Consider the following 67,673-nt stretch of genomic DNA (forward strand, 5'->3'; position numbering starts at 1 on the left):
CAAGGGCAACGTCCAGATTCATTTGTTTTTATGTCCAGACTTTTTCTACATTTTGGATTAATCCTTTTTTTTCCTTTTTCTTTCTTTCTTTTAACAGTTTTAGGCAGCTTCCATGTCCATCTGGATCACATAAGAAGGATTTTAAAGCAGAAATACAAGGTGATTGACACACCTGCCCTGGACACCTGTGCACCATCTGATTTCCAGATCAGGCATTACTTGACTCTACTGGGAGAAATAAGAAAGGGGCCCAGGGGTGCTCCAAGGAAAGGTTATTGCGAATTCGAGGGATTCTTATAAGCAAAAGTCTCATCATTGATGAGGTTAGAACACCAAAATGACATGACGATGATCTCTGGCCTGTATTAACATGCAGAAGAGGTGGATAGCATCCTGGACTGTAGCCAGAAACATACATTTGCTGATACCTATTTTGTGTCCAGCCGCTCTACCCCTTGGACTTGATGTCTGCATTTAACTGGCCTTCAATTTTGCTGCAGCGAAAAAGAAATCTCCTAAACGTGACTGGAAAGAGAAGACCTAGGACTGCCCAGCAGCTGGAGTGAGGAAGGAAGACACACAGCGAGGATATTAAAAAACTGACTGTAATGAATAGTTTTAAAGCCCTATCTGGTTGTGTCCCAGTGAACTCCCTTGAGGTCTCTCCCCCAGTTTCTATTCTTCAGGCTGGCTGAACTCAGTCATTCCAAAACGAGGGAGATGCTGATGGGGTGGGGTGAGAGAGATGAAAAAAACCATCTCAGCATCCCATTGCTAAGTCATTTGTTCATTTAGCAAATATTTCTTGAGTGCCTACTCTGGGCCAGAAGCTGTTCCAGGCACTGGAAATCAGTGAATGAAACAGAGCCCCTCCAACCTCTCCCTGGTAAATCTCTGCCTCTTGGTGCTTCCACTCTGCAGCATCTGTAGATGGTGATAAACATGTGGGGAGATGGGTGGAGGGAGAAAGCTGCCAGGACAAAGGTGGCCAGGAGGGGAGGTCAGAAAGCTGGGAGAGGCAGCGAGGTGAAGGTGCAGTGGTGGGAGTACCCCTGACTCAGCACGCTGACCAGCTCCTGGAGAGGGAAACTCAGCCTCAGGCCAGAGTTCTCCAGACAAGTCCTCACTGCTTGTAAAGGATTTTGTCCTAGAGCTCTGGGCTAGTCCGTTACCTGAGCCCCTCTGGGATTTCCTGGAAGATTCAGTATGCTGCAGTTAACATCATAGGGACTTGTCTCTGTCAATTCTGTAGGTATGAGGTCATGCTATTTCCTCAAAGCTCAGAACCCAGGAAGGAAAGAGCCCCCATGCCCAGCCTGCCATGACAGCCTACGGTGGGTGGGTGGGTGCTGCCCCCTGGTGGTACTAGGAGATCCTTCTCCAGACCTCCCACACTGGGCTGTGGTAATGGAAGAAAAAGGGGCTAATAGTCCTGAAGTAACGACTGGTTCTAGGTTTCCCGTCAACTCCAGGACCTCAGGTAGCTCTCCATCTGGGACTCTGCCTGCTTTCTTTTCTCGCTTTTACTTTCCTCCAAGACCTTGATAACCAACAGGCTTAAGCAAGACCATGAAGCAGTCACAGTTAGAAATTCCTAATTTCGTAAACTTCTTTCCCTTCACTGTCACCTTTTCTCTACCTTCCTCCCCTGCATGCCCTGGTTTCTTCTGGCTTTCCGGAAAGAACATCAGTCTGGGAGCCAGCTTATGCTGAAGTGTTGGTCACAGTGGGTTTCCATCACCAGGAATAAAGGTATGGCAAAAGAAAAGGAAAAGAGAGCAATGTTTGATCCCAGAGTGGCACTGATGGGAGCCTGTGAAGTACCTGTAGCCTTTCTAGTGCCCCCCTCCCACATAAGGCCCTTGCTGTCTGAGAACTGAGGGCAACCTGGCCAGTGGGAGGCTTGAGAGCCTGATATTACAGCCATTTACCCCTCCCCTTCCCCTTCCGGGCCTGGTGTGGGGCTCAGCCACTTCGGGGTAACATGAGCCATCCAATCTCCTCTCCATCTTTTTTCTGTGGACTCTGGACTCTGCTTGTTTTGAGGGGCTCCAGGTCTAAGAGCAGGCCCCATGGCTGCCAAGACAAGGTCCTAGCCATTGATATTCACACCTTCCCCTTTTGATATCCCAGCTCCTGCCAAGGACCAACCCCGTCCTTCCTCAGGTTCAGGTCAAGGAGCCAGCATCCTTTCCCAGCCTTCCCTGCTTCCCAGACTGGTTAATTGAGTTGCTTTATCAGCCATCATCATGGGGCAGAGGGTGATAGAGCCTTTTCCTTCGTGGAGGGAGAAATGGGAGGGCGAGAGGAGACTGAAACCTCCTGTTAGCTTATCACTTCATTTTATCTTACCTCCCACCCCTACCTCTAGGCAGCCAGTGGAGACTTGCAGGCTCCAAATAAAATGCTGAGAGCCTTCCTGGGAGGAATTGGGAAGGACTTGGACACAGAAGATGGCCCATAGGGCCTTGTGGAGGTCATCGAGAAGGGCTCTGTGCAAGGGCTGAGGACAGGGTTGGGCTGCTGTGAAAATCCTAGTGAAGGTGTATTCAGGGCTCTGGGGGAGCTCCACAGATGGCCTTTGATGGCCCAGCTCTTAAAGGGAAAGGATCAAAAGTCCTGGGCAGGACTCAGAGCCTCATAAATCATGGACTTGGAGTCAAAGGGCTGGAAGGGACCTGAGTGCCAGCTTACAGACATGGTCTCCTTGAGAGATTTCAGACCTAAGGAGCCATGAGTGCTGGGAAACTGAACTGGGCCTGGGGTTGGGCCCATGTGGCCTCTGCATGTGGAACAGTGTTCATGGGTATCACAGAATCGGGGCTGGCTAAGTGGATCCCCAGAGCCCTCCTGGCTCCAGGATGCTGAGGAAGAGACCCAGCTCAGGTCCAGAGAGCAAGAGCGCATGTGCACACATGGTAGCTCAGGACCCAGCTGGCAAGACTCCTTGGCACTCAATGCTCCTCCATCTAGAAAAGTATAGATTCCTCCCACTTGGGCTGAACTCCAGCAAAACTGGTTTATTCCATTAGAGTAGTGAATTAGGCCTGATGGTCCTGTTCCCCTCTGGCAATGGCTGCAGGAAAAGGAAAGCAGTTGTTCGGAGAGGCAGACCAAACTCCGGCTCCTCCTGGGGACTCATGAAGCCCGTGGATCCTTCCCTGCTTGGGCCATCCGTGAGAAGAACAAAGACACCCAGAAGCCAGCCACAGGCTCCACCTCCACTGGGTCTGCTCTGCAACCGGCACCATGGTTTGCATGGAATAGTCCTAATAATGGCTGGTTTGCTGTTGAGTGACAGATAAGGCCTTCTCCCCATTTCCCGGGTTTCTTCGCACATGCAACCATGTAAGTAAATGCAGCAGCGTGCCCGGCACTGGTGAGTGTGACATGGCAGGTTGTGCCAAGTCAGATTATAACTACAAGGCAGGGACCCCTGCCTGAGTTTTCCTTGTATATTCCCAGTGCTTGGCACAATCCTATGCACTCAGAACACTTGTTTTATGCTTGATGCATGGAATTAATGAGGTGGTGGAATGAGAGTGGGCAGGTGGGAGCCCTCCCTGTCAGCATTTTGCTGTACTAGAGGGCTCCTTGGATTTGGGAGTCAAGAAACCCAGTCTTTGGCCCCAGTTTTGCCCCTACTTGGTTGACACTCAGATCACTTCCAGCCCTTTTACTCCAAGTCCATGGTTTATGAGGCTCTGAGTTTCTCCTCTCTGGGCCTCAGTTTCCCCAGCTGTTCTATGAAGACGTTGGGCCAGATAATCACTAAGATTCATATTCTGATTCCTGCTGCTGTGAAGCAAATTACCCCAATTTAGTGGTGTAAATCCAATAAGCATTGTATTTTGCTCGTGATTTTATGGGTCAGGAAGTTAGGAAGGGATGGTAAAGAGACCTTACTTAGAGTCCCTCGTGCAGCTGCAGGCAGATGCCAGCTGGGGCTGCAGACTTCTGAAGCTCAGCTGGGCTGAATGTGCACCACGGTGCGTTTATGTGGCTGGCAGTTGATGCTGGCTGTTGGCTGGGAACTTGGCTGAAGCTGTTCACCTGCAAACACATGGCCTCTCTGGAACAGGCTAGTCGCACGGTGGTTGCACTTCTTAGATGGTGGCTGAGTTTCCCCAGAACCGGTGTCCCTAGAACGCCTGGTGGAAGGGGCATGATCTATTCTAATCTAGCCTCAGAAGTCACATGGCATCACTTCTGCCACACTCTGTTGGTCAAAGGAGGCGTTTGCTCACCCAGATTCAAGGGGAGGAGCGTGGACTCCATTCCCTTGAAGTGTTAAAGAATTTGGGATCTTCTTTTTTTAAAAAAAAAAAAAGGCCACCACATCCCTATGGTCTGTAGAATCCTTCTACTCCAGCCCAAAGCCCTGTGCCCAGAACTGGGGGATGCTGTGTGGCTGGTTGTGGCTGTTTGTTATTGGGAGCCGGGTGGTGTGCGGGATGGGTGAGACCCCCACACTCTGATACTCCCTTTCCTTACATGGTGCCTTCTTTCCCCTTCTTCCTCTTCCTTCTTTGGCTTCTTTGAGTTTTAGGCTGAAACTGTCCTTTCTGAATAGTTCTGGGAGAATGACTGCCTGCAAGGGAGATAGGGCCCCCAGAATGAAGCAGGCCCTGTGGACTTACTCAGTTGTAAGAAGGAAGGAAGCTAATATTTAATGGGCACCTATTCCAGCTTGGAAGGAATTCTATCCTACATTTGAGTGGGTTTTCCAGAAAGAGTTCATTTTCCCCTCATAACATCTCTGCAAAAAAGAGATTTTATTGTCATTCTTCTTTTAGAAAAGGGAGGTTCAGAGAGTTCAGTGATTTGCCCCAGGTTATAGGATTGGTGACAGAGTCATGATTCAAACCTACCTCATGCTGCCTGCCCCAGGCAAACACACGGCAGAAGAAATCATCTCTCGTGTCCTCCCACGTGGCCTTCTCTTCCTCCTTCTCTGCTCCCTCCATCCAGGGCCCCAAGCTCAGCCACCCACCTCCCATCAGAGCTTCCTTGTCTGTACCCCACTCAGGCACAAGTGATGGGAGATCCCTGGCCCCCTGGAATGGGCTCATTACGTAGGCCACCAATTCTTTGACCCCCTTCCCATCAGCCAGCGGGGCCTCTATGCCCTCCCATTGACTCTGGACAGATGCTGTGACACCCACGGAATATGGCAGAAGTGACACTGAGCCATTTTTCAAGTCCAGGGCTTAAGAAATTGGCAGCTTCTACCTCCCGTCTCTTGAAATGGTCTCTCTGGGCACCCTGAGCCATCACATACATGTCTGGCCACCCAGAGATAAACTGTGCTGGCGAGTCCAGTTGTAGAGGCTCCTCTGGGGACAGTTTGAGCTCAGGGTGCCAGCCGTTCTCACTGAGGTGCTGGCCATTTGAATGAATGTGAGCAAGGCCACCTTGAAGTCTCCAGACCAGCTCATCTGCCAACTGAATACCACTGAGCAACCTCAGTTGTCACCAGAAGAGCCACTCAGACAAACCCTGCCTGAATTATTTACCCCCAAAACCATGAGCTGTAATAAAATGGTTGTTTTAAGCCACTAAGTTTTGAGGTAACTGGATACACAGCAACGTGTATTATCTCATTCAATCCATGCATTATTTCCATCTTACAGACTATGAAATTTAAGCTCAGAGTGGTTAAAATAATTTGCTCTAGGTCTTTCAGGAAGCAGAGGGCCTAGCTGGCATCTGAACTTGAACTGACTCCATAATTTCCTCAAACCCAAGCCTTTTTTATACCACTTCTCAGTGGATCTCTATGTCCCCCCTGGAAGCAGATTTGGCATTCCAAAAACATTACCTTCAACCAGAGAATTGAACTAATTTTCAAGGAGTGATATTTCCCCATTTGAGAGAGAGATGGGGAGGGCCAAGATATTTCCCCATTTGAGAGAGAGATGGGGAGATCTGAAGATGGGAGGGAGGAGGGAGGGGTTCCCTTCCCCAAACTCAGGACAGAGAGCCCTGATTTACTTATGTTTGTGTATCCATAGCTGGCACAGAACCTATTCATGGTGGATACTTAATAAATGTGCGTTCAGTGAATAAATTAACAATGGAATAAGTGATTGAGTTGGTGGGGAAGGGAAACAGACCAAGATCTGGAGAGAAAGGTTTTCCTGCCCTCTGGTGGCTATTTCTGGAACAGCACTTTCTTCTCTGTGGTGGGAGAAGGAAATGGAAGGTTCCTTGGGGGACTTCGGCTGTGTCAGGGATCAAGCAGCATCATTCCAGTCTGGAGTAGGGTGCCAGGGGGCGGGGCCTCCCCCAGGAGCCAGACTTCCTGTCTCTCCCAATGTCTGTGTTCCTTGAGATGTGAAGCAAGAAGTGCTTCCCCGACCCCTAGTTCATTCTGTTTCCTAGGAAAATAAATATATGTCCCTCTTCATCCTCCTCAAACTCTTCAGCCAGACAGCTAGGCAGCCCCTAAGCTCCCACAGAAGTCCTCTCTGATCCCTCCCATCCAGGCTTTTGCTGCAAACCTGCCTTCGGGATCCATGGCCTCCACCATCCCCTCTCCCTGATGCCGGAGTAAGTCAGGAAGGCAAGAAAAGTTCAGTAAGAACAGACACTTTACTGTACACCAGGGGGGTGGGGTTAGAGAGGAACGAAGGACCCCGGGGGTGACAACGCCTCGTCCCCTCCCCTGGGCTGAGTGGTCTTGACCCAGGACTCTGAGCAGCACGGGGTGCGTGGACTCGAATTGTTCTAAACTTGCACCAGAACCTAAAATGACACCTGCTGTGTGTGTTTGGGTCTATACAAAGCAGTACTTGGGATGAGAAAGGACCTTGGATGTTCTTGCCCCATCCCCAGTCATTAGGCTCCAGTGAAGGGGCAGCAGGCCCCCAATTTCAGGGCCTGGTGGGCGCTTGGGGAGACAAGTGTGTTCCAGCCTGTGCTCTGGCAGGGAGGGGGCGGTGTGGCTGTGAGGACGGGCAGAGGAAAGCCCCCCCCATGACACCTGCAGGCCTGTTTAGGCCTGGGACCACGCAGCTCCCGAAGCCCCGCCTCACGCGAGGGCTTCTCCTGGCACTAGGAAAGCCGCAGTCCCCACAGACTCATTGCTGGAGGGCAAGAGCCAGCCTGGCTGGCATCAACCCATATGCCCACCTGTCCACCCCATCTGGGCCTCAGACTTCATGCTGCCTCAGTGGAGAAGGCTCCCTGAGCAAGAAGCTGGTGACTGGGGCTGGAAGGCAGGCAGGGGCAGGACCAAGGGACCAGGGACTCTTTTCAGGTAGGCCCCTGCCCTGTCCTGCCCTGGAGTCTGCTCTGTCCCTGGTGGGCACTGTATGGACAGCACCAAAGTCAGTGGGGCAGGGACACTGTGCAGGAATGTGGAGGCCTGCCCCTCTCTGGGCACCTCCTGCCCCTCCAGGGGATCTGGGCTGGATCTTACCTCACCAGATCCCCGCCCCCTTGACCTTGCCCACTCCCAGTTCCCCTGAGCCATGAGCAGAGGTATGAGTCAGAGGCACAGAGAGGGGCAGCTGTTCCTTCTGAACACTGACACCGATGTCTCAAGGACAAATACAGGACAGAGGCACTGGAAGATGCCCTCTTGGGGGCTCACCGTCTTAAGAAATCCAGCACTTTCCCTGGGGAATGAAGAGCTTGTGACTCCAGTGGGCACAGCAAGAGGTTGGCTGGAAAATAAATGTGGGGGCTTCCCCATCCCCCCAAGACCACTCCTTCCCTGTTTCTGGCAGGCCCAGTGGTGTGAAGGCAATGAGTCACCAGCAAGAAGCGTGTGCCTTTCCCACAGCTGGAGGCTTCCCACGGGACCCTGCCCTGAGGCCTCGCCTGATGGAGCCGAGAGGAGGAGGTGGCAGCAGGGAGGGCAGCGTGGTCTTCAGGAGTGTGAACACTGGGAACCACAAATCAGCACCCTATGCACACCCACACCCACACATGTGCGCACACACACACGCACGCATGCACACGCACACACGCCAAGCTCCAGGCCATACGTCTAACAGCAGAGACACAGCCAGGACAGCGCCCAGCCTACAACAGCTGGCTACGAGCACTACCCAGCCCACGAGGACCAAGTAGACGGCCCCAGCTCAGCTGCCCTATCACAGGCTGGCGGGCTGGGGCCTGGCCCAGCCGCAAGCTACAAAATTAAAAATATATCAAATATACAATGAAAATAGATCTGTACAGCACTGAGGATGAAAATAGTCCACCAGCCACAGTATAATATTGGGTTTGTCATTTAACAGCATTTACACCCACATGTACAGATTGAATATACAATAGAAATAGAATATATGGGAGTATATATAGTGGAGTGTCTCTCCTGGGGCTTTGCTTTTCCTGTTGCTATTTCTGCTTGGGATTAGGCACGCGGCCAGGTAGGAGGTACTGGCAGGTAAGGGGGCCTAAAGCGGGATGTTGTGCTCCAAAAGCTCGTGTCTTTGGGGAGATGTGGGTCTCCCTCTCCCCTCTCTCACTCAAGAAGGACCAGTGGGGCTGAGAGGGCTGGAAACGGGAGTACTGTGGTGGCGAGACGAGTAAGGGAGATGGCAGGTAGACCCCAAGGCAGGTCGGGGAACTAAGGGACCAAGGGGTGAAGGAGGGAACCCTGGGTGTGGTCTGTGCCTCCCAGTGCTGAGAGAAGTCAGGGACACACGAGTGGCTCAGGACCCTCTGTGAAGGTAGCCAGGCCAAGCACTGTGGCCTGCTCTTGCCCTGCCCACTGCAGCTCTCAAAGATGGAGGTTTGCTGTCCCAGCCATTCTTCCTCCCTTCCTCCCTCCCTCCCATCCATCCATCCATTCATCCATCCTTCCATCAATCGCTCTGCAGACTTTTGACCTCCAGTCAGGTTCTAATCCTCTTAGTCTGCACTCTGAAGGCAGCTCTCTTCTGAGGGAGGTGAAGGTGAGTGTGCGTGGGGATTCTGCAGGCCTGGGTCCCAGGACAGAGGCCTGGCCGTTCCCCTAGGCAACTTGCAGTGTTCACGGGCCATGGGCCAGGCAGCTTGGGCAAGGTTTCCAAGGTGTCCACACACAACATGCACATGGGGTGGCTGTGCTTGTACAAGGAGAGTGGCGGTGGCCCAGAGGGGCAGTGAAATTATCTCTTTCCCAGGGGGGTGAGCCCCAGAACTCCAGGGACCCTGGTTCCAGGGGAGAAGCTGCCGCTAGTGAGAAAGTCAGGCCCTGGGCACGAGAGGGGGTGTGCTTCACAATTGTGCTCCAAACTGTCCAAATAATGCTGGGAACCATCAGGGGTGCTCTGGAGACCTCTCCATGCACTGTGCCATTCTCTTTCAAGGACAGAGGCAGAGGCCACCGCCCTGGGCTCCAGGGTTGGGGAGGAGAGGGCAGAATAAGCCCTAATAGAGGTGGGAAGGTTTCCGGGGCCAGGGATCGCCCTCCCAGGCAGGAGACAGGAGCACACCTCACCCACCCCAGGCAGGGCCAAGGACATTGGAGGTTCCACCTAGAGCCGAGGCAGAGGAATCCCCTCATCCCCGACCCCTGCTGCCAGTGCTTGTGCTTAAACTAGAAGGCAACATCTGCCTCACCAAACAGAACTAATGGGGACCTCTGCAGACTCCCTCCCAAATCTGAGCCCCGAGTCCTAGCACACCTGTTCTGTCCCCAACCTTAAATCAGGCACCTCTGGCACAGGACACCTCCAACCCACCCTGGTGCCTCTCACCACGACCACTACCTGGCAGCACTAAGGGACCCCAAGACCTAAGACCTGCAGGTGTCAAGTTCCAGGGAGAGAAAGAGGAGGGAATGACCCCTGGAGTGGCCACTTGGAGTCTCCCCTGAGCTGAGAATCGGGACTTCTGGATGCTTCCAGCTACTCAGCTGCAATTTGGTAAGAGGACCTCAGAAGGTTAGCTGCATTGGGGGCCTAGTTTGGGGGCCAAAGCTTCTCCCAGCCCCTACTCAGATCTAGGGAGCAGAAGTCAGCTGGGACAGGGCGGCAGACGAGGCAGGATGGACCCCCTCTCCTTGGGTGGAGGACCTGGCCAGGAGAGAGAGGCCAGGCCGGGACATGTGGGCTGCTTGGGTGTTGGGGGCGAGGCGGGCGGGGCGGGGTGGTGGTCACAGCTCTGACTCAGGGGTGCTGGCCAGGAGGTAGCCGCTCCCATAGCGTCCGTTGGGGTTGCTGTTGGTCTCCATGGGTGATGTGCTGCCGGGCCCCAGGTAGGAGCGGTGAGTGGGCATGGGGGAGGGTGCCTCACTGGGCACCTTGCTGAGGATGAAGCGGGTCTCGTCATTCTCCTCCAGGTTGGAGATGTCCTTCATCATGCGGCCCTTCTTATAGGACACGGAGAGGGTGTTGGAGCCGTCGGACAGCAGGTGGAAGTGCCGCAGGACAAACACCACAGGGATGGGCAGGACGGCCACAACGATGAGGGTGATCAGGATGGCCATGGCCCAGTTAGGGAAATACAGGTAGCGCTCGGCAGCCTGGGGGCGGACAGCGGTGAGGGCTGCCGCCCCGCCCTGCTGCAGTCTCACCCTCTCAGGCCCCAGGACCGCCTCTTCCCGCCCTCTCCCATCCCACCCATCCTGGCCAGGCATCTACAGAGTTGGGGTCCTCCGGGGTTGTTCCCTGGGTTAGCTGGTCACCATGGCTAAGAGCCTGAGCCTCCCTGGGTCTCAGTTTCTATACTTGTAAAAAGTTGGAGTGGTTCCCCATCACAGACTCCATTTGGAAAGAAAACCCAGGTTAGAAAGACTGGACATGCGCATTAACCTTTCTGAGCCTCAGTTTCCCCTTCTGTGTGATTGAGATAACGTCACCTTTCTCTGTTTGGGTTGTCGTAAAGGTTTCAAATCAGGTGTGCAAAGCCCCTGGCAGGGCCTGGCACTGAGTAGTTGCCCTAACTGGGTTATCTCTATCACCTGTTGCATTAAAGGCCTGGGAAGATGTCAATGTCCCTGGGGTTTTGGGCCCCCACCTCTCACCTCCTCCTTAATCCAGGCGCTGTAGCCTGGGGGCGTGACCCCCAGCTGGATGATGCTGGCCGTGGTGAGCACAGCCATGCACAGCGGAGACACGAACTTCCACATGTAGAAATAGAAGCGGTAGGGCCGGAAGCCCAGCATCTCCGTCAACTCCTGCATGAACCTGCCAAGCACAGCAGAGGGCCCTGAAGTTGGCATCCCCACTGCACCTGCACAATGCCCCCCAGCTCCCTCCTCTGGGAAGCCTTCGCTGACCAGTCTCTCCCTCTCAGGCTGTTCCATTCTTCACATTCAACACTCCCAGTGCATCATTCTGTGGCCCAGCTGGCCTCTGAAAAGGCTCTGCTGTCCTCCTCTTCCTCTGACTACATCGCGTCACACCCCACCCAAGGAGATGATACAGCCCACGGGACACACCCGAGGCAGGTGGACGGGATCCAGGGGGCTTTGCTGGGCACCCAGCCCCACTCATACCAGCCTGGCTCTAGACTCCCCCTGCTGGAAGAGAGGTAGAAGTGCACATCTCTAGAATCCAAAGGCAGAAGGCAGCCCTGACTCGGGGATTTCTAACCACACGGTGTGTGGGTGGAATTCCGGGAGGCTGGCAGGATGCGTACACAGATGGAATTCAAAAAATCATCTTTACCTCAGTAACACTTAACTGAAATCTTTCCTTTCTTTCTATTATAAAGGCAAGGAATGACAGTACTATTAATAGTACCCGGGACTCTGTAAGCAATTGATTAAATCCCAGATACTTTCCTATCGCATTACAATGGCGATATCTACAAACATCATTTATGCATATCACCACTTTGAAATTATCATCGTTATCAGACCCACAGCTAGATACTGCAACTTAATGCAGTAAAAATAAAGTATGCATATATTACTACATCACAGATTTTAAACATTCTTTTGTAATTTTCAATATAATGAGTTTCTTATAAAATCTTAGATATTTTATCTTATGCATTTAAAAATAATATTCTGAGAAGAAGGTACGGGGCTTCACTAGACTGCAGGAGAGTGAGAGCCCTTCCAGCGCCCTGGCCCACAGGGTTGCTCCCTGTCTGCTCTCCCCATCTCCTCCTGCACACTCCTAGGAAGCAGATGGCTGTAGCAGGGCCTGTAGAGAGCCTGATTTTAACACCAGGTCTAGACATTGGGGAGAGTCAGGAGTCCAGGGCCTTGCTGAGTGTGCGTGGGAGGCCTAGTCCTGGGGCTTCCTGGGAACACAGGTTTGTCTTTAAATGAGGAAAGAGGCCAGGGGCGATAGTGTGCATAGGTTTGCCGGAGGCTCAGGCCATGAGACCCAGTCCATTCATATTGCTGAACTCCTCTTACCCCACCCAGTCCCAAACTTGGGGCTCCCATCATGGCTTGTCTCACACCCCTTTTGTAGCTCACCTTAAAAAGTGTGAGTCAGGCTGCTGAAGTTGACAGGTTCTTTGAGGGCAGGGGCCGCTTGTGTATGTACTAAATGCTTAACAAGCGTGACAGAATACAGTTGGTACCTGGGAAAGTTGCTTCGGTAATTTAAGGCAATTTAGGAGGATGCCAGAACCTGGACCCAGGAGACTTGTGTCCTCAGCCTGGCTCTGTCTCTCACCAGCCAAGTGGCTTTGGACAGTCGTGTCCTCTCTCTGACACTCAGTTTCCCTAAAGGAGCTGTAAGGGGACTTTCAGACTGACATCCTGACTCTGTGATCTCCTGTCCCACTCACGAGCAGCTCTGGGCACACAGCACTCTCCAGGGAGTCATGATGGGATGGACCCCTCTTCCTGTCCCCACCCCTCCCCCATGACCCCCTTACTTCTTGGTTCCATAGATCCAGGCCACAGCGACGTTCTCAAGGATGACAATGACGGTGAGTGGCAGGGTGGCCGAATAGTCATCAAACATGGTGACAAAGTAGTTTCCGGAGCGCTGGACGAACAACAGCCCCACGAAGAATGCAAAGACACAGCAGCCCACTACAGAGAGCCGGAAGGCCGGTGTGGGGGCAAAGGTGCAGGGTGGGCAGGGCCCAGAGGATCTTGGGGGCACCCAGGCCCCCCCATCCCACCCCTTTCCTCAGCAGGCCTGCAGCCCACCCTCCGGCAGACCCAGCCCTGAATAGGGGGAGGGGTCCAGATGCTGAGGTTCAGAGCTCCCACTCTTCTAGGCAGGGAGCATCCTGGGGCCAGGAGTGACCGGGATGGAAGCGGAGTGCAAGGCCAGCATGGAGGGAGGCCACCCCTGCCAAGACACTTCAGAGGCCCTTGGGGAGAAGGGCAAATCTCCCAGCCCAAGTTTGGCACAGATTCCCAAACAGCTTTCTCCCTCCTGGCTCTTAAGTGGTCTTCTCTGGGTGGCAGAGCCAGATTCCAGCTACATCCTGGGGGAGTGGAGCCTTCTAAGGATGGAGTCATGAATAACCCAGTCAGAACCCAGTCTTTCTAAAATTAGAGCCACAACCTGATCGCTGTCCCCCAGGGTAGTGCACAAGGTCAGTGGGGGCTGCCAGGAGGCGTTACCTGTGAACATCTCCTTGGGCACCTTGAAGGTGTCGATGATGGGCGTGGTGATGCCTGCCATGGTCCCGATCATACTGCCCAGGCCCAGGTTGATGAGCATCAGGAAGAACATGACGGACCAGAACGGGGAGGCAGGGAAGTGCGTCATGGCCTCGGTAAAGGCTATAAAGGCCAGGCCTGTGCCCTGCACGGACTGAGGGTGGGGCAGAGGTTGGGGTTCAGTGAGGGTCCATGCCCACCTGGGAGCCCCCTGCTTCTTTATCTCTGCCCTGGGAGCTTTAGGAATAGCTGTTCCCTTTCACAGGGATCTCCACCCTCACCTAAATCCTCTTGTTTTTGGTCTCAAACTATAGTGAGCATCCGACTCCACCCCTGCCACCCCACCCAGAGAGTAAAACGCTAATTCAGGAGTTGGCCTGCAGGGCTTGGGTTCTGCAAGTTGTCCAAGGACTCTGGGTGGTTCAGTTGAAGATGCTCACTTTTAGACACATGCCCAGCTCAGGACTCTCTTCCTCTAAGCAGTGTGGCCACCCCCAGCTCTGAACTCCAGCCTTTAATGTAGTCTTCTCAGCCACAGCTGTCCAATGGACTCAAATGGGAGCCTTTAAAAAACACCAATGCCTGGGTCTTTCCCCAGGAACTAGGATTTGCTTGGCCTGCAGGGTAAAGCTGGATATTAGGGTTTTATAAAGCCCCCGGCTGACTCTGATGGGCCGCCTAGGAAGACAGCACTGCTTCAATGGTTGGAACCTCTCATGGGGAACTGACCACATACTGTCAGCTGACATTACTTCTGTGCTGTCCTGTGATGTCCAGTGACTGCAAGGGACCACCTTTACCAACTGTGTGAGAATGTAGTTCTTGGCATTTGGATATTATTAAGATTGTATTATATTTTAAAAATATAAGATTGTATTATATTTTTTAAAATGCTACAATTCTTGTTGTATTCAGAGGACCAGGCCACGCCTGTGAGAATGGGACAGGGTCTCAAGGAAGGGGCAGTCCTTTGTGCTGCCAGTCACCTGGGGAAGAAACCAGGGCAGGGGTCCCCAGACAGGGCCTTTTTGCTCCTGATCACATGGGAAGAGGTCACGGGGTACAGGACACCATCCCTCAGAGTTAGGATGGTGCCAGTAGAACGAAGCTGATTCACCCCACTGTGAGCCTAGCTACCAGCTGGGTCCCAGGACCCCATGGGCGTGTCTCTCTCCTGTTACCTCTCCTAATAGAACAGTCACTTTGTGTTTCCAGCTGTGCAAACAGGGATAGAAGCAAGATGTCCAAACTGGGGCCTGAGCATTAATGAGGGAGCAGCGTCACCCCGCCCCACCCGGAGGCCAAGGGTCATTGTGGCAGTTGGAGTGGGGCAGTTGTGGAAGGGGTGGAAGCATAAAGATTTGAACCCCAGTTTCTTGACTTCCTAGCTGCAAGGCCTCGAACAGCCTCCCAGCATACAGGCTGCTCACCTGTAAAATAGGTGACGGTATTCATATTCAGCTCACAGTGCTGTCATGAGGGCCCAGAGGGGTGGACACCAAAGGGCAGATGCTAATGTAAACACTTATTTTCTGCATGCTGGGTCCAAGGCACTGTTTCAAGTGCATTACATGTGGCAGTGATGGGTGTGCAGGAAACCCATTCAAGAAACATGAAAGCCGTCCACACTCCCTCTGATTTCCAGGACAGATGTGTCTGCCTCGTCTTCTCAGCAAGACTCAACCTATCCCAGGGCAGGGGTTTTAGCCAGCACCTTCCCTCTCTCCCTCTCTGGGCACATAGTAGGTCCTCGCTTTTCAAATAAATGAGTGAATCCCTGGTGGCTTTCTGCACTCAAGCACCAGCCACCTCCCCATCCTTGGCCTGTCTCTGGGTTCCATACTCCCACGTCTGCCTTCCTGCCCGTCTCATGAAAGACAACCTTGACCGCACCTTGTCCAGCTCGTCCTCCAGAAGGCAGGGATCGAGGCCCAGGGCTGAGAAATGGTCCTCCTTCACCGTCTTGATGACCTTGTACATCTCCGCGTAGTCCTTGGTGGTCAGGTGGGAGAAGTTGACATGGGGAGGGATGAGGGCCCGGCTCAGGACATCAGTGTTGAGGTACCCCAGGATCTTCTCAGCATTCCTGCAGCACAAAGAGGAAGATAAGGTAAAAAGATTAAAAAAAAAAAAAGTAAGCTAAAAAAGCAGGGCTGGGCACCATCCTGGGGACACCTCCCAGACACCCAGGCACGGCGCCACGGGCCATCAACAGAGACATCTCTGATGCCGTCCCTGTGGTCCAGGGTGGGGACCGAGAGCACCTAGGCTCTCCATCCCCAGCCCAACCTCAGACAGGGAGGAGAAGGGATGGGAGGAGAGGTGCCACCTACTCGACCACACACTTCTCGTTCATGATGTTGGCCTTGAAACCCAGCACGGCGAACACCACGAGGGTGGCCAGCACGGAGGTGAAGAAGTTGATGAAGGACACCAGGGCAGCGTCGAAGTGGCAGTTGTTGTCCTGCTTGTTGTAGCTGGAGAAGGCGATGACACCCCCAAAGCCCAGCCCCAGGGCAAAGAAGACCTGTGTGGCCGCCTCCCGCCACACCTGGGGGTCCAGCATCTTGTCCAGCTGTGGGGGGGGGAAAGGAGGACCATGGCAGGGGGGGGAAGAGACACACAAATAATGCCTTTATTCACCTGCAATTCACCACACCCCCTTTCCTCAGCCTCACTAGTTCAGAGGCGGCAGCATGGTGTGGGGGTAAAGGCCTGTGGCCATGGGAGCTCGGGCAGTTCCCTTAACCCCCTGAGCCTCAGGTCCCCCATGTGTAAAATACAGATAACGCAATTATCAGAAATCAAAAAAATATGGCAAACTAGTGAATATAATGAAAAAGAAGCAGACTGACAGATGCAGAGAACACACTAGAGGTTACCAGTGCTCTGGGAGAGGGAAGGGTGGAGGGGCACCCAGGGGTGGGGGAGTGAGAGGTATAAACTACTAGGTGTAAACTAAGCTACGAGGAAGTATTGCACAGCACAGGGACTATGGCCAACATTTTATAATGACTCTAAATGGAGTATAAGCTTTAAAAATTGTCATCACTATATTGTACACCTGTAAATTATGAAATAATTGTACATCAACAACACTTCCATTAAAAAAAGAAGAGTAACAACTTCAGACCATTGTTGCAAAGCCTAAGTAAGATAAAATAAAAGCTACATGCTTACATAGTAAATTCTCAGTTAATTTCAACTGCTATCATTGCTTACCATGGAGCTATCATGCCAAAGAACATCTTTAAGGCCATTGGGTATGATGTGTAGTGCAAAAGTTAGGGAATGCCATTCACTTAGACTATAGTGTGAATGGTGCCTCCTGGAGTCGGGCAGTGTACAACCTGCCCAACAGTACGAGACAACTAAGACCACCAATGTGTCCCTGATACCTCCTCCACCTCAAACCATGAAAAAGGATAGCAACCTCTCCCTCCTGCTCACCCAAATGCTCTTTTCCAAAAAAGATAAAGGCCCAAAGTTCATTCATATACATTTACATGTTCTCGATCACAGAAGAACCACCCCCCACCCACCCAACTTGAAGCACAGAACCCAGACACTTCCTGAAGACAGAAAGCTCCTGCCTGACTCTCAGACTGCTCCAGATTGACAGGAGCCCAAACCTCCACAGCATCAAGATGGCACGAGGCAATTTCCAAATGCTTCTCAGGTCTGTCTTCCTTTTATTGTTTGTTCCTCAAGGCAGGGACCACAGCTTGGACCCAGCACAGGGCTTTAGAGTCAGACAGACCCAGTTCTAAGTCTGACTTCCTCTTTAAATAGTTGAAAGGCTTAGACAAGTGACAGGGCCTATTTTATAAACCTCTGTTTTCTCATCCAAGAAATGGAATAAAAATAGAGCCTCCCTCCCAGAATGATGGTGAGGTTCAAATGAACAGTCACAAGTAATGCCTGGCGCATAGGAGCATCTAATTCTGACAAAGTACCTCTGACCTCAGGACAGAGGTGGTTTTGTTTTTTTGTTTTTTGTTTTTGCTGGGGAGGGGGGTGGGGATGGAATTGTTAGCCACATTTTGAAAGAGTAAAGTGAGACCCAAAGGTGAAATTACTTGACCAAATTAATGGAGCTGGCTAGTTGGGGCAGAGGAGTTATTAAAATACAGATCGCCTGACACTGGACCATGGCTTCCTTCTAGCACCATCTCCTGACTCAGCCGGCCTGCGGCAATACTCCCCAGACCACTTTCCCCAGTGGACCCAAGGGACTGCACTCCAGACAGATGAGGAAGGCCAGGAGCCAACTAGAGACCCCGCCTTCCCCACCCGGCTCCCGCTGGCACAAGCCCCACGTGGTCCTGGCCCGGCCGCCGCTTGCTGCGTGCCTGTGGGTAGGATGCTCCTTGTGTGTACAGTGTAGTGACGGACTTGAGGATCCATTCAGCTCTAATATTTCAGCCCTAACATCTGGAACAGAGGCCCACCACCTCAGCAGCTTCCCAGGCATGTCTGAGCACCAGAAGTCACTCCCCGGCTAAGCTTGGGGGCTGGCAGAGCAGTGGGCTGGGGAGGAGGCTGAGGAGGGCGCTGGCAGTAGAGCCTTTGGGCTTTGGGGCTCCTACACAAGGGGAGGCCCAGCAGGACTGCCTGGCTGGCCAGTATGTGGGCTCCAGGGGAGATTAAGGTCCCTGACTCCACACAAAATAGCTAAAGCCATCTTGGCCCACCAGGAAAGCCCAGAGCCCAGACCTTAAGGAGCCAGGAGTCCCTTGGCATCCATGAGGAGGAGACACCCTCCCACCCCTCCCCCTCACTGGACACTCAACAGCTGTAACGCGTTGTGCCCTCCCTGTGGATACGGCATGCCACCACTCATCCATAGACTTAAGCACCTACCGTGGGCCAAGCCCAGTGCTGGGTGCTGGGGAACCATGGGGAGCAACAGTGGGCAAAGTTCCGGCGTTTGTGGAGTTGACATTCCAGTTGGAGAGACGGCCATTGCTCAAATGAGCCCACAAACAGATGCGAAGTTGCAAAATTGACAAAGTCTCGGAAAGCCAAGTACCCAAGGCTGGGAAAGCCTGTGACAAGGATTTGAGTGAGTTAGGAGGCCAGGGGAGGCTTCCCAGAGGAAGGGATCTTTGAGCTGCCTTCACTAAGGGGAAAGAAGAGCATTCTGGCAGGGGGAACAGTGTGTGCAGAGGTCCCGAGGTGGAACGGAGGACACCTCTCCTCACACAGGGAGCAACGTGTGAAGGGAAGTGCAAGGGGCCAAGCTGGCTGAAACGCCAAGAACAAGGCGGGAGTGGTCCCGACGAGGCTGGGAGAATCAGAGAAGCCAGAGCAAAGGCCCGTAAGGATCTTTATCTTGAGCTAAGGAAGCACTTAATTCGGGATACTGCTAAGGTGTGAAAGAGGAGGGGAATGATTGGGTGCGCATTTCTAAAAGAAACCAGTGGACATAGAAGACCTGCTAGGGAGTGCTTTTTGGGGTCCAGATGGGAGGTAATGGTGGCGTTGCCTAGGGTCAGGGTGGTAAGATGGAGAGATTACAGCAGGAAAAACCAAGATGACCTTACTGATGGACTAGAGATGGGGAGGGGGGCGCTGGAGGAGGAGATGCCAGGGTGGCGGCCACATCTCTAGCCTGCAGACCTGAGTGGGTGGAAATGGAAACAGCAGAAGAAGGGCAGGTCTCGATGGGCTGGAACAGGGAGGATCAAAACACCAGTTCTAGAAGTGTTGAGTTTAACGTGTCCTTTAGATAGCTACGAGGAGATGTCAAACCGGCAGTTAGACAAATGAGTCTGGAGTTTAGAGGAGAGTGCTGTGCTGGAGATATATGTGAGTAGCAGGCGTACCAGCAGTGACTGCAGCTGTGGCTGTGCACAGAGGGAGACGAGGCAAGAGCCAAGTCAAGATCTCCAAGTGTGATGCGGGGAAGAGGATTTTACAAGAGAGGGAGCGGAGCAGCCCCAGTAGAGACAGGAGGAAAAGCAAGAGGGGGCTGGGTCACGGAGGGAAGAAAGCCCTCCAGGGAAGAGGGGGACCTGTGCTACAGTGAAAGATGCTACAGCCACGAGGTCATGGGTGTGCTTAGTCGGAGCCGTTCAGAGAGCGATGGACCAGAAGACAAGTAGGAATGAGAAGAGTTGAGAGGAAGAGGGGAAGAAATGGAGGCAGCATGGATGCTCAGAGGACAGGCTAGGCTTGGAATGCAAGACAGGGGAGTATCAGGCGAAGGTTATGAGATCAATGCAGGGTTGCTTTTCTATTTGTTGTCTCATTTTTGTCTTTAATGCAATGACTTGATGAAACATAAATGCTGATGGAGGGCAGGGGACCTAGAGGTGGGAAGGGCAGCTGTCCTCTACAGGAGACCCTGAGCTGCTCCTTTGAGAGACAAGGGGAGGAGGACCAGATGGGGCAGCTGTGGGCAGGGTGGTAGGTTCTATTCTGCGTCTGTCCTCTAAGGGAGTTTCTGTCCTGGTGGCTTCTGTTTTCCCCATAAAGCAGGAGGCAAAATCATCTGCTGGAGTGAAGTGTGCTGGCGGGAAGGTCAGAAGGTTCAGGCAGTAGAAGTGGTTTAAAATGTTCACAGTGGAACATGGGAAAGCAAGTGGCCAGAGACATGGCACACTGTTGACGGGCCAGTGTGCTCAGTGTCATCTTCTTTACAAAAGTGATACAGACCCACAGATCCTCATCCAAAAGCCTTGGAGCCAGACTGGTTTGGGGAAGCAGGCTTTGTTTCTAACTCCATTTCAGAAAGGTAATGTTGTGCACATGCCACATAATTACATAGCACCCCCAGCGAGGTCTGGGGCAGCACCCCGCAATCAAACACACTGTACTTCTGCAGCAGAATATGAATATTCACACCAAGTGAGTCAATAAAGACTATAAATAGCCTCACATCTGTTCAGGTCATTTTGCCACCAAATGAGTTAAGGGAGAAAGAAAAAAAACCTTGTTTTTCAGGGCTATTAGAATTTGGGCATTGTGGAGAAAAAAATAAGAAACTCTATATGCTCCTAATAGAAATTAGGAGATTATTAAAGAAAATGGAGAACAACATAGTCATAGTCCCCCTGGAAAAGGACTTCTGTACTTCCATTCTCCTGGGTGGGGTGTTTTTTGTTTGTTTTTTTAATGATTCTCCCAGAAGGTTCCAGAAATGAGTGAGTTACTTATGCCTGGCAGGATGCCGGCATTCACTGTTGTACACAGATGTCAGTCATGAAATTCCTACCAATTAGCTGGAACCTGGGCACCTCCCTCAGGCTAGAAACTGGACTTAATGGGATGGCTCTGGGTAGTCTGGGGAGTTCCAACTATAAAGAGACACAAGATTTTGTAAGAGAGGGTGGGTTGAGATGGACACAGCTCTGGCCATGTCATTTGAGTGTTAAAACATCTTTGATGGTTCCCCACTGTCTGCTGGAAAATCTTTTCCCATTCTGTGTTCTGAACACCCTAATTACTCTTCAAAAGTACCACGGTCTCATACTGCTAGCCTTTGCCTAAGCTGTGCCCTCTGCCTAGAATTCCCTTCCTCCTTCTCACCTTCTGGTGAACTCCTATTTACTTCTCAAAACCCAGCACAAATATCAACTGCTCTTTGAAGCTTTGCCTGACTGCCTCTGGCAGAGCTAGCCGTGGGCTCTCACCGCTCCTGTCAGTACTCGCAGGACAGGCTTATTTGTCTGTCTTCCTTCTGATACTTCGTGTTTGTTGGAGGGAGGAGCCCATCTCCTGCTCATCTTTGTGTGAGCAGTGCCTGCATGGCTCACAGGAGAGAAGGAAACAGTGGAGGACAAGAGAGAGACAGACAGAGGCTAACCTGTGTCTTTGAGGTGAGCTGAGCAGGAAGGACCAGACCAGGGGCTGTGAAGCTGGGCCAGCCTTTTTGTGCTAAGATGCAATCTTCTAGGACCAGAAGATCCTTAGGACTTTAAACCTGACTTTCTGAAAATGGCTACTTCAATCCTGGCATCCTTTCTTTCTCCTTTCCTTCTCTTCTTTCTCTCTCTAAAGTAATTATTCCCTTTTTTGATCTATGTCAGTCATTACTAAAGATTTTACAGAAAATCTAGGCCATGTGTGAGACCCAGACACATATCATCATTAGGGTTTTCACTGCTCCCTAAACCTCAAACTAAGATGTGAATAAATTTCTAGGCCTAGGCACCATCAGGGCCAAATTTCATGAATGGAGGCAGCCACCTCAGGGAGGGCACCATAATCCCAAACTGCACCATCAGAGCTGGCCCTACAGTGTAGGGGATTTCTTGGAGGACAGGGTAGGACTGCCTAATATGCAACAATTTGGGATGGAAACAAAAATTGTTTTTTGTTTGTTTGTATGTTAATATTGTATCTACTTGCTGTTCTTTTTCCATTTTTAAAAATTATGGGGTGGGAAGGGATAAATTGGGAGCTTGAGATTTGCAGATACTAACTATTACATATAAAATAAACAGCAGGTTTCTACTGTATAGCACAGGGAATTATATTTAATATCTTATAGTAACCTATAATGAAAAAGAGTATCAAAATGAATATAAATATGTATATGTATGATTGAAACATTATGTTGTAGACCAGAAATTGACACAACATTGTAAACTAACTAAACTTCAATTAAAAAAAAAACTGAACCAAAAAATAAATAATTAAAAATTAAAATTATGGGATATTGACTATAAAATGTACAAAAGGGGAGAGGATAGTGTAATAAACCCTCACATACCATCACCCAGCTTCAACAATTATCTGCACATGATCTTTCCTCCCAGCCACCTCTAGATTATTTTGAAATAAATTGATGGATCCAGATCTGACACTAAGGCTCCAGGAAAGCACCTGAGAGGGCCAAAGCTTGGCCTCGCTATGAGTGGTCCCCGGACATCCCCTCTTCCAGCCTGCAGCATGGAGAGCACTCTTGCCAGGGGGGACAACCAGATGCCCAGTGCTCTAGGGGTAAAGATTCAGGCACCGGAGGACTGAATGCCTGTGTCCCTTGAATTTAAACGAGTTCTTTCAGAATTCAGGCTTCATGATGCCTGATTTCAATAAGGTCCTGATTGTAGTGTCAACTGAGGATGAACCCGTGGCCGGACCTCAGGAAGCCCAGTGTCCTTTACAGACGTCAGGAGGTGGCTGCAAGAGGAAAGGCTTTCCCCATCCAAGACAAGGCTCACATCCTCCTCAGGGTGCCCGCCCTGAAGCAGAGCAGTGGCTTCCTGCCATTTCCTTGGCATGCAGCTGAGTCACTTCCTCACGCATGGAGCAAGGTGGCTCCACGGCATCTGATGCAGCGGCACGAAGATGCTTTTAGAATCGAGGAGCAGCTGCTGAGCCCCAGCCTGCGCTGGTGCGTGACAGGAGCGCACGCCCTTGCTTCTCAGTGCGGTCAGCCGGGCACCTGCTGGTGCGAGAGCCAGACGGGCCCACAAACACCAGATGGCACTGGAGCACCAGGTTTCTGCTGCCCAAGAACAGTGTCACCTTCACAAGGGAAGAGAAGAATAATGGCTCGTGCTAACCATGCGCTCTCTGCACCCGGGAGCAGCCCTACATGCTCACCTGAATGCTGTGAGGGAGCTGCCGGGGTTCACCCCATCTTGCAGCTGAGGAAACTGAGGCCCCGAGAGGCCAAGGAGCTTGCCTTCGCATGACTGAGCGATGAGCTGCCACCTCAACCAGATTGTCCAGCTCCAGAGCGTCCCCTCTGGTAACAAGGCTGGGCTGCCCTCGCCATCCTGCTCAGAGCCTTACTCTTTCTGTGGGAGTCACAAGTTCTCCCACTGACCCCTGCACTGGGCCCTTAGGACTTGCAGGGACCCCACTCCTCCTCACTAAGGAGAGCACACCCTTGACCCTGCAGCCAGTCTAGCTCACTGGGCAGGACCCCTCACTTGTTTAGACCCCAGGGGCTGCAAAGCAAGCGGATGCTCCCCCATGGCTCAGGTGGTGCTGGGCAGTCCCTGAAACATGGGTGTGGCTTCCATCTTGACTGACTGTAGGTACTGCAGTTACGTGGTTTAAAACTCAAAAGGCACAAGAGAGTGTCCTTTTCTTTACCCCTGTATTCCAGACACTCAGTGACTCTGTCCTGGATGTAACCACAGTCTCTTGCTTACTTTTCAGTGATATTTTATGTGTACCAGCAATATAGATAGCAATATAGAGATACATGCACACACATATCACACACACATATCTACATGTGTGTGTGCATTCGTCCCCCCTTTTTTCCTACTGTCTACGCCAGAGATGTCCACCGCCTGTGCCTCCAGCCTTAGCACTTCCTCAGCGTGCTCAGTTGGGAACCCACAGGGTTCTGGGGCTCCTGGCAAGCTCCCCACTCTGCCCCTGCCCACTCATTGCCTCATCCCCACAGTCTGTCTAAGGGACCACCAGGTTGGGTCCTTGGTCCCAGGGCCCAGTTTAGCTCAGCTGCTGCCAGACATCCACGACTCCGGGGTCGTCTTCCCTCTTCTGGACTTCATCCCGGGATGGCTGGGTCTGTGCCCTGCTCTGACTCAAGCCTCCACACCTCCCTGGCTGCCCACACCTTGCCACCGGGCCCGTTCATCAGCACAATCCCCCATGGCCACGACCTGTCTCTGCACGTTCTCTTCACCTTCCAGCTGTGACTCAGCAGATTCACCTATTCTGGACATTTTTTATAAACAGAATCATAGAATATGTGGTCTTTTGTGACCTGCTTCTTTCACTCAGCATAATGTCTTCAAGGTTCATCTACGTTGTAGCACGTACTTCATTCCTTTGTATCGCAGGCTAATATTCCATTGTATGAATATACTACCTTTTATTTTTCCATTCACCTGTTGATGGATATTTGATTTGTTTCTACTTTTTGGCTATTACGAATAATGCTGCTATGAACACTTGTGCACAAGATTTTGAACATATGTTTTCAGTTCTCTTGGATACGTGCCTAGGAATGGAATTGCTGGGTCATACGATAACCCTGCCTAACCTTTTGAGGAACTGCCAGACTTTTCCACAGTGGCTGCACCATTTGACAGTCCCACCAGCAATAAATAATGGATTCTTTTTAGCATCACGTGAAACTCTGAAATAACACCCTTGATACCATGATCCTCTCCAGTTACCATCCCATTTCTCACTCCTCTGCTCCCCTTACACAAAAACTTTTGAAAATAAGTGGTTCCTATTACTTGTCTCCAGTCTCACACCTCCCATCTTCCCTTGCCCCCAATGCTTTTAGACTTTGTCCCCAGAACTCCACCAAAATAGCTGTCAAGGTACCAGTGACCCTGCTGTTACCAAGTGCATTGGCCATTTCTTAGTCCTCATCACCTGACCTTTCGACTGCTTTGGACATGACTGACCACTCCCTCTTTCTTAAAGCACTTTCTCTACTTGGCCTCTGGAATGGACCTTTTTCTCTGTCTCTCTCTCCTTTCCTCCTCCTCCTCCATTAACTATCTCTTCCCCAGCCTCTGAACTCTGGGACCCCAGTGCTCAGTGTTCAGTACTCCTCTGCCTACATTTGCTCTCCAGGTGAACCAGTCCATGACTTTAAATTCTCTGACTCCCAAATTTATACTTCCACCTGTCCTCCAGACTCATCCATCCAACCATCTACTCAAGATCTCCACTTGGGTACCTCCTAGATATTTTAGACCTCCCATGTTCAAAACATTACTCTTAGTGTTTCCCACCAAACCTGCCCCTACAATGTCTTCCCCCATCTCCACGAATGTCAACTCTACCCTTCCAGTCACTCAAGCAAAAGGCTGTGCTGTCATTCTTGACAGCCCCTCTCTCTCACACCTCACAGTCAATCCAACAGCAAATCCTGTTGACTCTACTTTTTAGATAAATCCTCAGTCTGACCACATCTCATCATTTCTGTTGACATCACCTGGGCTCCAACCACAGTCACCTCCCACTGGATGAATTCTAGCCCCTGGGTGAATTCACCTGGATGGACCTTCTAGCAGATCTCCCTGCTGTACCCTTGCCCCCCAGGTTCTCTATGGCAGCCAGAGTGATCCTTCGAAGATGGAAGTCAGATCATACCACTCCACTGCTCAGAGTTCTCCGATGGCTCCTATTCACACAAAGTAAACACCAGAGTCCTCACCTAGCCTACGAGACCCTCCTGGTGTGGCTCCCCACTGCCCCCTTGGCCACATGTCCTACCTCTCTCCCCTCCCATTCCGGCCACATCAGCCTCCTAGAGTATGCCAGACACGTTCAACCTCAAGGGCTTTTCATTTATTGTTCTCTCTGTTTGGAATGGAAAGTGCTACTTCCAGTATCCATGGCCACGCCTCCGTCAAGTCATCACTCAAATGTCCCTTTCCCAGGGGGCCCTTCCATGAGCACGCAGATCAGCAACCCCACTCCCCAGTGCCCCTAATCCTTCTTTCTCTGCTTCTTTCTCCTTAGCAACACCATCCAACAACTCCTTTATCTCTTATTATCTGTCTCCCTTCACTAAAATATAAGCTCCAACAGGGCCGGGAATTTTGTCTGATTTGTTCTCTGCTGGCTCCCAGGACACACAGCAGTGCCTAGAAAATAACAGGAATTCAGTGAACCTTTATTAAATAAAGGAATAAATGCATGATGGTCATTTGAGTTGTTTTCACTCTTTTGCTACTAAAACAAATACTGCAATGACCAATATTGTATACAGACCATTTTGTTTGAGTTGAGTACATCCATAGGACAAATTCTACAAGTGGAATTGCTGGGCCAAGGGATGTGAACAGTTCTAATTTTGATAAACATTCCCTGGAAGTTTTGGTGGTTAGAAAATCTACCCTAATCTATGAGTAAATCACGTGATTAATTATCTGGTACCCCTTGACTTGGGTTTTTAACTGGATGGAAAGAATAATCCAGAAAGAAGTAGCCCGAGGAATTCAAGAAATCTGTTAGCCATTAACATGAGTGACTGTCCCATCAAAGGTACCTGTGGGTTATCATGGTATCCTGGCCACATTGTATTCATCACACCCGGTAACTGCCTAGAGACATGGACTGAAAGCCCAGGTCCTCCAGCTTGGATGGTTCCTGATGTTGGAAGGCTTTGTAGGAGGGGGCATCCCTCAGGTTATTCAGCATATCCATGGAGAGCCTGTGCTTCTTTCAGGTGGGATTCTGAGATATCCTGGCCAAAAGTCTTCTTGGACTCTGCCACAGCTGCCAAATGGCATAACCCCGGGTGATGTCATTTACATTGTGGTCGATATGAACGGAGCAGTGCACAGGCCGGGCAGCTGTGTGTGGTGACCCTGGCACTCTATAGCACTAAACTAGAACAAGGATTAGATGTGGTGCCAGGGTTCCTCACATCTCACCAGTCCCATGCTGAAACAGACACAGCTCTGCAACAGTGGTTTGCCATGCATGTATGGACAGACAGATGACTGTGTCTGACAGTGGATCCACACTTTTTGCAGATGACTGGGAGGGATCTGTAAATAGGAATTTCACCCTAGCCATCACTGCTGGCTCTGCCTGCCTAAAACAAACAGGGGAACAGGCTGTGAAGGAGACCCCTGACAGAGGGGTTTGGCTTCTGAGGCCCTCAAGCCTCCCCCTCCCAGCTCAATACATCCCTTCAGAGTCAAGGGCAGGAGGTGCCCCATGAAATTGTTCAGTGGACAGGGTCTCAAGATGGGCCCGATAAGCTCTATCCAGATTGCAAGTCACAAGAGCTAGATGGGCCAAGGGCCACACCTGCTGATTCTTGGTGACCTGGATTCTCTAGGGCCATCTGGATTTGATTCCTTTAAGCTTCACCTCATGAAGACTCTGGGCCTCTGCAAATGCTGGAGTGGAACCACACTGTTTCCTGAACATCCAGGGAAAGGTTTAGGAAGGGACCACCCCCCTCTGTTGTTCAAAGTACACATCATCCATTTTGCATCCATCTGATTGGTAAAAATTGCAGTCTAACAAATGTGGAGCAACTGGGACTTTCATATACAACTGGCAGAAGTGTTAATACATGCAGCCACTTTGGAGAGCAATTTGGCCAACACCTAGTAAAACTGGAGATTTGCATACCCTTTGAGACAGCAATTCCACTCTGAAACACACACACCCTAGAGAAACATGTGCACATGAAGACCTGTGTAATAATGCTTATTGCAGCATGGTTAGAAATGGTGAGAACTAGAAATGATCATCAATTAGAGAATGAATAAATACACTTTAGTATAGTGCTACAGTGGACTACAATCCAGCAGTGAAAATGGATGCATTACAGCTACATATATCAATATAGCTAAACCCCCCAAAACAATATTGAGTAATAATAAAAGCAAGTTGCAGAAGGTTGCATATATAATATGATGCCATTTATGCAAAGATTAAAAGTATGAACGAGTGCTATATGTTGTTTATGGATACACATATATGTATTACAAAATATAGTTAATATATCTAATACATTTAAAATGTGTTAGTGGGATAAACCCCAAATTCAAGATAGTAGTTATGTTTGGGAAGGGAAAGGAATGTGGTCGGGGAAGCTACACAGGCACTTTTATGGCATGTAATATTTTATTCCTCAAGAATGTTTATTATATTCCTTAAAAAACTGAAAATAGACTTACTGTATGATCCAGCAATCCCACTCCTGGGCATATATCCAGAGGAAACTCTAATTTGAAAAGATAGACACACCCCAATGTTCATAGCCAAGACATGGAAGCAACCTAAATGTCCACTGGCAGATGACTGGATAAAGAAGATGTGGTATATATACACAATGGAATACTACTCAGCCATAAAAAAGAATGAAATAATGTCATTTGCAGCAACATGGATGGACCTGGAGATCATCATACTAAGCGAAGTAAGCCAGAAAGAGAAAGAAAAATACCGTATGATATCACTTATATGTGGAATCTTAAAAAAAAAAGACACAAATGAACTTATTTACAAAACAAAGACAGACAGATTCATAGATGTAGAAAACAAACTTATAGTTACCAGGGGGAAAGAGGGTGGGAAGGGATAAACTGGGAGTTCAGGATTTGTAGATACTAACTACTATATATAAAACAGATAAACAACAAGATCCTACTGTATACCACAGGGAACTATTTTCAATATCCTGTAATGGGCTACAGTGAAAAAGAATATGAAAAGGAATGTATATATATATATATATATATATATATATGTATAAATGAATCACTATGCTGTACACCAGAAATTAACATAACATTGTAAATTGACTATACTTCAATAAAAATTTTTAATTAAAAACCCTTCAAAAAAAGAATGTTTATTATATTATTATACGTGGGCCTGAGATGTTTCATTTAAAAAGATGGTTTAAAGAGTGAATCAGAAGGCGAGCAGCATTGTGTGTGCTGGGACTGCTGATCTCACGAATTGGTTCCCTGGCTTCTGGAGTTACATATCAGCTCTCTTCACATCGCCAAGGGGCCCATTTGGGGATCTGTGTGAATCGTCCCGCTGATGAACATCTCCAGAGTATATCATTTTCTCATAAAATTCAACAAAGTAGAACTGAAAGACTCCAGTGAACACACTAGACTGATCATGATTCTAGAAATACAGTTGCATTCATTCATAAAAATAATTGGCTTTCTTCTCATGGCTGTTTTCCCCCAAAGAAACCAAGTTTGCATTTTTCTCTTCTTTATCAGACATCACATGTTCACAACAACCCTACGCCAGCCAAGTGGCTCGAGAGTCACACTCATGCCCCAGGAGATTCGCTAAGTGCTTCATAAAGTGGACCTCTGTCGTTCACGTGGAAATCTCAGATGTTATATGCAAGGATGCTGAGGGGCAATCATGCCCTGTCTGGTGAATAGGGAGTGGCATGTGTCCTGTCCGCGGCCACCCTACAAACACCAGGAGCCACTCGCAGTTGCAAAGCAGGGGAATTGGGAGGGAATGGGGATTTCCTACCCCACTAGATCTGGATTCTTTTTCCTGTGTCATTTGTACGAACTTTCTGTGTAAGCATTAGTGCTCAGGCATGAGACAGCATTATTGAGGGACAATATTGATGGCCTTGAGCTGGCCTGGTGGGGTTCTGATCCTGTGCCTGTGGGCTGGAGCCCAGGCCCCTGATGTTGCTTATCGATCAGCTGGCATTTGGAGGCGGACTTCCCAGCCTGCCTGCTGGGGTGACTAATGCACATTGTTTGGGGTTACTTTGAAGGGCATAACAATCTGCATTTGAAATTCTCTTCTTCCTCAGTGGCCTGGCTTATGCCAACTGTGCCTAGTGGTTTGAAGGGCAATAGAGAGGCATGGCCACCAGGTGGGCAGAGACCACCGTTAGGAAACTGGGTGGCCCTCTTGAGGACGCCTGTGCCCCTGCAGCAGCCCTGTGAAACGAGCCCATCTTGCTCGGCCCCTCACTGGGCTGGTGGGAAGAATACATGAGAGGCGACATGGATGGCTTTGGTAAGGGTCCAATCACTGTGCATGTGGTCTCTGATTTTTAATAAGATAATTAACTCACTCCCCTGATTTGGGTACAAGCTGGGATTTTCAGAGAGCTTTTTTCTCTCAAGCATCCTCGTGGTTCCTGCTATCACAGATTCACTCAGTGAATGCCCACTCCCTGTCCCCAAGCCCCAGCCAAACCTGACTTCCCACCATCGCCTCAGGCACACCCAGTGTGTTTCTATTCTTGCTGATATGGTTCCTCTGACCGCAGTGTCCTACTGCTGCCCACTGAAATCCTACCTGCTCCCTAAGGCTTGTTTCAGATGTCATCTCTTCCCCTGAAGCTTCTGATTTCACCCATATGATGTGCTGTCCCTCTCCTTGGAATCGTGAGGGCAGTGCCCATGCCTGCTTCCCTGGTGCCTCCCTCCAGCACCTGACACAGTGCCTAACATGCAGAAGATCTTCAGTGAGTGTTACACTGCATGAAACGGATGAGGCCCCGTGAAGCTGTTGGTGCTCGCCGGGAGCCTGAGACCCTTACCTTGGGAGTGAACATGTGTAGGATGCCATCGATGGCCCCTCGCAGCAGCAGCCCCCGGACCAGGAAGCAGGCCAGCACCACGTAGGGGAAGAGGGAGCTGAAATACATCACCTGCAGAGAGGACAGGGACCCACTGTGGGGCAGAGCCCCTCCAGCAGCTGGCCCCCTCCTCCCTGCTCCCAGCTGGTGCACACGCACCTCCTCTGATGGCAGCAGAAAGCAGAGCCCTGGAACCCCTGGGCACGGGGCCAAACCCACGGCGCATCTGGCATTGAGCCAAGGCAGAAGCAGGCACACAGACAAGCTGGAGTCAGCACGGCTGGGCCTGAGGTTTGTTTTCTCCTTTCAAGGGCTGGTGGAGCTGGCCCGCAGCTTCCCCACCCACAAGGGCCGCCAAAGGGGTGAGGACCCCTTTGCTCTCTCCTCCTCATTGTTTCATGGTTCATGCCTGATGTTCGGTCCCTGACTCCAGGGAAACCCAAGAGGATCTCCCCTGTCCTTAGAGCTCCTTTGACACAAGGCACCCAGGAGGGTATAGGCACGGCTCCTAAGCAAAAGCATCAGAAAAGCTGCCCCTGTGCCTGTGATTGTAGGTCATGTGCTATTTTCTAGCACGTGCATTTCTTGAACATTTCTCTATGCCTGTGTATCTGGCACAAAGCCTCCCACAAAGGAGATGCTTACGGAAGTTTGCTGCACTGAAACAAATCAAGAGAGCTGGTTTGGGAGGATGGTGTCGAGGTCATAAGAGTGCATGTCCAGAGCTGGACCACCTGCGTTCTGATCCTGGCTCTACCGTCTTCCAACCGGGTGACCTTGAGCTATTCATTTAACCTCAGTTCCTCATCTATAAAGTGGGTATAATAATTCCTAACTCTTAAGGTTGTTGTGGCAAATGCATTCATACATGTGGCCATGCCTGATCGGCGCCACAAAGTGCTAGCTACTGTTTTGGCCGTTGGAGAGAGAAGAGGTGGTGTCTAAGACCACCCTACCTTTCCAGGGCATAGCTTCCCCTGCTCTTCAAATCCAGCAAAGAGCCCAGAGCCCCAGACAGACAGACAGCCAGGGTTCTAGTTCTAGCCCTGAGACTGGCTGCCTGATCTCAGGTGAGGTACTTTCGCCTCTCTGGGCCTCAGTTTCTTCATCTGTGAAATGAGTGGATTGGGCTATGGGATCTCCAGCACCGTTTCCAGCCCCAGCAGTCCATGAATACTGATACGTGACAAAGAAAGGGCCTTTATTTGAAGGGAATCTGACCTGCTGTAAGAAGGTGTGTGGGTCTTGGCTGGTCTGTACCCTAAGAGGTCACCAAGGCCTCCTTCACTCCCAGCACCCAACCACTCACAGAGCCCGTTAGTTGTTGATACAGGGAGCTGTTGGTTTTCACCAAAAGCTGCTGAACAAAATTCTCTAGAGCTTCTGCTAGGGAAGCCCAGGGACCAGGATCTAGACGATGTCCCAGCTCAACACTCCCAGTTTTCCTTCTCTTTGAAACTTGCACAGCAGGCCTGAGCTATCCGAGCAAGGAGGCAGCTGGGTTCAAAGCAGTGATTTTCCGCAAGTCCACTCCTGGCAGGCTGCCCACAGGGAACAGTACAATACATCCTCTCCTCATCTCCTCGGGGGCTGTGTCATCATCCTGAGCCAACCAGAGGCCAAGCCTGCCCAAAGAACCCTGCAGGGGCGACCCAGAGTTCTCCACCCACTGCCCTCCACGCTTTTCTCCCGTATCCCCTCCCCCCATGTGGGTGTGGTTGCCACCCCTGCCCCACTCACCTTCCCCGAAGACTGGATGCCCTTGACAACGGCCATACCCACGATGCTCCAGGCCACAAGGAGGCACAGGGTCATCTTCCAGTTGAGGCCCCCACTCTCCGAGATGGAGTTGGAGATGTCCAAGGCCTCTCGGTACCAGAAGTAGGTAGTGGCTGAGCTCTTTTCACACTCTGCCTCCACCACTGAAATGACAGCAAAGTCCACAGGGCCTCAGTGGCAGAGCTGTGGGACCCCCTCTGCTGGAGCCCCAACCTGAGCAGCCGGGCCTGGGTAGCAGAAGGGGACTGTACTGTTCTGGGTCAGCCAGAATCTGGCAGACCCTGAGGACTCTCCAAGGGAGGCTTCAGGATACACTGATCTGACTGGATTCCCACTTATGTCATCCCCCTGCCTATGTCCATCCGTGGAGGGCAGTAAGGGTTAGGCAGAACTGGCCTCAAGTTCCTTGGGAAACTGAGCCAGGAGCTGGAGACCTGGATTCCCATCCTAGATCCTTGCTTAACTCAGTGGTGTGACCATGGGACAGTTGCTTCTGGGCCTCAGTTTACCCATCTGTGAGGTCAGACAAATCATGCAGCCCTTTATAGGACTGGAATGCAAATTAAGATTGTTTCCAGATTGGCTGGTGTTAAGAGTAATATAGGGGTAGTTAATAACAACTAAACAGAAGTCACAATTTCCAGAGTTTTACCTACACCCACTATTTCACTCCATCTCCATAAGAACTCTCTGGGATAGGCTGGCGAGAGGTCATCAGAAGGGGAAATGAGGATCAGAGAGGGTAGGTGGCTTATTCAAGGTGATACAGCAAGTCAGTGAAATCCAGAATCTGTGCCTTAGCCTCTTAGGCTCCTTCAGCTCCTTCAGGGACAGAGCTGGCTGGAATCCCCAGCTGGGTTCCTAGGAGGAGCCATACTTGCCTGTCACGGTCCCATTCCTGAAGACAGGGCACTCACTCCAGGGCAGTGGGTACTGGAAGGACTTGAAGAAGTAGAAGATGCTCCATCCGATGATCACATTATAATACAGCCCAACAAAGAGGCAGACCTGTGGATGAGGGTCGGCGGGGTCAGGGAGGCTGCAGGCAGCTCCACCCTCACTCGCCTTCCCTAGCGCAGCCTTGAAGGAGGAGGTGGAGGGATGGGACAAAGGCAGCTGAGGGCCTGCTCCTAATCCTCCACTCATCTGTTATTCAGGACATCCACAGAGGAATGTTTCAGATATTAAAGTTCTCTCCTTTAAGCAATAAACTCTTACAATGTTAATCCTTTCCAGTTTGAAATTCTTCTAAGATGCCCGAAGCACTTCCCCATCATTTCCTGATGACTCAGAATTACAATTCCAGAGCTGCCCACCGGACTACGGAGCAAGCACAGCTCTGGCCTCTACGTTCAGGGCCGGACTGCCGGGCTTTTTGAGGCTTAGTGACACTTTTTATTGGTTTCCTCTGGCCTCCCTTCTCTCAGGATGCTACTTTCTCTTTGGTACTGTCAGCAGTCTGCCTCTAGAAAGACGTCATTTCTCATTTCTTGTCTCCAGAAAGATGTCACTTCTCATTTCTTGGAAACATGATAACTAACCTTGGTAGGACTGTATTTAAAATAGGAGCCCGCAGATTCTGACTGAGGGCCCAAGGGGATTCTTTGAAAACAATGCTTTTACAAGAAGGGATTTGCTGCCTCCACTCTGGATGTTGAGAGATCCCGTTAATCTCCAGGGGCCCGGCTATACTCTGCATCAGTGACACTGCTGGTCAGCGTGAGGGCTGAGAGCCCCTTGCTTCATCAATGTCACCTGAGCCCCCATATGCATGAGCAGACACTCCCACAGTGCACCTTCTGTGGAATATAGAGGGAAAGACATCCACTGTCCTAACTCAGGTGCTTTCAATCCAAGGTGGAGACCCCCTCACACTCATGAATGCCAGGCCTGGCTGAGCCTTGGCCCCTTCAAGAAGCAGATTTCAGTTTTTATCCCAGATATGACATAGACAACTTCAGGCTTTGCTCTTAAGGGAGGTTCAATTTCCTCACTTAGAGAGCTAAGCGGGGATTCACCTGCAGCCCTGTGGATCAGCCTGGAGCCCTCACAGAGTTCCCCATCCAGGCCAGTGGGGTCTCCCTGTCTCCCATTGTTCCAAGCCTCACCCCTCCTGGGTCAGCCATGGGCTCCTATCTGAGTCCTTCTCCAGCTCTGCTCATGTGCACGGCGAACTGGCAAGGAGACCCCATGACCCAGGGCTGCCTACTAAGGCCACCCACTTACCCAAATACAATACTCCTTAGCCAAGGGACAAGGACAGGACTCCCTCACACAGAGCTGATGGGCTGGTAAGCAGAGAGGGGTATCCGGGAAGGTCCACCTGACCCCAGAGAACTCTGGCTAAGATGTCCCAGGCACTCTCTTGTGAATATGTCTCAGCATTTCCTCCTTGTATTAGGAAATATGTGGTCCTGAGACATCAGCTGGATGCAATTCTCATGATGAGGGTCTCCCTCCCGGCTCTTGACCCTGCCCAGGACATCAGTCTGTAAACCCTGTGTCCAAGAGCAGACCCTCAGCTTCCTGGCTAGTGCCCACCACCAGCCCCCAACTCACTATGCAGCTGGAGAAGCCGATGCCACCCAGGCGGGGGCACACGTAGTGCCACACACCGATGCTGCCGCGGCGGATCCTCTGGCCCACGGCCAGCTCCAGGAAGAAGAGTGGAATTCCGATGATGATCAGCAGCACCAGGTAGGGCACCAGGTAGGCACCTGGGGAGGAGGGAGGGATGTTGGAGGGTGTCTGGAGCACGGCAGCAGGGTAAGGGAGGGGTGGCAGCCGTGTCCTGCAGCCTCAGCCACATCTCTGATCATCCTCAAACTGTCACCTGTCCTTGTGCTCCTCCAGGAATGGTCTGGCTCACACGTGTGACCTACCACACGCTGGCCGCCCAGACCTCCTTCTCCCCCTTGGTTCCCCTGACCCGAAATGCCAAGAGAGGATCCAGATGTATGTCAACACCTCCCACCCACAAGGCTGGACCCAGAGACGGACAGATATATATCGCACAGACAGACACACCACCTCCTCTAGATGTACTCTGTGGACACCTGTTCACACCTCCTCCTGCCCAGAGAGAAGAGGCCCGGGATGGCATGGGTCCTGGCTCACTGGCCCTGCAGAGCACAGACCCTGGGCATGGTCTTCCCACCATCTGAACCAGATGCAGATGCAGCAGACTGGGCATCCCGGGAAGCAGAGCTTGGAAGCTCTCCAGGGACAGAGGGTCTGACCAGCATCGCCATTAATCTACAGCTAATTGGGAGGAACGGGAGAGAAATTAGCAATTCAGGAAAGCGTAGCCAGGAGGATCATAAAGGATAGAATAGATCTCACTAAAGATTCCAGATGATAAATTAAACTCGTTGTCCCGGGGCCTCACTGCAGACACAATCTCGATTCCAAGTGACAGGGCATTTAGCAGGGAATTAAAACCATGTCTAGACACAGATGAGTGATCCCCGCGGAGAGCGGTGCCAACAACCTAGTCCTGTGAGCAGTGCTGTTGGCACAGCCCTGCCTGTCTGCTGAAGGTGTCAGACCAGCCCCACCACCAGTGCCTGTCGCCCAGCTCCCCCAAACCAAGCCCCACAAGCTGGGAGTCTCCAGAAGACCCCCAGCAATACTGCTCTGCCCCTCCTAGTATGACATTCCACAAGCTCCCCAACATGTGCCCAATCTGCCAAGGAACCCAGGGGGTCGGACATCCCTGGGGAACAAGGACAGGCACTTGGCAATAGTCAGCCATTATCTACCCTGTACCAGGCATGTGCAGTGGGGATATCACATCAGAGCAACAGAAGGCACAGATGCTACCCCAGAAGAGCTGGCAGGACTCTCAGGTTCAGCACATGTACACACACACACCCCCACGTCACACACACATCACATATGGCCACTGAGCACATACATGCTGCGGGAGGGAGAGGTGGGGATAGAGCAAATCAGGAGAGGATTCCAGGGGAGCAAACCCCTGTACCTGTTTATGCAGCAGCATCTAATTCATTAAACACATAGACGCACATCGTCCCGTGCACACATGAGTCCAACTTGTCACTAACAAGCCCCACATCATGATCCTAAAAGGAGGAGGGCCTGAAGGACCCCTGGTTCTGTCTTTTAACCTAGCTCTGTCTCTTGGTCTCCGGCTCAGGGAAGCGGAGGAAGAAAGCACAGGGACACAGCCTCACTGGTTTTGTATTTCGCCTGTGAGTCCTCGGGTCAGGCGAGATGTGCAGGGGGATGAGTTTCTGGGGTCAGAGAAGTAGGGCGGCATCTTCTGTGGATGCTTCTTTCCTTTCCCCAAAGAGCCAGGGAAAGAATCCAGGTAAGTGCTCTCTGGAGACTGATCCCACAGCAAAGGCCCAGCACCTACCAGCCAGCACTCAGGCCCCAGTGCGCTGACCAGATTGCGGGTGTCTCCAACGCACCGAGGTCTGGCTCACCACAGTGCTCGGGGGACTATAGTGTGGGTGAGCAGGATCTGGGGTTAATCAGAGATACTGTTTCATATCAACCCTTATTGAAATCATTTGGAAATGCACCCTCTTCCACCTTAGAGAATAAAACTTGGGACACACTTGGGTTTCTTGTGATGTTTCAGAGGCTTTCAGGGGCCTCAGGTCATCAGTCTAAACAGCTGGGAGCACTGTTCAGGGTATTAGGAAGTTTAGTAGAACGTGGCCATAGAAAGTTGGATTCTGTGATCTCTGAGGTTCCCTGGATCGCTAATAGTCTATGTCTGGGTCTACACTTGGTCTTGCTTCTAGCAAACCCCAAGTTTATTCCTGGGCTTTGAAAAACCCGACTTGGTCTCAGCCTGTTGAAATGCACACTGGGTAGGGGTTGAGATCCAGACCTTGGAGCTAGACCTCCTGGGCCTGAATCCTGACCCTGCTACTTACTAGCTGTGTGCCTTTGGGGAAATTGCTTGATCTCTCTGTGCCACTGTTTTTCCATCTATGTAAAGAGGATGAAAATATTAGGTAGAACCACATGAAACTGCTGATCTTGATGATTTCTGACTTATGAAAATGGCCGTTTCATATGCTTCAACTGCGTACCTACTGCACAGGGCTGTTGTGAGGATTAATTGAGTGACTTACCCATAGTAAGCACCTGATGAGCATTTGCCTCGTTCTCATAAAAATAAAGAGGAAAAAAAAACAAACTGAGAGATGCAGAACAAAAAAAACTGTCAGTATCTGGAAGAGCTAGGCAGAGTTCCAGAGTTTCCATCCAGAATTAAGCAGTTTTGACTGGATCACCCAAGGCTCAAAACCAGAGTTTTGACTCTCAGACAAACCATCTCCTTCCTGTAATAATGTGCTTCCTTCCAAAAAACAAGATGACTTATTATAAAACCAGGAAAATACAGGAGAGTTGAAAAATGAAGGTAGGAACATGGAATGGAGAGCTCAATCCTGAGACCAGACAATGCTTTCCTTCTGGGAGTTGTTCCCGATGTCTGGTGCTGTGGCAACCATCTGGTGACACTGGGAACTAACAGACTCTGGCAGGAACACTGCCCTTGGCAGGTGTGTGTGGTGGAGAGAGGGACTCTGTGATTCAGCACTGAGTGCCCAGGCAGACTCTCTTAGCCACAAAGGACAAGGTTAGCGGTTGCTCGCCTGAGTCTCCAAATAATGTGCCCTCCAAAGTCGTTTTGGGTACTCTGAGCTCTTCTCAACATCTCACAGCACTTAAGTTCCCCTTAAGGGAACCACACACTTCCATCTGCATCTTTGCTTTGGGCTAGTCTTAAATCAGCTCAGTGACCTGGGTCTGGCCATGCTGTACAGACCAAAAACTCTGATTAGCAGTTATTTATTGAGAGGCAAAAAAAGGAATAGGAAATAGGCTGTGTCCTGGTGGAAAGATGAACGTTTTTGGCCTTACTCAGGTGGGCATTCTCACTCCCTGCCCTTCACTGCAAAGGAGGGGAAGGCTCTAGCAAGACTTTGCCTTCTGGACCAGAGATTGTGTCCTGGAGAGGAGGGAGGGTCCCTGAATGGGGCCATGTCTCTGGGAGAGGCTACAGGGAAGAGTTCTATGGAGTAGGGGGGGGAGGAGCAGAGTTAAAATGCCTGCAATGCTGTGGCCACACCTGAGGGCCAGAATATGGCAGCCCCAGGGCACAGGGACTTAGTGGCATGAAAGCTCTCTGCCACCTCAAATCACTCTCCCAGGCCCAGAAGTCTGAGCCTGAAAACATCATTGTTTTCAGCCCACTGGATTTTTCTTCGCTTATTTTTGGTTAGTTTTCCCCTGGTTTGGAAGCAAATTGCCTTTGGAACATTCCAGCCTGCCTCCAAGGTGCTGGCGGATAGGGCCTGGGGGTTAGAAGTCATGAGTAGAAGGGGTTTGGTACCAGGGGCAAGATCCTCTGGGTGGACTGAAACTAGGGAGCAGCCTGAAGGGCCCTCTGACTTGGGAGACAGCTGGTGCAGCGATTAAGTGCTCAGGCTCTGGGGTCAAGTTGTCCAGGTCTGAATCCTGACCTTATCACTAGCTGTGTGACCTTGAGCAAGTTATCTAACCTCTCTGTGCCTCAGTTTTGCAGTCTCTAAAATAAGGATGAGAATAACTCTTCCTCATGTAGGGATTTTGGAGGTTACAATAGTTGGGGCTTTGTCTGTTCTAAGACAGTCACATGAGCAGTTCCATGTATTTCAGCCTAATATCTAGGGAGTGCCTACAACAGCGTCTGGCATCTATAAGCAGTTTTATTGAGGGGGGGAGGTAATTTGGTTTATTTATTTATTTTTAGAGGAGGCACTAGGAATTGAACCAGGACCTCACACATGCTAAGCATGAGCTGTATTCCTTGAGATATACCCTCCCCCTATACGCATTTAATAATAACGGCCAACAGCTGCTTTTTCCTAAGTGTCAGTTACAGCGGTAAGTATTCTACGTGAAAAGCTCATTTAATTCTCACAACTATCCCATGAGGCAGGAACTACTATTATTTCCATTTTACAGATGCAGAACAGTGAGGCACAGAGAGATCAAGCAACTTGCGCAGGGTCCCAGCACTGGGATTTGAACCCAGGCTGTCCAGGGCCAGAGCCCATGTTCTTATCATCGTGTCTACCGCCTCTTGGGAGCTGTTAGCACTTGGCTATTAGCTATTCCCAGGGAAGTCTTACTTGTAGGTTGGAGCTCAAGACTCCAACCTACCAGGGCTCTGGTTCTGCCTTTTCTGCCTCAGCCCAGCCCATCTGCAGGGCACCCCCAGGGCAAGCCTCTTACCTCCTCCGTTTTTCTGGCACAGGTAGGGGAACCTCCAGATGTTGCCAAGGCCCACGGAGAAGCCGATCTGGGCTAGGATGTACTGCAGTTTGCTATTCCAGGCCGGCCGGTCCTCCGCATCCAGCTCCTCGTCTGCCACCTTCTGCTTGTCTGCCTCGCCAGCCACATTCAGGACGCTCTGCTTATAGTCCACAGGCTCCTCAAGGGCCAGCAGGTCAGCCACCGACTCTGTGACATGCTCACTGCTGTGCTCGCGCTGGGTCACCTTGCTGTTCTTCGGCATTGGGCCACCTGGGCCGTGCAGCCCTGCTCCCCAGCGCACAGAGAGGGTGGGACTCAGCTGCTGTCAGCTCCTTCTCATCCAGGGACCTCTGAAACCAGGTGAGCAGGAGAGGATGAACTGACCACACCAGAGAGGTGGGGGGCCCGAGTGGACATGACCCAATTAACTTCCCATCACACGCTCGGAGGCCAGTCAGTGGCCTTGAATGTGGAGCTCGCCTTGCACCCCATTGGAGTACCCTTGGAGGAGCTTGAGTTCTGCACACTCGGTTTCCCAACAGGCCTTCTTACCTGAGCATCATCAGAGAGGCAAACCTAGTGGGGCAGAAGAGGCAACACCAGACAGCAAACCCAGCTAAAGGGTCACCCACGACAACATTGCCCCATTTCATAATCACAGATACTAGAATGTTCAACTACATTTGGAGGGTCCCACAGTCTCCCCCCACCCCCAGGGCAGCGCAGGGTGTGGCCAAGTCCTAGCCCTCTTGTGTTCTATTTAGTCAAACCAGCTGGTGGGATCCAGGGAAGTCAGCATCTGCCTTCTCTAGGGCTTTTCCATTCAAAATGTAGTTCACGAGCCAGTGGCATCATGGGGAGCTTGTTACAAAAGCAGAATCTCAGGCCCACCCCAGATCTACTGAATCATTCTCTGTATTTTCACAGAACCTCCAAGCAATTCAAAAGGACATTAATGTTTGAAGAAAAAAAAAAGGCTAGAGCTTTTACCATGGAGCCCCTGGACACCAGCATTTCCCAGGCTGCTTCATTCCCCAGGCAGGAGCACTGACCAAGATTCTGGCACCAGAGCCTTAGAGATGTTTGCTTGGTGCCAACAAATCCTGGGTCATTGCTCAGCAATGACATTATCTGAGGGCCACTACAGCCAAAAGCTGGTTCTCCATCCTTCAGTGACAGTTTTACAGCAGATAATGTCTGCACAATGAGGGTGGGGGAGGCAAAACCCTCCCCTGCTCCTGCCATTCCTCATCTGTCGTTCATGCTTTCTCTTAAACAAATAAAGCACCAAGGAAATTAGTCCTTTGAAGGATCCCAACATTCTGCTCCGTTTTGAAGCATCTCCTCATTAAGGGGAGGTTGGAGGATTTAAATTTAAACCACATACACCCCAGCCTGCAGTTGCCCTGCATCTTTCTAGGGATGTAAATTACCCGGCTCTGTAATTGCTTTACTAAAGGGAGGAGCTGCCTCTGTTCTCCTCACATGGGCCACCTGAACAGCCGGGCAAGGTCCCTGTGCGGCAGAAGAGTGCTCGACTGCCCCTCCTGCTGAGCTTGACCCAGACTTCTTGGCTGACTCCAGCCCACACCTGACCTTCAAAGAGACCTGGCCAGCTGGATCGTGTTATATACACGATGAAGCTGAGAGGCCGGGCAGTTGGGGACACCCGTCCACCATGGTCTGCAGGGTTAGCCAGCCCTCTCCAGGCCAGCCCTTAGACCACACAGGCAGGTGACACTTTCCTGTCCTCTCATCTAAGGGGGACAGGGATTTGTTAGTAACTGCCACTCCAGGAACAGTCAGGGTCCTGGGCTCTAGAGTGACTGGGACAGAGCCAGCCTGCCTGAAAGACCTCACAGTTCCCTATAAGAGACGCAGCTGTCGGTTGGGACTCTACTCCGCAGTGGGTCAGCTGACCTCTCCATTATTGTGCCTGGGAGAGTACCTCAAGGTGGGACTATGGACCCTCCAGCCCTCAGCTTCCTCCCCGGGCTGCTACCCACGCTACACAAGTGAATGGTGCTCCTAGGAGCTATGCAAGGGGGAGACCTGTGTTCCTGCCTGGGCAGCCAGGATGAGCCCCTCCCCCCAGCAGGTCCCCAGGCACTCAAAGGGAGAACAAAATCTGAGGCACACTCAGTGGCTGCTAGTCCAGGTACCCCATCACTCCTCAGTGTACATCAGGAATTTTATTAAAAACTACAGCTAAGGAGAAGGGTTCGAGTCCCCCTGGCGACTGCAATCACCAGGCCACCTCAGTTCAGAGCCTCTCTGCAGGTGCTCTGCCTGCAGCGGGATTGGGTCAAAACAATCTGCAATGCATTAGATATGATTTACTGCTCATCACGCTGCAACTGGAGAAAACCAAGGGGGATTCCGGCAGGTCTACAGAATTGATCTTGAGGCTGACCAATTGGAGAACATGCTTCCTCATAAACAGATTAGTGAGTGGCAGCTCTGGTCACTAGCATGAGAAAGGGGTGGGGGGCGGAGGGAAGAAGACATCATTTCAAAGTAGGAGGGCTCGAGGACAAAATTAACACATTCTGGTAAAGCCAGAGGAGACCCACAGCAGCATCAAGGAAATCACAGGCATCCACTCAATATGAGCTTCTTCCTTCTTCCCAAGATGTCACTGATGTGCATGAACATCCCACACCACAGGATAGGGGCCCGGGGTCCTCCTGTGCCATCCAGTTTGCAGGAAGCAAAGTGCTGGTGCAAACTTGCAAGCTGAGGCACTGGGCTAGGCTGCAATCATGACTAGAACCTTCTGTGCCCAGTGAATATGCTCATGTGACAGCAGAGACAAACATTTGGGATATTAAAGCTTGAGGGACCCTAGGAACATTCTCATCTTTTATATGAGGAAACCGAGGCCCCAGAGAGAGGAAATGAATTGCCCAAAGCCACTGGGTCAGACTCAGCAGGGACTGACACAGGAAGAAGACAGCTGCAGTGGTGGAGGGCAGGGGCTTTGGGGCTAGACAGGCTTGTGTTTGAGAGCTCACATTTCTTTCATTCATTCACTCACTGACTCGACATACATTTACTGAGAGCCTTCTCTGTAGCAGACTCTGTTCTAGGTGTGAGGGATACAGCAGCAAACAAAATAAGTCACCTGTTCCCTCTTGTGGAGGTTATACTTCTTGTGGGAGGGCCAGATATTAAAGAAAGAAATAAACATACAAAATAGCCAGTGGTACATGGAAATAACCTAAACGTCCATTGACAGATGACTGGATAAAGATATACATACACGCACGCACACACACACACACACACACACACAATGGAATATTACCCAGCCACAAAAAGAATAAAATAATGCCATTTGCAGCAACATAGATGGACCTGGAGATCATCATTCTAAGTGAAGTAAGCCAGAAAGAGAAAGAAAAATACCAATGATGTCACTCATATGTGGGATCTAAAAAAAAAAAAAGACACAAATGAACTTATTTACAAAACAAAAACAGACTCACAGTCATAGAAAACAAACTTAATGGTTACCAGAGGGGAAAGAGGTTGGAAAGGGATAAATTGGGAGTTCAAGACTTGCAGATGCTAACTTCTATATGTAAAATAAATACACAAGTTTCTTCTGTATAGCACAGGGAACTATATTCAATATCTTACAGTAACCTGTAATGAGTAAGAATATGACAAGGAATATATGTATGTATATATATGACTGAAACAGTATCCTGTACACCAGAAATTGACACAACATTGTAAACTGACTATACTTCAATTAAAAAAAAAGCCAGTGGTGATTTGTGCTATCAAGAGAAATAACATGGAGTGGAGGGTGCAGTAGTTTGCAAGCTGGAGAGCTGATATTTTATGGCCCCTGAGGAGGGGACATTTGACCAGAGGCACTCAGGAGATGTATGTCGAGGGCATGAGTGAATGAATGGATGACATGGGAGGTCTCAAACTCAGGCCTGGCTGACTTCAAAGCTACCACCGCTGCCAACTGTAAGGCCTTGGGCGGGTGCTGTGAGAGAGGTGAACAGCCACCTCACTTTAATCATGTGAGCATCGGCCCCTTCGTGGGTGAAAAGTTCTATTGATGACAGTTCCGGTCTCCCAGGGAGGAGGCTTCAGTGAGCAGATGCACACAAAGTGAGGAGCACGGGGCCTGGCGCCAAGAAGGATCCAAAGGGTAGTGGCTGCTCCTGGAAGCCTCCTGTTGTTTGCCTTTATTCATTTAAAAATATGTAAGTCCCCCTATTTATATTTCATTACATAAATGCCCCGTTTCTCCTCAGGAAAAGCTGAAATGAGTTTGCAGAGGGAATGGGGTAGAGGGTGGAGAGCATACTGCAACACCACCAGCTCTGAAATGTCCTTTCTTCTTAGCGAGAATGGTACTGCCCTGAGGCTGATGGGGCAGCACCCTGCAAAGTCCAGGCCCACTTGCCTCGCCCTGGGGTCAAAGGGCAGCAGCGAAGGGCCAGGAGGCACCAGGTTCTGGACCCAGAGATCAGCAATACTATTATTAATAAAAACATGGCCTCAGTAAAGTCTAGGAATATTACTAATCAAACTATAGCTCGTAGCTGTAATAGTTAGCAAGCATTAAAGATGTGTTTGACACCATCTACTGGCACAGAATAGGGTGGTGATTCTGCTTCAAAGCCGGACTGCCTGGGTTCGAATCTCAGCTTCGCCCCTGACCAACTGCCAGCCAGGCGAGCTTCTTCACCTCACTGCACTGTGAGGTGTCGGTGAGGCGAGCAGGGCACACCCTGAGATGTCGTGGGGAGGAGAGGTTGTACAGGTCTCAGAAGGGTACCGGCTCCCAGCAAGTGCTCACAAACCCCACCTCATCTGGTCATCTCATTGGATTCACAGCCCTGCCTGGGAAGAGAGGTGGACAGCTGTGCCCCAGGGTAGGACAGTGCGTGGCTCGTGTCACATAGCTGTCAGCACCCAGGTCTCCTTACTCCTGTGCTCTCTCCATGACTTTAAAGGGGGAGGTGGCATCAGTGACTTGGAATAACCCTCCTTCCCCCCACCCCCAGCTCCCTGAAGCCTGGAGTCCTGTGCAGGTGAAAGGGCATGGAAATCCAACACATACCCAGCCAACAACCCTGAAGCATTGCCTAGGACAAGCACCAGGATCAGAGAAGGACCAGGAGGCTGATTCTCTCTGCCTGGGCCTTTGCAGGCCATGATCCAGGCATCCAGAGGCCCCATGCTGGTCCTGACCAACCACCAACCAAACCACCAATGCGAACAGCACCATCGCCCTGACCTCTCTGGGTCTCAGTTTCCCTGTGTGTAAAACGAGTTGGTCTGGATGACCTCTGAGGTCCCTCTCAGCTCTGCATATATCCAGAGAGGGCCCCTCTTGCACTTGGGTGTGAGCCAGGCGTGACCTGCCCCAGGCACTAGAGACTGCAGGCTCTCGGGTCTGTCAGGTCACCCTCTGTCAGCTAAGAGCTCGCTGGGGCTTCATAGGGATGTTTTGACAGCCAGCCCAGCCATACTCGAATTATTCCCCTCTAGTAACTGGGGGTGGGTTGTAAAGGAGCAGGATATCAGATGATGAAGTTCCTTGGTACTCTCTAGAAGGAATGCCTCAATTACTTAAAGTACAACGCAGAGGGGCTCAAATGCCGAGAAAGCGAGAAAGTGCTCGGTGCTTTCACTTAGCTGTCACTTAGCAACGGATACAGCTTACAGCTCAGAATAGCACGTGTGAGAAAGGCAGGATGAGCGAGTGAACTGCGAATCTTCTTAAAAAGAGGAAAAAATAGTGCGACTAAAAGGCAGACAGGTAAAAATATCTCCTGCCAGAGGGCTGATGGCTCCACAACAGCTTTCCCAGCGCAGCACCCAGCAGTTACCCCAGGGGGTGGGGGTGGGAGTGGGGGCTGCTCACCTTGCAACCAAGGCCAAACCAGGGGCGCCTCCACCCCACAGCAGCCAGAGAAGGGGAAGGGGTCTCTCTGGAACACTCAAGTCAGCCCTCTGAGCACCTGTCTCTGGGGTTGGTGAGGTGGTACCAGGTAACTCAAGGGACAAACTTAAGGGAGTCACTTATTTTCCAAGTGAGACCCCCCCAGGGGGGCTGAGTGGACAAGCCATCATCTTGGGGAAAGCAGGCAGCCAAGGGGACCACAGACCCCCTCCCATGCCCCAGGGGTGGCCTCACCGAGCCCCATGGAGTGTGCCCAGCTTTGCTGCCCTTGGGTCTCAGGGCTCTGGAGAGAGCACTGCACACCCATAAATGTAAACCTCCACAGCGGGGGAGCCATGAGAGCCCCCAGGAGGGAGGGCCATGGAGAAGGCCCAGCTCCCTGGGCCATACAGCCAACGACCAATCCAGGTGGGAAGAAGGAAGCAAGGTTGGGTCCTTTCCTCTCAGAGAACTTGACAGCATCCTGATTTCCAGGTGACTCGAAGTGGTGGCCCACACAGTTCTCCTAATTACCTCAGAGCCTCTGGGCTTCCACAGAGAGCAAAACTGGTCAGGCCATTATCAGACACAAACTGTCCTCCAAATTATTTTTAATTGTCTTACTGGAACCTCTGGCGGTCCCCTGGGGCAAACTGCTCCTGACAGGCCCTGGCCTGGATGTGGTGGCCACTCGCCTGCCTTGGGTTTTCTCGCCCAGGACGCACAGGCAGGGACCCAGCACTGTTCTCGGCCTCTCCCTCCTTCACCCTCCATCCTAAGGTTGCAAACTCCTGTCAGCAGGTTCAGATCTATCCTCTCCTATCCCTCATGCTTTAGCTCAAGCCTTCTCTCCTCTAGAGGCCGGCAGCAGGCTCCCAGCTCACCTCTCCTCCAGGCCTTCAGAGCCTGCTTCTCAGAAGACCAGTGCCCCTCATTCCCACTGCCACCGCACCGCCCTGGCCCAGGCATGCGCAGCTCCTCCTTTGGGCTCCCTCCCACCTCCCCAGCCCTGGCTCCCTCTTCCAACTGGAACCTCTTCCAACTGGACCTCTTCCAACTGGACCTCTTCCAACTGGAACTTCTAGTCTTTGAAGGCCCAGCTCAAGCCCCCCAACCCCCGCCCCCAACCCCGTCTCACCCGTGATGCCTTCCGCAATTCTCTAAGTGAGAACGAATGTCCCTTTCTCTCCCCTCCTCAGCAGGCTCCTAAGAAGACTGTTTCACACTTTGATCATTTGGCTATCTGGTACAGCTAGCTGTTAACATGCCTGATCCCTTTCCTAACGACAAGGCTCTCTGAGGGCAGGACTCAGGGTGTATTCAGCCCCTCTCCACTGCCCCGGCCCAGCAGTGCCTAGAACACAGGACAGAGCTCGGCACTTACAGATGCTCTTGCGTCTCTGCCTGCCTACCCTCCAGGAACAACCTGCTTCCTATGTTGAAATCCGAATCACTGCCTTTGCCTTTGAAATGAAGATGCCGGGCAGAAAAGCTAACAGCTCTGACTAGAGAGATGGTACACCGATCAGAAGTCGCCTGCCCAGCCAGGGGCTCTAATTCCACGCAGCCCTGCAGCACATGTGGGGAGGACCCCCAGGCCTTGGAAGGCCTACCAACTGCATCTGGTTACCACATGGATAAAGGGGAAAAGAAAGAAAAGCTTACTGAGAAGTCAAGCCAACAGAACAGTGGTTCCTAACTCCATTTCACAGATTTGCTGGGTTTGTACTGTGGTCTCCAGGCCTTATCCCAGCTCCCAGCTTCTTTGCTTGTGCAAGGTCAAATCCTGGTGCCTACATGTGCTCAGTAAATATGGTATGAATGAAGTGAATGAGTGAATCAATGAATTGTGGATTTTGAGCTCCCCAAATTTTCTAGAGTCTGATGTGATTTCCAGCTTCAAATATTCCCCCTTTTCCAACGTGATATTCTGATGATCCCAAGAACATGTGATGCCCCAGCAGCAGTTTAAAGCTAAGGTAGCCTAAGAAGGCTGGCCATCATTCACTGACTTTTTGTCTTTTATAAAGTATCCGTGGTCTGTGCTTCCCTTTCTCTACTTTACAGACGGGCTCCATCCTCACCTCAGAGACATGAACACTGGATGGGCACAGTCTTGGCACCGAGTGTTCCAGGGGCTGGTGGACCATTCCAAGGAACAAACAGGCAAAGGAGCCAGTGGAATCATCTGCAACCCGTCTCACCTTCTTGCTGCATTTGCCGAGCGTGTTCTCTGCAGTCAGTATTTTGTTTTCTTAGTCAAGGAGGAAGGAAAGCAGGAAAGGGGGCAGATGGTCCACAGGGGGAGGAACTGGCACTGGAAAATGTGGGCGGGGCCAGTGCCAACAAAATCTTTTGGTTCAGTTCTACCATATCACGTGAGGGGAAACACATGCCCAGTGGGTATGCAAGCAAGATGCATGAGCCTCGCACTACAATTTAGGTGCTGAGGGCAGAGTCGGGTACAGTAATAAAGACAATGACAACAGCAGCACGGAGACGATACTTCTGGAGGGCTGACTCCATAGCATCCACTGTGTTGAACAGCCATTATGTCCTGTAGCCCCACCAATAATTGTATGAGGCAGGTACCACTATTATTTCCATTTTACAGGTGAAGGAGTAGAGGCTCAGAGGGATTAACTACCTATATTTCACTGAACTGAAAACCCTTTGGTGCTGGTACTTTTTTGAACTTACCAGAGGTCCCTGGAAGGTTTTCCCCCAACTAGGTCACCACTCTACTTAACCGACAGCTGATCTGAAACATTGTCGATCACACACCCTGATTTTAAGATGTGACACTGTGCAAAAATATGCATCTTGGAATTGATGACATAAGGCACACAGTCAGGAAGTTGAGGCCCTGAGTCCCCAACAACACAGGCTGACTCAGGAATATGACTCCCAACCATGACACTGAAAGATCATGGGTTTTGGAGCCAGGGAAACCTGGATCTGGGTCCTGCTGCCACTTACTAGCTGTGAGTCTTTGGGAGAGCACACAGCCTCTCTTGGTTTCAGCTTCTGGACCTGAAAAGATGGGGATGAGGCTCTGACCTTCTGGGGCTGTCATGAGGATAAAATGAGATAACGCAGGGGTCACACTGTAAACCTGCACCAGCTGCCCCTCCACATAAGAACATGGGGGAATGGGCTCAACCAGGAATAGAGGGGCATCCACCCACAGTCCTGCGATGGCCTGGAACTGGAGTGGAACAAGCACGCAGGTGCCTGAGGACACAGGGGGCTAGTAGGGGATGCAGGTGCTTGGAACTCCAACTAATCTTCCACTTCCCTCTTGGGCTGGAGGAGAATGGAGCCCAGAGACTCCCATGAACTATAGATTCTGCTAAAATATGAGATTTTAAAAACTCCTCTCTATACTTTCCCCCCCTCTGTCTCTCCTTCCTGTCCTTTACTTTCTTCAACAAATATTTACTGAACACTAACTATACACCAGGCCCTGTCCTAGTATAGTAGAGAACAGAGCAAATAAGTCCCTGCCCTAGGGGATTTATATTTTAGTGCAGTAGGCAAATAAAAATCAGATAAATGTATAATTAATATTGTATATAGAGGCATATACTGTATCCACAGTGATATCAAATGAATATATAATACAGAGGGGATGGAGTGAGGTAGGGATGCTACAGTATACAGGGGGTTAGGAAAGCAACTCTGATAAAGACCTGATAGTGTGAGACAACGAGCCATGTGGATATTCCGGAAAAACATTCAGGGCAGAGGGAACAGAAAGTGCAAAGGCCCTGAGGTAGGAGCAGCATTTGAGTTCAAAGACCAGAGAAGAAGTGCCCTGTGCCAAGAGCATCCAGAGCTAGGGGAGAGTGGGAGGTGCTGAGACAAGAGGATAGCTGGCATCTGAGTAGGCAGGACTCATCCGCCATGGAAAGAAGTTTGGGTTCCTTTCAAGGCTAACAGGAAGCTGTTGGCAGTTTTCAAGAAGGGGGGTGATGTCACCCAACTGTTTTAAGAGGGATCACTGAAGTACCAGTGAGAAAGCAGGGAGGGTGGTTAGAGATGGTGGTGACCTGGGCCAGGCTGTTGGAATTTAAAGAGAGAGGAAAACAGAGGACCTAGGGTGCTGACAGGCACACAGGCCCCAGAGAGAAGATGCATGAGACTGTTCTGATTTGGAAAAAAAAATTTTTTTAATCAGATGTGAAAAATAAAAACTCCAAGAGCAATGAGTAAAGGCCTCACTCCCTTCTTTTCTTGCTTATGGGAGGCCCACGGTGGTGACAGATGGGTCCTCACAGCATCTGCCCAAATCCTCTGACCTGGATTTTTTAAAAGCCACTATTTTCTCTTGTCTCAGAGAGAGAGAGAGACAGAAGGGATCGAGGGTGTCCAATTACCTGAGTTACCCACCAGAGTGCCAAAGAGCACTTGAAGGAATAGTGACGAGAAACCCTTAATTACAGTCTCAACATGATGTCTGTTTCCTGAGAACCAGAAACATTTGTGTCTCTTTCCTCACCAGCCTTCGGTGTGGCTTTGTGGAGGGGTTCCCGTCGGGAACAAGTCGCAGGACACCTGAGACCGTAGCGGAGGGAGCACACGTTTGAAGACATACTGTGCTTACATATGTTGTTTAGCCCCTCAACAGCTTGGGATAAAATGTAATTCTCATCTTCAAGACGAAGAAGCCTAAGCTAAGGGAAGATAACCATCATGTACAAGATTACCCAGCCAGGAAGTGGAGGAGAGGGGAGCCACACTGTGATCGCCCACACTCTGCAGCCCAAACTCTTTCCCGTGTACCAGTTCCTCCAGTCTTCTGCAGGTGATGACACACAGAGAAGAGAGGACTGGTATGGCACACTGGGGTCAATGGAGGCGGCTTCACCACCCTGGGCCACTCAAGGCTATTCCCAGGGATGAAGGTATCATTATTTCTGGGCCATATGCCATCCATCTGGGGCACTGGTTAATGCAACGTCGGGGACTGGCCAAGGAGAGTTCTTCCAGTTGTTCTAAAGGAGTCTCCAAATTACTAGCAGGCAGGTTGTCTCAGAAGTGTCCCAAGACCGTGGACAGCACCCACCAGGCCACTCTGGGAGCCAGTGCCGGGTTGCCCAGCCCAGGAGCACACTTGCTCCCCTTCCTATAGACCCCCAGGAAGAGGAGGTCCCCGTCCTCACTGACTACTCACCTGGCAGCGCCTGCGGGAGCCTTCCCACTGATGACTGTTCACATCTCCTGAAAGGCAGCGTTATCAAACAGCACTCCTGATCTGGAGTAGGATTTCAAACCACAGGAGCCCAGAAGTCTTATAATCAAAGAGAAAATGCAATCACAGGAATTTGAGGTGTAGACCAATGAATTCTATTTGCAAGTGAAATAATAGGAGGCAGATTAGTGGTGCACAGAATCCAATGGAAATTCTAATTAAACCAGTAATTAGAAATGATGGAATACAGTGAGAGGCAACTTGTTATCATCAGATAAGCTGTGAGTAGGCTCTGGAAGACAGAGTGGCAGCTCAGTGGGACAAATGCAGCTGATGCAATGACCCCAGGCCCTGGGAGCTGGGGCATCACTTCCTCCGGCTCGCAGTCACCCCACCCTCACTCCACAAGAAGCCTCAAGCACTTTCAGCCTCAACTCCCAAGCTGGGGACTCAGGCTGCCCAGGCCTCACCTGACCCAGAATTACTCTCTGACAAAACAGACCTGGTTCTAAACATGAGGATGATTCGGTACAGTAATCCACCCTGCACCTGCAATTATGTTCTCACATGTGTGTTTTCTGTGAAGATCTAAGTATATTTTAAAAAATATACTTTAACACAGTGAACATCTAACTATATTTTTATGCAGTGAAGATCTAACTATATTTTTTAAATAGTTGGATTTATCCATAAATGAACGATGCTTTAATTTTTTAAATCACTCATAGGGAGAAGGAGGTGGAGGAGAGAATTACCCAGAGACTGCATCCCCTCAAAATGGCTGCCCACAGAGCAAGGGTTTCTGGGAAGATCTCCTTGTTCGCTGAGGGTGGGGGAGCAGTAATGCTTACATTTCAATTATCCACCCTGACTTTAAGGAACTTCTCTACCATGATCAAAGGTGGCTTGGAGATGCCAGACAGGCGAAGACAGTATGTGCTTGTTCTTCCAGGCAATTTCTCAGAGAGAGGAGATGGAGAACCACAAGGAATCAGATGCCAAGTTTCCCAAAAAAGCCAAGGATGGAAGTGGTGGAGCCCCAAGGGTAAGGAGAGTGAGTTCTCCATGGGACAAGACCAGAAAGCAAGCAGCATCTCTCCAGGCAGCCCACAAAGCAGCTGCTGTAAAAAACCTTGAAGTGTTAGCAGTTTTGCCCTGGGGTCTAGGATCTCATCAGAAACTGCTGCAGGTCCCTGGCTCACACCTTCCAGCACAGAAATCTGACACATCAAAGCTCCCACCAGAGACTGGCTGTCCTTAATTCTACAGATGCAAAAAGCCTCGGGGCAACTTCTGGTCTGCTCTGACTTTTTCCTTACTGTTTTCAGCACCAACCCCTGACTTGGACAAAATTTAAGTGAATGTGGTCAGGGGTGGTAGAGGTCAGGAAGAGAAAGATGGGCAGGACAGTAAAGCACCAAGATGGAGCCTGGGATCTTCTTCCAAATTCCAACCCACCTCAAACCACATACCATATTTCTTGAATTTTAGAAGTTGAGGTATGTTCACTCTCTACCAATTTCCCATTGGTGGCAATTCATGTCCCCTTTTCTCAAGGCACCAGCATAAAGAACTAGACTCACGGGTTTAGAAAACCACATTTGGGTAAATGCCTAGGTTGCCAGCAACATTTATTAAGAACTTCTTATGGAGACACATCACATAGATATTAAGAGCATCAAGTTTGGAAACTGACAGACCTGAGTTCAAATTCCCAGGTTGTCATTCACTACCTGTGTGACCTTGAGCAAATTATTTAACCTCTCTGAACCTCAAGCCCCACATCTGTAAACATCTGAGAGCAATATCTGCCTCCTGGGACTAGAGAGAAGGATAAATGAGATGGTCTATGAACAAAGCACTCAGCCCAGCACAGGAGCCTCAGTAAAAACCTGGATATTATCACCATGTGCCAAGCATGGTATGAGCCGCTGGAACCCACAACTGCACCCACCCTGCTTAAAAGCAGGCAAAGTAGGCATTCCCCACAGGTCACTGTCCCCTCTGCGCTTGGGGTAGTGCATTAACACAGATCTACCCGCAGTACTCTGCTTCTGACTTCTGAAAGCCTGGGACACTAGTTGGGGGTCAGGGGGAGGCTGATGTAAAAGGACTCTGTAGGGGCTGATCACAGTCTTCCCCCATCCAGATGCTCCAGGTATTTTGCTGTAAGGACTTCTTGCAGTCCAGCCTGAGAGCAAGCAATCACTCAGAACTGGTTCAAGAGGAAAAAAACCACCAAAATCCATCTCCCCTTTAAACTATTCTGCTGCTTATCTTAGCAGCTTTGAAGGGATTAATGATGAATTGTCCTGCCGCAGCGAACCTGGACAGGAAGGAGCACGAGGGAAGGGAAGCAGTCCAGGCAGAAGGAACTTGCTTCTCAGGAATCCTCTCATCTCTGTATATGTCATCCTTGGACTTTTCTCCCAGACCCAACTGGGAGGGCACTGATTCCAGGGTGCATGTATCCCTCCCCTCCCCACACAAACATGCACACACATTGCAGTAGCAGACTGGAGTCCTGGGGGTCACCATGGCTTCTTCCCTGCTGCCCTGGGGATCCCCTTACTTCCTTTGTTCTGGAGGGGCGCACATCTTAAATCAGCACCAGGTCTAGACACATTACAGGAGGGAGTGAGGGGCCCAGGATCCTTCAGGAAAGGCAGGAGACATACTCCTTTCCTCTCCAGGAAAGGCCAGCCTAACTTCTTCTGGATAGTTCTCTTGTAGCTCCCAACTCCATTCTGGATAGGACAGGTGGGGAAGGGGATGGCAAGACGTGTTCAGAGGGCAGCGACCCTTTAAGTTCAGCAGGTGCCACAACTTGGGTGCAATCATGGTCGCAAACGATCCTAAGGAGGCAAGGTCTGTGCTTGAATCTCACCCTGGAGCAACTGCAGGCAGCCAAGGGCACCCAGCAGACCCAGCCCAGCCCTCCCCACCTCCCCAACTCTGTTACTTAGGCTTCCCCATTCAGGGTCTCTCAGGGGAGACTTGAGGGTTGGAAATAGGTCAGTCTGAAGCTGAGTTATGGGTCCTTCTTAACCACACAGGAAGCCCTGACACTTTCATTTGTCTCTACACCCTGCTCAGAGTGAGAAACAAGGACAAGATGAGAAAGAATCACCTCTGGTTAAGGCCCATAAGGAAAAGAGTGGGGAACTAACACTTAATGAGCATCTGCTATATGTCTAGCACTGGGCTCAAAAATAGGCCTGCAGAAAAGGTACCACAGGCATCTCTGCTTTACAACTCAGGAAACCAAGGCTCGGGAGATAAAGTGACTTGCCCAAGGTCACCATGCACTGGCACATGGCAGAGCACTGCGCCTGGTTCTCACCACAGTCACAGGCCCTCTCCTCCAACCTCCCCCTCAACCCAGCCTCAGTTGCTTCCCCATGGGGTCAGAGCTCCAGCACCCTTGCCTAGCAGACAGGCAGCCTGAGCTCTGCTTACCTCACTCTGGGGACTTGTTAACTTCTGGTCAATGGACCCAAAACACTGGGAGCTCAGGCCATTGCCACTCACAAGTCCTGGCAAAGAACCCCATTCAACTCACAAACAGCTGACACACGACACTGTGTGTGACTCAGGCCAAACACACTCACTCCGATCAGAGCTGGTGGGCACGATTTGCCTCCTGCACTGAGTCACCCTCCAAGCTGAGCAGCAGGGATGCGCTGAAACTCACCACCTACTTAGCCACAGCTGCTCCATCAGAGCAAAAGCCAGCAGAGGAGCTGAGCCTCTGACAGTCTCCATGGATGGGCTCCTGCCAAGGTCAGGCAGGTGTGACCTCGAAGCCCTTCCTGCCAGCGGATGGGTCCACCTCACAGGACCACGGGATAATATAAGCACAGCAAGAGACGCAAGAAGCCCTCTGTTAACCCCCACACACTCCGACCTTGCTCTCCAGACACCAATCAGTATGTCCAGTACAGCACAATCAAACTGAAGTTTTAGTTGAATTTTTTTAGAGCCATGACAGGATTTTCCTTGTTCCTGGAAGTTCCTGTTAACAGGGGCAGTGTCCTCAAAAGAATCTTCCTTCCCTACACCAGTCTCCCCAACCCAGCCCCACCTGCCTCATGTTCACAGCTGAATTGTTCCAAAGGTAGCTCTGGTTAGAACTTTCCTAATCTGAAGGGTCTATTAAAAAATTCTCAAAGAAGGAAAGAGGAATGGCAACAAACAGTAATAATATTAATCAATTATTATTTTATTATTGTTGTTACTATTATTATTATTATTAATTATTAGTATTATTATTATCTCCCCTTGATAGCCATTGGGTCCTGTAAGGTGAGTGGCCTCAGGATTTCTGAACACTTGCAGCCTTGACAGGGCTGTTTAGGCTTTAAAAGAATAGAGCAGGAGGCCGCGCCCCAGCGGGAGCAGCCTTCTCCCGGGCACTGCAAGCGCCGCTTGAGAGCACGGTGCGCACAGGTATAAACGTGGCAGAGGCCCTCTCTCCCGAGGCGGCGCCCCCTCCAGACCTGCTCCCCGCGCACGTCCCCCATCTCTGCCATTCCGTTCCCCGATGCTCTTCCCTCGAGGGAAGATGGGCTCCCCGCTAGCTCTGAATTCAGCGAGGACCAGCCCCAAGACTGGGAATTAAATATTCATCGCGGGCGTGAGCGCTCTGCTTCTCTTGCCAATGTTACTGTCAAGGTCATGGGCCTGAAGCCGAGCGGCTGGGGCTGGGGTCTCCAGCCGCGCAGGAGTCTCCCCGCCAGAACTGCGCCCTAGGCGCGGGGCTCAGGGAGGCGATTCTGGCGTGGCCTCCACCCCGGTCCTCAGGGGGCGCTTGCCTCGGCAGCTCTGCCCTACTACCTCCGGAGTTCTTGGGCCCTCCTGAGCCCTGAAAGCTGGAGCCCAGTGTCCAACCCGTGAGCGCGGCGCTGGGCACCCCCGAGGCGCCTAAGGAGCGCCGGCCCCGGGGCTCCGTCGCCAAGCAACGGCGGCAGGAGTGGCGGGAGGAGTCCCGGGCCCGCGCAGCGCCGGGAGGATACCGGAGCAGCGCCTCCTCACACCTTGGTCCTTAGGCCTCCCTGGCTGGGGCGGGGCCAGAACAGATGAAGTTGCGGTAGATGTTCTGGTAAAGCCAGGCGGGGCGCGGCCGGCGACTCACCTGTCCCGCGTGGGTCGTCGCGCGGCCTCAACCCCTACGCTCCGGTCGAGTAGCTGCGGTCCCCGACGGGTCGCGGGCGCACAGCCCTTCCCGCGGGCAGTCCGAGTGTGCTGGCGACGGGCCCCGGCCGGGGCTGGGAGGGGACCCGGAGCCGAGCGCCGGCGCACGCGACCCTGCTTAGCTCCTCGCTCCCTCCCTCGCCGCCGGTCCCGGCCCGTCTCCCGCCCGCGGCGCGCTCAGGCCTCGGGGGAGCGGTCCGGGAACAAAGGTCCCGCGGCGGAGGGAGCGCGTGAGGCTGTGGGCATCGGCGCCGAGTGCCACCCTCCCTGCGCGCTGGCCGCGCCGGCTCTGCGGAGCGGAACGGAGCGGGGCGGAGCGCAGCGCAGCGCGCACTGTTCCCTCGCTTTGCGAAAGGCCACCCTGGCGGCGGGGCGCCGTGACGCAGGCTTGACTCACGCGCGGGCCCGCGTCAATGCGAGGCTCTGGGTCCGCGAGGGAGGCTCTGATGGCCGACGCAGGCGGAGGGGATGGGCAGGGAGAGGGAGGGGTCTGCTCCGGGAGCAGCCTCTTGAAGCCCCTGGCCGAGGGACCCAGACCCTGAAGCAGCATTACCAGGTTCTGCCCTCAGGGGAATGCGGCCCCCATGGCCAAGGCCCTCCTGAGCCCTGGGCCTCCCTTCATTCGTCTATTCAGGTCCATCTCTTTCGGCCGTCTTTCATGAACTCACCCCGCCAAAGTGGTCATTCCCCTGCCCTAGCCACTTCCACCTCTGTGCCGTTGTTCACCCTCTTCTTACTTTTCCACTTCACTGTCCTTCCACCCTACCATTCTGCAAGACTCCTCCCTGTGCGTTTACCTCCTCAATATACCACTCATCTATTGAGCTCCTACTGTATGCCAGGGGCTGTGGGGGTTAAGAAGATCGCCCCCCTGGGAGATGAGGGCATGGAACCTCCGGGAGGAGGCAGAAAAGGGGTTATCCAGGAAGCAACAATTTTAGACAGAAGTACGGAAGAACCGTACAAGATTGAGCACAGTGAGTGAAGGGAGAGGGAATTTCTGACTGGGCTCTGAGCAGGCCTTATGGTAGAGGTGAGACAGGATACTGACCGCAAAGGGTGGCCAGGATTTCAATGGGAAAGGGGAAGGATGACCCCTGTGGAGGAGACAGCATGATAAGGGCAAAGATTCAAGAGAGTGGAGAAGGTGTGCAGGCGGGCTGGCTGGCTGAGCTGGAGCAGCGACGGGCTGATAGGAGGTGTAGTTAGACAGGGAGGTAGAAGCCATGGGATACTGAGCATTAAATGAGATTTTTCCAAGTAAGACATTTCTAACAGCAGCCTGTTGCATAGTAAACTCCTGCTGTGTTGATGATGATGTTGATGATGACACAGTGAGGAGCTGGGACAAGGGCTTGGAAGAAAGGTGGTTCAGGCCAGAGCTCTTTGTCCTGGGGTCCTGTGCACATGGAACAGCACCTGGAGCTCTGTCTTGCAAACCAGGCTGTCACTGGTCCAAACGAATCATGTGGTAAGGAAGGAGCAGTGAGAATCTGAACGGAGAAGAGACTTCCCTGGGCACAGTCAGAACAAGCAGGCAGCTGCCCCTCCTCTCCCGACTCACCTGGTGCCATCCTTGGAGGACGGCAGCCCTTCTTACAGCTCCGAGGGCACCTGCTCCTGTCTAGTTGGGGACAGCTAGTCTGTGTCAGGCATGGTGCTAATCTCAGTAGCTCATGGCTGAATTCAGAGGCAGGGTTTGTACAGTCAGTCGAGGACAACTTGGGAGGTGTTAAGGAGCTAAACAACTTTCCTCTGCATAGGCCAGAGCCCAACGAAAGCCTCAAAGCAGCTGAGGAGGTGAGAAGACAATGATGAACTTCATCCAGACATAAGAGGAAGAAAATGTTTCCTGGAGCAATAAAAAAGGGGCTTTGTTAGCACCTAGGGGAGTTGTGTTCAGTTCAGTTTTTGCTCTGAGTATTATGTTGCTTGCAAGAGGGAACAGGATTCTATTTCTCACTCTCTCTCTCTCTCTCCTGAGACATGCCCGATACGTGTGCATATATACATATACACATATATACGATTCATGTAAGAATCTTTGTGGAAACAGCACAGATAACTTAATGAACTTTTATATTTTGGTTTCATGTTTCTTTTCAAAATCCATCCTTCTCAGTTCCATCAAGAGCTTATATGGAATATTGCTAGAGCTTTAGTTTATTTTGAGCTATAAATATAAAGCAGCAACGTGAAATGCTGATAAAGCAGCTAACGTTAAGTTTGAGCTGCGTGAATAGAACTGTAGTTTTCAGATGAAGGGGTGGATGTAACCAGTCTATCTAACTTCCTCTCTGAAGCTAGAGGACTACTCTAAAGATATGGAGAGCAACCAGGGATGAGCTTGTGCTGGAATTTGCCACATCCCCAGCCTCACAGACCTAGGTCTGGATCCAGTCAGGCCATTTGGAAGCTGCAGGCTTAGGGGACAAGTGAGAGATAAAGCCAGAAGGCAAGTCGGATTTGCTAATGTGGATGCCTGACATGCTAGGCTAAAAAAGCCTACTTATGTCAGAAGGTAATAGGGAGCCGCTGAAAGTTTTAGAGCATGATGGTGACATTATGGGGCTGGCTTCCTATCTAGACTTAAATGGGAGGTGGCCACCCCAGACCCCTTCAGAAGCATCTCTGCTTCCTGAGAGAAGGCAGCCATTTCTAGTCCCAGGTTCTACCTCACAGCAGTTTTGAGAGTCCCTTCATCCTTGACCTTACCTCACTTCCTGTCTGAGAGAACTCCTGCAGTGAGCAGGGTTGGGGGAATGTGAGGAGAGAGAGAGGTCAGAGGCCCTGGAGGATCAGAGAGGGCCTCTAGATTTTTTCCCGCATGTGCCACCTCACCGTCCCCAGGTGTGACTCAGGTGAGCCTGTGAACCACTTGGTTCCTCACCTCCCCCCACCTCAGCATTGTGAGGCTGGAGGAGAGCAATGGACAGCTCTCCACAGGAGCAAGAGGCGCCACACAGAGGCAGGCCAGGCCCCGCTGCCCAGCTCCAAAGGCAGCCTGGCCTTCTGCCTATTGGGACTCGGTGGCCTAGAATGCTGGCCTGGGGCATCTGACTCCACAGGGTCCTTATCATGCAGGGTGGGTGTCCGACTAAACACCCCTGCGTGAACATCCAGAACACAAATCAAAACCCACCTGAGGATCAGTGAATCTAAGGGACCCTGCATACAACAAAAGGACTTGCCTCGTTCTCTTTTTTTGAGACAGCAGGATGTCAGATAAACTCGGGTTCTGATCCAACACTGCCTTGCCGGGTGACCTTTGACAAATCACTTAATATCTCTGACCTTCAGATACTTTATCTAGAAAATGGAAATATTCTGTTCTCTAACCTCGTGGGGTGGTTGTAAGGATTAAATGAGATAAACCCCTGTGTAAACTCAAGGCAGTAGTCCCACTGTTGCTTTTAGCTCATAAGATGTACCCGACGCTACTCTAAGCATCTTACACCTATTAACTCATTGAGTCATTCAAAGGCATTCACCCTGGAAGTCTGCAATGTGCTTTCTCCCCTTCAAAGCTGAAAACGTCATTTAAAAAATAATTTGCCATGAAAAAAACAATGTAATTCAGTAATGTGATTGAATGCAAAATTAACATGTAAAATGCCTATAACCACCAGATATACAACAGCCAGTAAGAAGATATGAGCTGCTTCAGTTATAATAGCAACAATGAAAGAGAAAAATACTTAGAAATAAACTTTAAAAGATGTATAGAAGGCTCCTGAATGCCACTGAGAGATCTGAAAGGGCGTTTGAACATAAGAAAAGACAGTTTCTTAGATTGGAAGATAAATCACGGTAACATGTTAATTCTCTCTAAATTAATCCATGTTTTTAAATGACACTAATGAAAATCACAAAGGGGTTTGAATTTTCTTTTTTAACTAGACTAGATGATTCTGAGATTCATATGGAAAAACCAGCAAAACAGCCAGAGAAATTATAAGGGAGAGTAATGGGTGTGATGTGGGAATTTAGCAGGTGGGAAAACATAACATAAAGCTGCAAGTTTAAATTAACGTGGTCCTAGTTATGAGAAATATATGAGGCAGAACACGTAATCCAGAAATAAAGGCAGAGGCAGTCATTTGGAATATAATAAAGATTACATCTCAAATGAATAGCGGGAAGATGGATTTTTAATAGATGGTATTGGCTTGGCCATCTGAAAAAAAGGAAATTTGAGTCCCTGCCTTACTCCATATACCCATATACACTGTAGATGTACTGAGATTAATAAATGTAAAAATAAACATAGAAGGCATCAAAAGTAGTACTTAGAGGGGTATTTACAGCCTGAAATAGATATATTAGAAAAGGAGAGTGAAAATCAATGAACCAAGCAACCATCTCAAGAATGTAGGAAAATCGACCCAAAGAAAACAGAAGGAAGGAAATGATAAAGACAGTATAGCAATTGGTGAAATAGGAAAGCAAACATACAATAGAGAGGATCATCAAAGCCAGAGGTTTGTCGTATGAAAAGTCTAATTTTTTTTTAATGAAACCTAAAAGTAGTAAAAGAAAGCATGGAAAAATTGTCATAATGCTGAGTGGGGAAGACCTTTCTAAGTCTGATAAAATCACTGGCGTCCTTCTGCTTTATTGTTCTCCAAATCACTTATCACATCTGGCACTCAATTCACTTTCATGTTTATTTGCTTGTCTGCTCCCCAACTAGACAGACAAATGCTGTCTCCCCAGTGCCTAGAACAATCCTGCCATATAGTGGGTGTTGAGGGATATCCGTTGAGTGACGGTTTAAAAAGTGGGGGAGGTATTTCTTTAACATATGGAGTTCCGAAAAATCATTAAGAAAAAGAGAAAAGGTTGGGGGGAGGGTATAGCTCAGTGGTAGAGTGCATGCCTAGCATGCACGAGGTCCTGGGTTCAATGCCCAGTACCTTCATTAAATAAACAGGTGAATGAACCTAATTATCTCGCCCCAAAAATTAATTAAAAAAAGAAAAAGAGAAAAGGATATGAACAGAAAGTTCATAGAAAATAAAAAACAAATGGTTCTTCCACATATAAAAAGATGTTCAATTTCATTCATAATAAAAGAAGTGCACGTTGAAAAATAATGATATACCATTTTTTACCTATTATGTTGGCAAATAATTTTTTTAAAAAAGAAGGTTGATAGCACACATCTTGCTAATGGGAGAAGGATTAAATTGTACAATCTCTGTGGAAGATAATTATACCATATTTATCAATTACAAAGGTGCATCCCACTGCCCACAGGCCATATCTATCAAAATTATGAAGACACACACTCATTTTGCATGTGTTTGTTTAAAGGCAGCCATCTAAAGATAATCCTTACTGCAGTGTTTGTAATTTTTTTCTAAACAGGAAACTATTTAGATGTGTATCAATAAGGGACCGTTTACATAGTCAAATTTTTCCAGCCATTAGAATGAACAAGCCTGCTCTACATGTTCTGATTTGGAAACATCTGCAAAATGAGTTGTTAAATGAAAAAAAGATGCAGCAGAGTGTGGAGAGGGTGTGACCATTTGGTATGCTCCACATACTTGTAGAGACATAAAAATATTTCTGGAAGGATACATAAGAAATTGATAATAGTGCTTGCCTCTAGGAAGAAGTGCATGGCTGGGGTGGGGCGCAGGCAAGAGAGAAAAATTTGCTTGTCATCATGTACCTTTTGAACTTTGTATCTTATGTCTGTCCCATGTTAATTCAATATAGGCATATCTGCTTCTGTAATGCATATGAGATCTCTAGAAAGGGAACATCTGAAACTGGCCACAGTGACTTCCTCTGCAGAGGGAAACTGGGGGCTGGAGGGCCCTGGGAACAGAATCTTGGCATTGAACTTTCTAAATTTTGCTTTCTTTCTTCTTGTCCATGTGCATGTATTACCTGCTCATTAAAATAGCAAAATGCATTTCTCCCTGCTGCTCCAGACTGCCGCCTTCTGCCAATCTCTTCTCGGCCCCTGCCTCCGTCCCAGACCCTTGCCTCCCTCCCAGGCCCCTCTCCGTTTAAGCATACTCTGCCTTCTCCCCAGCAGGGCATGGTGGGAAGAGCGGGGATTGTGGAATCAGATAGATTGGGGTTCTCATTCTGACTTGGAGCTTTCTCGTCCTCATCTGTAAAATGGGAGTATAAGCAGTATCTATGTTCAAGGGCATGTGAGGTAACATGTATAAAGTGAGTGCTGGATAAACAGTGGTTCCTGCTAGCATTAACTTGCTTTTCCAGAACATGGCTGTAACCCCCAGGACAGGCTGGGTGGCTGAAGCTTTCCTCCCTTTGGCTACTGTCTCCAAACATTGAAGGAAGAAAGAGGTGGCAAAGGCTTTGAGCAATGACAGTATCTTCTAATATTTATGAATAGCAGTGAGGACATTCCACTTGTTTGTAACTGCAGGAGGGTGAAAGAGGGTGTCCCAAATCGCCGCATGCCCGGCATCCTGGGGCCACAAACTCCCAGCCGGGGAGGAAGCCTTGTTCCATGTAAACAGAAGGGAGGGGGCTGCTCTAGTAGGAGCAGCATCCACAGGGAGTCGGGTGGGGAGGGGAATGTGCCAGGAGACAACAGGAAGGGAGGGGGCTATACACCCCACCAGACCTGGGGCGAGAGAATTAGATGCAAAACCTCCCTCGCCCAGAGCCAGCATGGAGCTTTCAGCCCCAGAGTCAAATATAGACCCACTTCCATAAAAGCACCAGCCTGCTTCTATAAATACCTCAGCCAGTTTTCCGGGGTTCTCATGTGACTTTGATGCCTACCTCGTCTGCGGGGATCCGTCTCCATGGTGACCAAGCCATGTGACCAGCCTCTCTTCATTCATGGCAGGTCACCACATCCCGGATTGGGGGTGGGGTGGTGAAGGGGGCTGGAGGGAGGGTTAAGGAGAGGGAGTACGGGGGTGAATAATGACTGAAGTGTCCAGTCTGGGGGAAGACTGCAGAGCTCCAGCCTTACCGCAAGGATGCTCTGACAGAATTACTGATCTCCCAGGTTGGCTGTCAGGCAAGGAACATTTTTATTCGAGAAGCAATAGACATCTTTGCCTCTGAATCAGAGAAGCAAAAGTTCAGAGCTGTAAGGCACCTTAACAATCCTCTAGGACTGTTACAATCCGCTTGTTGTCAGATGAAGGAAACCAGGCCCGGAAAGGTCGAGAGACTTGCCCAAGGTCATGCAGCGAGTCAGTTGAAAACTAGGGCAAGTGTCAGGGAGCATGTCCCTAGCAGGCTCCTTCCCACCTCACTGGGGCTCCGCTCTGGGCTGGAGGCTACGGGGGCCAGAGATATGTGTGACTCTGGCAGGTGGGAATTTCGGTACCTTGATTCCCAGGTTATTCCACCTGGCTGGAGTCACAGGTCCTCCAAAGAAGGGAGATTTATTTATTCTGTGCCGAGGCTCAACCCTGGCTGCTTGGCTGATACACGTGGAGAGAGTGGCTAATAACTCGTGAGAAGTCCTGCAGTGCTGAGCAAACCCACATGTCATCCATGGTAATCTGTGGAAATCCCTCTTTGATCAGAATGTCCCAGATCTGCCCCCATCCATCTGAATCCCTCCAACATCTCCAAGTCCTGTGCCCTTTCTTGCCTGGTGCTGAGGTGAGATGAAAAGGCAAGGAAAAAACTCTTCCTGCCCTCACAGTGCTGCCCTGCTTAGGTGCACATGGATAAGCAAATAGAAGAGGATCTTATTAACCAGCAGCTGTGCTCCCAGACGTTAACCTGGAAGTAGGTGGGCCTTGGAAATTGGGGAAGTGGTCCAGGAGGACATGGTGAGCAGGACACAGCCTGGCCAGCAAATCGGGAGGGGCATTCTCAGGCAATACAGGATGCTGGGACAGGGCCTGGGGAAGGGACAGCCCGACCAAGGTGGGCTGAGGAGGAAATGCCGACCAAGTCTTGGGATAGGATGCGGATGACCACAAAACTGATTTACATGGTTCAATCACATGGGCTCAAGCCGCCAGCTGTGGAGGGTCCGGGAGGGGGTGATTTGGGAGAAGACAAAGAAACCCTTGCGCTGAAATATTCCTGAGGAGACAGGGAACAAAAATAGACATCATCCCAGGGCTGTATCTGTCAGCCTCAGCGGTGGGCTCTGTCACCACCTGGCCTTGAGACGGGTGTCCAGCAGTCTCCACAGAGATTAAAATCTACCGTGCTGGAGGCTGGTACCAGCCAGAGAGGCCCAGGGCAAGGCTCCAACCCCCTGACTTTTTTTTTGGAGACGGGGAGGAGGAGGTAATTAGGTTTGTTTGTTTGTTTGTTTGTTTGTTTGTTTGTTTATTTATTTATTTATTTATTTATTTATTTAATGAAGATACTGGGGATTGAACCCAGGCATGCTAAGCCTGCACTCTACCACTGAGCTATACCCTCTCCGCTTCCCCCTAACTTTTAAAAAAAATTTTTAAATTTGTAATTGTTTTTGGTTTTATTTTTAAATTGTAGTGTAGTCAGTTTACAATGTTGTGTCTTTTTTCTTTCTTTTTTTTTCTCCCTTACCCATCACCTGTGTAGTCTCCTGGGAGCTAAGGACAGAGCACCCCTCCAGTCCCTGCCCCACCAGCTGTCAGCCAGCCTAACAGTGGACCACTCCTAACAGCCTGTCCCCAAGCTTACGGGGTGAGAGCAGATGCTCTGATGGGGAGGCCGTGCTGCAGGCTGGTGGGCAGGCCACGTTTCCTCTGTGCTTCCCGCCAGCTGAACAGCCCTGTGGTATGTGTTTACTTTACCCAGGCCGCCAGCTGCTGGGCTCTAGAGGCAAGGCTGCCCAGCCTGTTTCCAGACCCCCTTCCCCTGGCTCGTAGCAGGGGCTGTGGGATGCAGTACCGTTAGGAGAGAGACATATGTTCATTCAGTGCTGATTGGGAGTTAGCCTCGCAGTGTGGTCAGAGCACCTTAGGAGACATACTTGAAACTGAGTCCTGGCTGTCGCTCACTAGGGACTCCCTTAGGGAGCTTATTTAGACTCTCTGGGCCTCAGTTGCTTATCTGTGAAAGGGGATATTGTTACCTACTTTGAAGAAGAGTTGTGAAAATTAGAGATCGTGATTACAATGTGTCTGGCATGTAGAAAGCGATTTTAAAAGTCAGTCGCCTCTACTCCAGTGGGCGCACGGATGGAAGCACCTCCTCGTAGGCTCCCACCTTCCATGCTCACTGGCCCCAGCACCTGAGTCTTCCCCCTAGCACCATCTCTTCTGCCCAGAAGGCCCTCCCACTTGGCTCTGCTTATCAGAAGCCTTTCTGTCCTTCAAAGCCCCATTTCAGTGTCACTCCTCCCTGCTGCCATGCCTAATCACCTCCAGCCCACAGGATGTTCCTCTCAGGTAGACTCTGCCCGCATTGAGGACTGGCTATCATCCCGTCTTTCAGCACACAGACAGCCTGCCTTTCATAGCAGTAATGACAAGAGCTATCGTGATGGAGCACCATTCACTGCACTGAGAACCTACCATGGCTGAGACTCAGAGAGGGTAAGTGACTTGTCTGTGGTCACACAGCTAATAGGTGGTGAGGGTGGGAGAGAGAAACTCAAGTCCAGTTGGTTGCACAGATTTTGCATCCTCACTGTTAATTACAATCTTAGTTGACCATCTTCACTCTCTCCAAATATATTACAAGCCTGTGTGATGTAGTAGAAAAAAACACAGATTCTGGAGTCAGCTAGAAACGGGTTTAAAGCTCACCTTTGCCACTGAGTTGGGTGATCTCGTGTAAGTCCTTAATTTTTCCAAATCTGTTTCCTGGCCTACAGTTGTGAGCGGTTCAATGAGATGGTATGACATGTGGTAATGAGTCTGTCTTACAAAAACAGACATTACCACTGACACGTCCTGTTCCCCAGGGGGACGGGGTATGTAATGAGAGCATGGCTAGACCTTGAATGCATACCCAACTCCAGCACATACTAGGAGCTCCTATGCATCCTTTCTTTTCCTTCCTGATGCCATTATCACGAAGTAGATACTTTCAGTATCCCCAGTTTAGAAACCAAAGCTTAGAGAGGTTGAGAAACTTGCCCAATGTAACATAAGCAAGCAGCAGAGCTGAGACTTGACCCAGGTCCATCCGATCCCAAAGCCCTGGCCCTGAACCGTGATTCCACACTGCCTCTTTGCGAAGTAGGTGATGGATGATTCTTCTTCCATCACTGCTGTGGGATAGCTAAGCAGGAATCACCGTTTCCATTTTACAGATGGAGAAGTAAAAGCTTGAGTTATGAGTGACTTGCCCAAGGTCACAAGTCAGTTGGTGGCAGAGTCAGTTCTAGGACTTGGGGCTCCTAAACCCAGAGCTCCCTCCACTTTCTCCCTCATCCCTGCTGCCTGTGGCTGAGATTCTTGAGGTAGAGACACTGGGACTCAGAGATGTTGGCCAAGAAGTTGGCCACAGGCCACAGCCTGGGCCCGGGAAGCCTCCAACCATGGAGAAATTTGCTTTGAAGACAAAAGATGATTCCTGGCAAGGAGAGTCGTTCCTATTTCTGCTCCAGATAAATGGGAAGCTGCCATAGATTCTATGATAAATCTTTTCACTAAAGATGATGCATCAGTTTGAGCTGGTTATATGCACAGAGCCGTTGGACATTATACAAGTCAATTACTGAGACCAAGTTCTCAGCACTGAGCAGAGATATTTTCATCAAGTGGCTGTAACAGAGCCAGAGCCTCCCAGGGATCTGGCTGGGAAGCTGGTCCACTTCAAGTCTGATGCCAGGGGTGACTGCAGAGTGCTGAGACCCGCCCCAGAAGCCCCGCAGGAGGGGTGTCCCCCACTCCCATCCTTGTGGCCTCCAGTCTGTGTTTGCCCCTGCAGCCACCATAAGGCTTCTGGGCAGGATTATTCACAGCCAGGATTATTCTGCTCATTTTATAATCCCCAGCCTAAAGTGCCTTCACTCTCAGCTGCCTGGCCTTGGGAAAATAAGTTTCCATACCAGGACAAATCCCAAGTATGGAGCTGCAAACTGGGCCTTGCTTCCCCAGCCCTGCATCTCAGAAGCACTTCCCCTATACCCTGCAGAGCTCCTCACCTGAACCCTGAACACTTCCAGGTCAGCTCTCTGCCCCTCAAAATCTCTTGGGCATCAGAGCTTGTTGAATCTGGCCCCTGGAAACTGCTCCAGGCCAGCAGATCCAGCCTTCCCTCAGTCCCCAAATTCTAAGAAAATATATGTCTGGTCCTCTGAGGACAGGAATTTTAAACCTAATATGTTTGTTTTTCCAAGAGGGTCTTCCTCCGGCCTGAGTGTGGCTTTCAATGTTTCAGAACCAAGGTTTGATGTCCTAGCAAGAACACAGGGCCTGGTGATGTGAGCTTCACTTATAGCTGTGTGACTTTGGGCTGGTCTTTAACCTCTCTGGGCCCTAATTTCCTCATCTAAAAATGTGACAAATAGTTCATCTTAGCTCCAGAATGCTAAGATTCATTCTCTGGGATTCCAAGAAGGCAGTTGGAGACGTCTGGAGCAGAAGATGAGGGGGTTGGGAGTGGGAAGAAATAGGGAGGTGAGAGATGAAATGGAGAGGGCAGGGGTCTGAATCACATAGAACTTGAATGTCAGGCTAAAAATCTCAGCTTTTACTTTAAAGGTAACGGAGAACCAGAGAAAAATTTTAAGCATGGGAGGAGAGTTGCCAGATTTAGCAAATACCAGACATCTATTTAAATTTAAACTGGGCATCCTGTATTTTATCTGGCAACCCTGCATGGAGTGACAGAGAAAGCCCTTTGGCCGCTGAGTAAAGAATGTACTGGAGGGAACACA

The 67,673-nt window shown here is 50.5% G+C and overlaps 1 protein-coding gene across 1 annotated transcript; it reads right to left on the reverse strand.

Moving 5' to 3' along the window:
• Positions 1 to 8,224: 8,224 nt before the first annotated feature.
• SLC6A17 (solute carrier family 6 member 17) lies at positions 8,225 to 56,149 on the reverse strand. Its single transcript, XM_015244307.3, has 12 exons — positions 55,827 to 56,149; positions 39,564 to 39,934; positions 34,863 to 35,020; positions 33,185 to 33,311; positions 32,265 to 32,446; positions 30,486 to 30,596; positions 15,856 to 16,097; positions 15,416 to 15,608; positions 13,484 to 13,676; positions 12,781 to 12,940; positions 10,964 to 11,126; positions 8,225 to 10,462 (listed from the first exon to the last, which is right to left on the reverse strand). Exons 2-12 carry the CDS (start codon positions 39,844 to 39,846, stop codon positions 10,094 to 10,096), a joined length of 2,181 nt encoding a protein of 726 aa, XP_015099793.2. The 5' UTR covers positions 39,847 to 39,934; positions 55,827 to 56,149; the 3' UTR covers positions 8,225 to 10,093.
• Positions 56,150 to 67,673: the final 11,524 nt, after the last annotated feature.

The sequence above is a fragment of the Vicugna pacos genome, chromosome 9, assembly GCF_048564905.1.
Source record: "Vicugna pacos chromosome 9, VicPac4, whole genome shotgun sequence".
Taxonomy (NCBI): domain Eukaryota; kingdom Metazoa; phylum Chordata; class Mammalia; order Artiodactyla; family Camelidae; genus Vicugna; species Vicugna pacos.

What these genes read in the sequence shown, in the direction of transcription:
- SLC6A17 (XM_015244307.3), bottom strand. Translation starts at nt 39,846, where the DNA reads ATGCCGAAGAACAGCAAGGTGACCCAGCGCGAGCACAGCAGTGAGCAT. An exon ending in AACGAGAAGTGTGTGGTCGA is followed by an intron (nt 15,609 to 15,855) that starts GTAGGTGGCACC and finishes TTTGTGCTGCAG; the next exon opens with GAATGCTGAGAAGATCCTGG. An exon ending in TGGATCTATGGAACCAAGAA is followed by an intron (nt 11,127 to 12,780) that starts GTAAGGGGGTCA and finishes TGTGCTTGGCAG; the next exon opens with GTTCATGCAGGAGTTGACGG.